This window comes from Fundulus heteroclitus, unplaced genomic scaffold (genome assembly GCF_011125445.2).
Source record: "Fundulus heteroclitus isolate FHET01 unplaced genomic scaffold, MU-UCD_Fhet_4.1 scaffold_80, whole genome shotgun sequence".
NCBI classification, from domain to species: Eukaryota; Metazoa; Chordata; class Actinopteri; order Cyprinodontiformes; family Fundulidae; genus Fundulus; species Fundulus heteroclitus.
The window spans coordinates 723,748-795,836 of NW_023397252.1; the positions used below are offsets into that span (position 1 = coordinate 723,748).

The window sequence follows — 72,089 nt, forward strand, 5'->3', positions numbered from 1 at the left end:
CATAAAAATCTAATAAAAATCAATAAAGTTCACCTTGAACCAAAAAAATAAAACTATTAAATGTGGTCTATTAAATATAAGGTCTCTCCTTCCAAAGACTTTGTTAGTTAATGAATTGATTTCTGATAAACAGATTGATTTATTTTGTCTCACAGAAACCTGGCTACAAGAGGACTACGTTAGTATAAATGAGTTAACTCCCTCCAATTATTCAAATTTCCACATTCCCAGATCAGTGGGAAGAGGAGGAGGAGTGGCAACCATCTTTCAGTCTAATTTATTAATTAGTCCCAGGCCAATTAATAACTACAGTTCTTTTGAACATTTATCCCTCAGTTTCCCTCATCCAAACTGCAAAGCAATAAAACCTCTTCTGTTTTGTCGTCCACCAGGCCCTTACACTCAGTTTTTGGATCAGTTGCCAGACTTCTTATCTGATTTGGTGTTAAACAATGACAAGGTTATTATACAGGGGGATTTCAACATTCATGTTGACATAGAATGTGATAACCTTAGTGTAGCCTTTAAAACTATCCAAGATTCAATTGGTTTTGCTCAAAATGTGCATAAACCGACGCAGGCTTGGCTCCATACTTTAGACCTTGTGCTGACATATGGCATTGATTGTGAAGAATTAACAGTATTTCCTCACAACCCTGTCCTATCTGATATTTTTTTAAATAACATTTGAGTTTAATCTAACTGTGTTCTCCACCCCCAAAAGAGGGTTCCATTATAGTAGATTTTCATCGGAAAATGCTGTATCAAACTTTAAAGAGTCCCCCTTTTAATATCTTCAAAATAACAGAAATGCCCTGGAAATAGCAGCAATGTTTTTTTCCCATTCACAAATAGACACCTTTGTTAATGATATGACCTCCTCATTGCGTTCTGCATTAGATAATGTAGATCCCTTGGCTCCCTTGGTTTAATTCAGAGCTGTGTTCTACACACCAAGAGGAATCCTACCTAATCTGGAAAGACAGTCTATTGTTGTATAAAAAGAGCCTTCGTAGAGATAGAGCAGCATATTTTTCATCATTAATTGCGGAGAATAAAAATAATCCTAGATTTCTCCTCAATACAGTTGCCAAACTTACTCAGAGTCACAGCTCCGTTGATCCATCCATTCCCTTAGCTCTTAGCAGTAATGATTTTATGGGATTCTTCATAAATAAAATTGACTCCATCAAAAATAGAATAATTGGCATCCTCCCAAACACAATTACCTCATCCTCCGTAAGTGAGGCAGCATTGGAGGAATATTTAGAACCTGCACAGTGTTTGAAGCAGTAGAGCTTTCGGAGCTATCTAAAATTTTAGCTTCATCTAAACCTTCTACCTGTATGTTAGACCCAATCCCAACTAAGTTGTTTAAGGAGATATTCCCTTTGATTAGTGGCTCTATTTTAGAGATGATTAATCTATCCTTAGTAAATGGATATGTACCACAGGCTTTTAAAGTAGCTGTTATTAAACCTTTACTTAAGAAACCTTCTCTTGATCAAGATGAGTTAGTAAATTACAGACCTACGTCTAATCTTCTTTTCTTATGTAAATTCTTGAGAAAGTAGTTGCTAATCAACTTTGTGAACATTTACAAAGTAATCACCTACTTGAGGAGTTTCAGTCAGGCTTCATAGCTCATCGTAGCACTGAAACAGCTCTGGTGAAGGTCACTAATGATGGCCTCAGATAATGGACTTGTGTCTGTACTTGTCCTGTTAGATCTCTGTGCTGCATTTGATACAGTAAAATCACAATATTCTCCTACATATACTTGAGCATACTGTAGGGAATAAGGGGAAAGCATTAGGCTGGTTTAAATCTTATCTGTCGGACAGATTCCAGTTTGTTCATGCTAATAATAAACCTTCTTCAAACTCTAGGGTCACTTGTGGAGTACCGCAGGGTTCGGACCAATTTTCTTTATATATATATATATATATATATATATATATATGCTTCAGATTGGTAAAATTATCAGACAACATGGGATTCATTTCCACTGTTATGCTGATGACACTCAGCTATATTTATCCATAAATCCTGATGAATCCAATGAATTGCTTAAACTACAGGCATGTCTTGATGACATCAAAAGCTGGATGACTTTAAATTTTCTGCATTTAAATTCTGACAAGACAGAAGTTGTAATATTTGGACCAGAGTCTTCAAAAAATAAACTTCTTAACCAATCACTTAATCTGGGTGGCATTACCTTGGCCTCTGGTAATAAAGTGAAAAAATCTTGGTGTTATTTTTTACCAAGACATGTCATTTAAATCCCATATTAAACAGGTTTCCAGAGTTTCCTTTTTTTCACCTCCGGAATATTGCCAAAATTAGAAACATTCTGTCCAGGGGTGATGCTGAAAAACTAGTCCATGCATTTGTGACTTCAAGGCTGCACTATTGTAATTCCTCACTATCAGGAAGTCCACAAAATGCAGTTCAAAGCCTTCAGCTGATCCAAAATGCTGCAGCAAGAGATCTGATGAAAATCAACAACAGGGATCATATTGCCCCAATTTTAGCTTCCCTCCATTGGCTTCCCGTTAAATCACGAATAGAATTTACAATTCTCCTTCTAACGTATAAAGCCCTTAATAATCAAACTCCATCATATATCAGAGCTCTGATTACCCTGTATGTTCCTAACAGAACACTTTGCTCTCAGACTGCAGGTCTGCTGGTGGTTCCTTACGTCTCTAAAACCAAAATGGGAGGCAGATCCTAGAGTGGCTCATGTTACCCTGAGCTACCTCTAAAGTTATGCTGCTATCGGTTTAGGCCACTGGAGGACATCAGGGCCTATTTTTCTCACTCTACTGATTTCTACTGTTCTCTAGTCTACTGTTCTCCAGTTTTGCATTGCATTACATTGAATCGATGATGAGATGACATGTTTCATGAATTGGCGCTATATAAATAAAATTGAATTGAATTGAATTGAATTGTTGGACGTTCTCAGCGTCTTCTCCAGAGATTCCTGTTGCTGCTGTTGCTGGAGGTGTTGCAGCATTTCTTCTGGCAGTTGCTGTAATTGTTGCCGTCTTCTGGTTGAGGAAACGTAACGGTGAGGAAACAATGATTTTTCTACATGACCTAATTTGAAATTAATGTTAGATATTTATTAGCTTATAGTTCACTACTTAATTTATATTTTTTATTCTTTACATTCCAGGATTCCAGCAAGTTGATGGTAACTATTACTCCTTTAAGTTGTTTCTTGGTCATAATTGAATGGTATTGTATTTACAGTAACAGGCTAGAGTTCACATTTTGCTGTTTGTCTTTTCAGGAGAAGAATAAAGGACAACATTTGACTGCGCGGAGAGTCAATAAATTCACGCTTCAAACATTGATTGGATCAGTAAAGGGCTAATGCTGCATTATCGGTTGTTGTTGTAAGATTAAGCTGTGTCCAGCAGTAAAAATGAACAGAATATGAACAGACTGGACTGAATGTAAATTCTAATTGGTACAACCTTTTCTGTTCATCGGTCTTAATGAGAGGAGCTATGAATACACATTTGCTGAAGCCAAATAAAGCCTTCTGGATTAGCTGGTTTAGTGATCTTGGAGCTGGATTTTTTATGCGGTGGCTGAAACCTTTCACACAGAGTTTAATTTCCATGAATGTGGTTTTAGTGTGATAATACTTTTATTGGTTTGAACAGATAAGAGCTATACAAGTTCAGTCTTTGGCTTTGCTTTCTTTTGCAAAACAATCTATCTTCATCAGATTTTACTTACGTACATAACATGTTATATCAAACACATTCATTATTATATGATGTAAATTGTTTTTTGTTTTTCACCTTTTCTTTCCTGTCTTTTCTTCTGTAAATTTGTTGTGTAGTAAACAGCAGAAAGACGTTTTCTGCTTATGAAACAAAGAGGAAGAAGTCAGTTAGTTGTAACAGTGGAACTGAATAACTTGACAGTGGGAAAGAAACAACTGTAATTGTTTTTTTTAAGTACATGAAAAATGGATATTATTTTATTATTATTTGATAAATATTTTTTGCCCTGATTTTTGTTTATTTTGGCATCTTTGAGGACAAAGGTGAAAACAACTGTCATGTAAGCAGCAACAATGAAGCTAATAAAACTTGTAACAAAAAGTCTAACGGTCACTGAAACGTAATTAAATATGCTGGATTTTCACCAACAGATTATTCTTTATAGAAATATAAGAGTAGTTCATCCACATTTGTCATAATGAACTCTGTGGACCTCTAAAAGCTTTAACAATGACCTCAATTTAAATTAAACTCTTATGTTGATGATCCTTTGCATTGTAACTAACAAGCATGAAATGAAGATTAAAGAAATAATGCTTGCTTGGTTTGTAATCTGAATATATCATTATATTTTGACATATTTCTATAACTGTCATTTCTAAGCACATTTAGCTGCTTCTATTTTTGCATGGTTGATACATTTATTTTAATCTAATTAACTATTAAAATGTTTAATTGAGAAGATAAGTCCTTTATTTTTCTTGCTTTTAAAGGTACAATTCAGTAACGTTCCACTAGAGGGAGACAGAAACCATGCATTAAGTTACCTGTTTGGTTCTTTCGTCATTGCTCACGTTCAAACATTACAAAAACGTTTTTTGAAAAAAAAAATTGTTTTAGATTCAATGATTATTTTTTTTTTTGTTTAAAGTCAACTTGAAGCACGGTGAAGAAAAGAAAGGATGCTACACTGTTCCAACAGCTACATGATTTAAACAATGTGTAGCTGGTATCTGATTGAAGATTAGTTTTTTTCTGTCAACGAAATCCTTACTGTTGCAGTTTTTAACATTTGCCATTTTTCATGTGTATTTTCAAATGCACACCATTTTCTCCCCAGGTAAATATGAGAGGGTTGTATGGAAATAGTTTCCTGCCAAAAGGTTGTACGCAAAAAAAATGTGTTGCACATTAATAAAACTTGTTTTGCACACAAAAAGATATGTTTCACACAAAATTTTTTTTTGCAAACTGTGCGCCAACCTTGCACTCAAAATATCATTTATATTAGCTTTATTATAAAATTCTTATTATTAACACAGATGTGTGTTAGGGTTTTGCTGTGGATTGGCTGACTTCCTGTTTGCGGTAAGGCGTATTGTGTCACTTCCTGTTGTTGCTGTGTGAATGACGGATCTTTGCTCCAGGCTCTCTCGCTTTTTATCTTTAAACCTCTTTGCTGTAACATCTGTTTCCAAACATAAGCACTTTTAAAACATTTTCTGTGGCTGCTCATCACGTTTGGGAACTCCTCATGTTTCACACGGTTTGTTATTTGGTGTGATAACAGGGCGCTAGCCTAGCGTTAGCCTAGCGTTAGCCAAGCCTTAGCCTCATAATGGCTTCTCCGTCTCTGACTAAGTCTCCTATCTGCTGCTCTCTGTGTCAGATGTTCAGTTATTCCTCTGCCTCCTTTAGTGATAATGGTACATGTAATAAATGTAGTGTTTTTGTAGCTTTGGAGGCGAGGGTGTCAGAATTGGAGACCCGGCTCCGTGCTGTTGAAAAACCAGCTGATAGCCTCTCCTTTGCTAGCGCGGAGCAGCATAGAGTAACTTCACGTAGCGAACCTAAAGCCGGGCATACACTGTACGAGTTTTTCAGTCGTGGTACTTATATACATCTCAAACTGTGCGACAGAACCGCGGGCTTTAAAAAGTTCACCGCTCACGATCTGTGCGGCGCGACGCTCGGACGCGACCGGACTGCTCACACTGTACCTTGTGCCCCCTCTGGGACCGCTCGCTGTGGTGGCAGAGGCAGGCGAGCAACGGTGGGTGACAGGGACCCAGAGCAGGGGGTCGAGCCCAGCTCACGCACCGCACCAGCGGCCGTGTGGCAAGGCAGGTCGCCCGGCCCGCCCCGCGAGCAGAGGCCTGCCGAAACAGGCGGCCAGCACGTCGCGCGGACCGGAGCGCTTGCCCTCCCCAACCCCCCCGCGAGCCGACGTCCGGGCCCCGCAGGTCCCGGGCCGGGCGGAGGTTGCTTCGGGGATGCCTGCTCCCCTCCCTCCACTGGCGGGGACGGAGAGGAGGGGAGGGCGCCCCTCATAGCTCTGCTTGAACAGCAGGATGCGCTCACGAAAACCTCACGACTGCCGACTGAATTTCAAACATGTTCACCGACCGTCCGATTCCTGATCGGGAGGTAGTCGTGAGAAGCCAGTCCCCCTTCCTCCCCCCCTGTACGATTAAGCTGAAATTTGGCCCGATTCAAAAAATGCTCGCACGTCTGAAGAATCGGCCCGAAAAGGGGAAAACCTCGTACAGTGTAAGCCCGGCTTTAAGCAGTAGCACCCGACCAGCCGGGTAACCAGGCTGGCTGGGTGACGGTTCGTAGGAAGCATAGCTCTAGATTACAGACCCCAGATCACCACCAACCCGTCTGCGTTTCTAATAAATTTTCCCCTCTCAGCGACAGTCTCGCTGAGGAGCCGACATTAATTATTGGCAGCTCCATAATAAGAAATGTGGCACTAAAGAAACCAGGGACCATAGTTAAATGCCTGGTCTGATCAGGAGAGATGGTATTCATCCCACTTTGGATGGAGCAGCTCTTCTTTCTAGGAATCTGGCCGGATTATTAGTTGTCCTAAATGCTGACAACCCAGGGTCCAGACCAGGAAGCAGAGCCGTAGTTTAACACATCTCTCTGCAACTTCTGTACCACCCACCCATTACCCTATTGAGACGGTGTCTTTCCCACGGCCAAAACTTAACAGATCAAAAACTGATCTAAAAGGAACAAATCATAAAAATCTAATACAAATCCATACGGATCACTTTGAACCAAAAAATAAAATAATTAAATGTGGTCTATTAAATATAAGGTCTCTGCCTCCAAAGACTTTGTTAGTTAATGAATTGATTTCTAATAATCAGATTGATTTGTTTTGTCTCACAGAAACCTGACTACAAGAGGACTACGTTAGTATAAATTAGTCCTACCCCCTCCAGTTATTCAAATTTCCACATTCCCAGATCTGTGGGAAGAGGAGGAGGAGTGGCAACTATCTTTCAGTCTGATTTATTAATTAGTCCCAGGCCAACTAATAATTACAGTTCTTTTGAACATGTAACCCTCGGTTTCCCTCATCCAAACTGCAAAGAAATAAAATCTCTTCTGTTTGTTGTTTTGTATCGTCCACCAGGCCCTTACACTCAGTTTTTGGATCAGTTGTCAGATTTCTTATCTGATTTGGTGTTAAATACTGATAAGGTTATTATAGTGGGTGATTTTAACATCCATGTTGACACTGAATGTGATAACCTTAGTGAAGCCTTTAAAACTATCCGAGATTCAATTGGTTTTGCTCAAAATGTGCATAAACCGACACACTCTCGGCTTCATACTTTAGACCTTGTTCTGACATATGGCATTGATTGTGAAGAATTAACAGTATTCTCTCACAGCCCTGTCCTGGCTGATAATTTTTTAATAACATTTGAGTTTAATCTAACTGAGTTCTCCACCCCCAAAAGAGGGTTCCACTATAGTAGATCTTTATCGGATAATGCTGTATCAAAACTTAAAGAGTCTGTCCCCTTTTTCATATCCTCAGTATTGCAGAAATGCCCTGTTGATGGCAACAATGCTGTTTCTTCCCATTCACAAATCGATACCTTTGCTAACAATGTGACTTCCTCATTGCGTTCTGCATTAGATAATGTAGCTCCCTTGAAAAAGAAGGGGATTATTGACAGGAAGCTGGCTCCCTGGTTTAATTCAGAGCTGCGTTCCTTGAAGCACAATGTTAGGAAATTGGAGAGAAAATGGCGCTCTACACACCAAGAGGAATCCTACTTAATCTGGAGGGACAGTCTATTGTTGTATAACAAGACCCTTCGCAGAGTTAGAGCAGTAAAATTTTTCATCATTAATTGAAGAGAATAAAAATAATCCTAGATTTCTCTTTAGTACAGTTGCCAAACTTACCCAGAGCCACAGCTCTGTTGAGCCATCCATTCCCTTAGCTCTTAGTAGTAACGATTTTATGGGATTCTTCATAAATTAAATTGATGCCATTAAAAATAAAATAATTGGCATCCTCCCAAACATGATTACCTCGTCCTCAGTAAGTGAGGCAGCATTGGGGGAATCTTTAGAACCTGTGCAGTGTTTGAACTGTTTAGAAGCAGTAGAGCTTTCGGAGCTATCTAAAATTTCCTTCTACCTGTATGTTAGACCCAATCCCAACCAAGTTGTTTAAGGACATATTCCCTTTGATTAGTGGCTCTATTTTAGACATGATTAATCTATCCTTAGTAAATGAATATGTACCACAGGTTTTTAAAGTAGCTGTTATTAAACCTTTACTTAAGAAACCTTCTCTTGATCAAGATGAGTTAGTAAACTACCGACCTATATCTAATCTTCTTTTCTTATCTAAAATTTTTGAGAAAGTAGTTGCTAATCAACTTTGTGAACATTTACAAATCAATGGCCTACTTGAGGAGTTTCAGTCAGGCTTCAGAGCTCATCATAGCACTGAAACAGCTCTGGTGAAGGTCACTAATGATATTCTTATGGCCTCAGATAATGGACTTGTGTCTGTACTTGTCCTGTTAGATCTCTGTGCTGCATTTGATACAGTTGATCACAATATTCTCCTACATATACTTGAGCATACTGTAGGGAATAAGGGGAAAGCATTAGGCTGGTTTAAATCTTATCTGTCGGACAGATTCCAGTTTGTTCATGTTAATAATAAATCTTCCTCAAACTCTAGGGACACCTGTGGAGTACCACAGGGTTCAGTCCTTGGACAAATTCTATGCTTCCTATCGGCAAAATTATCAGACAGCACGGGATTAATTTCCACTGTTATGCTGATGATACTCAGCTATATTTATCCATAAATCCTGATGAATCCAATCAATTACTTCGACTGCAGTCATGTCTTGATGAGATCAAAAGCTGGATGACTTTAAATTTCCTGCATCTAAATTCTGACAAGACCGTAGTTGTAATCTTTGTGCCAGAGTCCTCAAAAAATAAACTTCTTAACCAATCACTTAATCTGGGTGGCATTAACTTGGCCTCTGGTAATGAAGTAAAAAATCTTGGTGTTATTTTTTACCAAGACATGTCATTTAAATCCCATATTAAACAGGTTTCCAGAGTTTCCTTTTTTCACCTCCGGAATATTGCCAAAATTAGAAACATTCTGTCCAGGAGTGATGCTGAAAAACTGGTCCATGCATTTGTTACTTCAAGGCTGGACTATTGTAATTCTTTACTATCAGGAAGTCCACAAAATGCAGTTCAAAGCCTTCAGCTGATCCAAAATGCTGCAGCAAGAGTTCTGATGAAAATCAACAAGCGGGATCATATTTCTCCAATTTTAGCTTCCCTTCATTGGCTTCCTGTTAAATCAAGAATAGAATTTAAAATTCTTCTTCTAACGTATAAAGCCCTTAATAATCAAGCTCCATCATATATCAGAGCTCTGATTACCCTGTATGTTCCTAACAGAGCAATTTGCTCTCAGACTGCAGGTCTGCTGGTGGTTCCTAGAGTCTCTAAAAGTAGAATGGGAGGCAGATCCTTTAGCTATCAGGCTCCTCTCCTGTGTAACCAACTCCCAGTTTTGGTACGTGAGGCAGACACCCTGTCTACTTTTAAGACTAGTCTTAAAATTTTCCTTTTTGACAAAAATTATAACTAGAGTGGCTCATGTTACTCTGAGCTACCTTTATAGTTTTACTGTTATAGGCTTAGGCTACTGAAGGATATCAGGATCTAATTTTCTCACTCTATTGAGTTCTACTGTTCTTCAATTATGCATTATGTGTTGTCATTTCTGCTTTAACTTTCTGTTCTCTCTCTTTTATCTTCATAGTAGGTACACCTGGTCTGGTGTTCTGTTAACTGTGACATCATCCAGAGAAGACGGCTCATCCGCTACTACCATCTAATGTAGAACAGATTACTGGATCAATGTGTGCTTCTGTGCTTTTTGTCTGTCTTGTAGTGTCTCTGCTCTGTCTTCTATAACCCCCAGTCGGTCGAGGCAGATGACTGTTCATACTGAGCCCGGTTCTGCCGGAGGTTTTCCTTCGCGTTAATGGGGAGTTTTTCTTCCCACTGTCGCTTCATGCTTGCTCAGTATGAGGGATTGCAGCAAAGCCATTTACATTGCAGACGACTCTCCCTGTAGCTCTGCGCTTCTCCAGGAGTGAATGCTGCTTGTCGGGACTTTGATGCAATCAACTGGTTTCCTTATATAGGACATTTTTGATCAATCTGTGTAATCTGACTCAATCTGTATAATATGATTGAACTTGATTTTGTAAAGTGCCTTGAGATGACATGTTTCGTGATTTGGCGCTATATAAATAAAATTGAATTGAATTGAATTGAATAAGTTTTCCTCGAGTACAAAACGGTCTCTGCTCGCACAAAACAGCCTCTGCTCGAGTACGAAACAATTCCACCCCTGCTTCGGTAAATTTATGCCAAGTCACGTGATGCATTAAGAGTTGTTGTTGTTGTTCAGACTTTCCGACAGCAGAGGGCGCACCCGAAAAAAAACTGAAAAGCGCTGGTATGGCTGAGGAAGAAAGACGTGATATCACAGCTAACAGCATCAGTGGCTGGGATAACCATTCACTCAGAACTAACACTCAGTCAATAATGGGAGATGGGAAGCATCCAGCATGCTGCCGTAGTTGTTATTATACCATTTTTCACATTAATGTGTATATTTCAAACAAGAAATAAATTTATCTGATCATTTATCTGATCACTCCAGTACAACAAAACATTGGGTACATCAGAGAGGTGGCATTGAAACTGGTTTCTTTGAAATCTGTTTATTATGGTCCTTCAAAATAATTAATGGATTTTGGAGTCATTTGCTTTTCCATCCTTAGCTCCATGAATTAAATTATATTCAGTAAGTTGTAGCAACAGAATTATGGCCTCTTTTTTATTCTCTATATATCTCCGTCTTTCTTGCAGGGACTCTACCTGCCTCATATTGACTGGGACGACAGTGGACTGCTTGATGACCCACATTGTGGGGTCACTATTCTTGAAACTGGCGATGTGTTGAGCCCCGAACAACTGGTAGCACTAAGGGCAGCCATGGATGCACTGGGACATTCTGAATCACACGGCTCAGATTAGTGTATTCACTGAATAAAAGTGTAGAACTGCTGGTATTATGATGGTAAATGTGTATGGTACTGTATAAACCTTTTGAAAATGCTGAGGTTATTGAAAAAAGGAGCACATGGGGCTGTTACTAAAACTGACGATGCAAACATTATGGGAAAATTAAACAGTCCTTTATTTTCCACATTGCATAATAAGCATACCTATTGATAAAGTCTTCATTTCCAATTCTTACCAATATTAATTAAAGTGAATGCACCTTTTCCACAAGGATTGCTTTTATTGTTGAAATTAAGACTGAAAGAACTCCATTAATTCTCTCGGTTTTTCCCATTAAACAATCCATGTATTACCATTAAAATGGGCTGCATTAAAAAAACTGGCTGATGAAATGGATGAAGCCAAAAACAGGACTATGAAAAACAATTTCTGCATGTAAGACTGTCAGGAAATTTAGAACAATGTCAAACCTGGCCTTTTTTTTCTAACCTTTGTATTCAGCCTAAACGGCTCCACTAAGAGCTATGAAGGACATGCTGCAACAGTTACTGATCAAAGTAGTTAATACTGGGAACTAAAACGGTTACATATTAAGTTATTTTTAAACAAGCCCAAATCATCTGCTGTATGTTTGAAGATTCCATAAATTTTTTAATTGTACAAGTCTTGGTAGTCTTGTGATGGAAGTCGACCTGGTAGACTACCAGGTCTACTTTCCATAGTGAGAGTTCATGTAGGAGCCTTCCATCCAACCCAGAACTTTGATGGCCTTCACCTCGTCAGTGGATGCTGAAAAACAGATATGTGTTATGGTTATGTAAAGGATAATACTCCTCTTAAAGAAAAAAATAAATCACCATTAAGATGAAAACAAACTTTTTAGGAAAATATCTGCCCATGTGGCCAATTCCAGCTGTGGTTTTGCCAAGGCCAAACCAATTTTATTAAGTGCACAATACATATTTGCAATTGGGCACAGATCACCTAATTTTTACTTTGAAGAAATTAAGGAGTTAGATAGGTAGTGAGATATAATCTAGATCTGCTGCTATATGCTTTACTTGTAACATTCATATTTATGTTAGAAAACGCAATTATTAATGAATTTCCTTACCAATTGTTTCGTACTCGAGCAGAGGCTGTTTTGTGCGAGCAGAGACCGTTTTGTACTCGAGGAAAACATATAAATGATATTTTGAGTGCAAGGTTGGCGCACAGTTTGCAAAACAATTTTTTTGTGTGAAACATATATTTTTGTGTGCAAAACAAGTTTTATTGGTGTGCAACACATTTTTTTTGCGTACAACGTTTTGGCAGGAAACTATCTACATAGGTTGTTTATAATTCATCTCAGTGATGTTACATCTGCATCAACACAGAGAACCTAAAACCTGCAGCCAATGAGTTTGTTGGTGCAACAGTCACAGATCCAGATAAAACAAATATTAGGCTTCCACTATTAAGCTGCGTGATGTTATTAAATCAAACCCCACAGTCCCGCTTTCACTTTCTCTTCAGCCCCTCCCACCCTTAACCCCCTAAGCGTGTGACTAAAACTGCGCTCCTATTGGTCAAATGACCACCCGGTCATGACGCTCTCGTTTCTCCAGCAGCAAGAAACACATTTAAGTTACAAGCAAGAATTCCCCCTAAATTCAGCAAGACGTAATGGATGAGTATGCACATCTTAAAATCATGCTGAGTTTATTGTAGCCATGAAATGTGACCTTCCAAAAAGTTTCATTTTTGTCTCATCAGTCCACAGAATTTTCTATCAAAAGACTAAGTGATTATCAAAAGATTTGATGAATGTCCATTGTGCCCTTTGTGGTCAACTGGGCTTTTCTGTTGGTGCCAAAGGAGAAGAAATAAATACTTTTTTAGTTTTATAGCATCATAAATGTTTTAAAATGAAGTGCAGTGCATCAGTGCATCCTTATCCAGCATTACAAATACTGCTGAACTCTTTAAAATGCAAGTCTTTAAAATGAATTCTTGCACAGATCATTTCTGCACATACAAATGGTTTTTAAAAAATACTCACCTGTACAATTGTTGTACTGTGAAATCACTGCTGCACTTTATCCTGTAACTTTATCCTGTAATTTACTTTATCCTGAAATCTACTGCAATTCACTGTAAATTTCAAGCTGTATGCAAACGGAAATTTGTTCTGTACGCACTCTGTGCATACAAAATGACAAATAAAGTTGTCTAAATCTAAGAATTGTGATTTGCGTGAAAATTTTAAAAAACAGACATGGCTCGGATTATAAAGGCCTAATTAATTACATTACATATTATCAATATCATGGATCAAGATGTTATGTTTTTTAATGGCAACAGATGCTAATTTCATGGATAAACATAAATAGCTGCTGGACACAGGAAGCTCATCCTTTTGAAAAAAAAAGTGTACTCCCTGTTTGGCACTAAAATGCAGATTCTTATAAAAAGAGTTATGTAATTTTAACCCTGTTAAAGTAAAAGATCATGAAAACTATTATAAAGGCTATTTAATTTTTTGATTGCCGAGATGTTCTCATCCATGAGCTATAAAACAGGATAAAGAGGCTTTTCATCTTTTTTCTCATTACATCTTCAGTTTTGTTCTTTCCTTGTCTGCTCTTGAACCATAATTAATGAACATTAAAGTTGTTTCCATATTGAATATAATGACCTCAGGATACTCCTCCTTTATGTGGCTTTTTCCTTTCAGCGGCCGCCACAGAGAGTCATCAATCTCCATCTAATCCTATCTTTTGCATCTTCTTCTCTCAGTCTGGCCTCTCTGACTTTATCTCCAAAACAAGCTGGGGATCATTCGGCCAGGTAACATGGGAAAGAAGGAGGAGAAGGGGGAAGGGAGGGAAGGAAGAAAGGAGAGACAAACTGAGAATAAACAGGCGTGTCCACCTCCAGACTGTCTGTGGAGGTGGACACGCCTCTTTTCGTCAAGTTGTTTTGGTTCCGGGTGTGTATGAGGCTGACTTTACCTCATGTCTTTAAACTGTGTCTGCTTTACCAAAGCACGATCATGAATTATTATGGCCTACTGCTTCTCTTTCACATCACATCTTCGGGTAAGATAGGGTTACATGTTGTTATTTGTTTTCTATCCCAGCGCAACATTCTGATAGTTTTATTTTCAGTCAACAGTGAGAGCTTGCTAACGGCCTGGTGTTTGCCAATGAAACACTGAGACGTTGCAGCAGGCCTTCTGCTGCGCAGGAAGATGTGATCATTACAGATCGGCTCATCATGATGTACCAAGCTTTCCCTGTGTTCTTAAACAAAAAATGTAAACCTTTTTTAGCGGATATAAAGTGTTTTACTACTTCATGCATTTTATGGAAGACAGGAGCCTACAATTAGATTTTGTGCTTCCAAATGTGTCTTTACTCCTCTCAGACAATGATATAAATGGAAATCTGTTCCAACAGCAGCTAAACATAATGGAAATTGTGTTTGATGTATGTAGTAACAGACCAATACTTGCTATAACAACACAAAAAAACAGCCAGAATATTGCACCATGTGAAGAATAATGTGATGCTTGTTTGTGGACCAGTAGAGTGTAAAATTGCATTCCACATTGATCATGAGATTACAGTGTCACATTTTCTGTGATATTCTTTGCCTTCAGTGCAACATTCCCTGAGATATTTCCTTTCTGCAACCTCTGGAGTCCCAGGCTTTCCAGAGTTCATCGGTGTTGCAACAGTAAATGAAGTTCAGGCGGTCTACTGCGACAGCAACATCAAGACAGCCAAGCCCAGACAAGACTGGATGAGGGGCCTAATGGAGGAGGATCCTGAACACCTGGAGTGGTATTCTTGGAGGTGTCTTAAAGAGCAACATATCTTCAGAGCAAACATTGTTAACTTTAAGCAATGCTTAAACCTGACTCAAGGTAATGTGTAATTTTCACCTCTTTTAATTCCTCTCTTGTGGTAAACGACCAAAAGTTTTCCTGAGTTATCATTATTCTATATTCATATTTTTCATTGTATTTAATCTGGAGTCATTATCTTGGAGTTATTATCTACTTTTGATAATCTAAACCATATATAGTTTAAGGTTTAATTTGTAATTTCCAACACATGATACCTGGATGGTGTTTGGAGGTTAAACTTCATACTGAAAATAAAACAGTTTCGTTTGACTTTGGGTTATTGCTTTGACATCTTCATGTCTCATCATTTCTCTTCTTAATATGTCTTGTACTTTGATTTTATTCCACTGGATGTTTTAACCAGTATGATCGTAACCTAATATCAATGTTAAATTCTTGCAAAATTCAGTCTGATTTTCTTAATTTTGTTTCCTTTAAGATTTCCCTTTTTCCTGTGACACACTGAAGCTATTTTGAGTCTCACAAGTTTGGGTCTCAAATGTACATTTGTCTATTTCAGCCATAAGATGTAATTGTACTCCAGAACTACAGGCTCATCTCAAACCTCCACTTTATCAGTAAGATTACTGAAAAAGCTGTGTTTTAACAATTAAACACCTTCTTAACAACGACCAGCCGCTTTGACGTTTTCCAGTCTGGCTTCCGTGCTCACCACAGTACAGAGTCCGCCCTTATCAAGGTGTTTAATGACATCCATTTAAATACAGACTGTGGAAGAACCACCGTGCTGGTTTTATTGGACCTAAGTGCAGCATTCAACACTGTCGATCACTCCATTCTGTTAGAACACCTGGAGAACTGGGTTAGACTTAGACCTGAACCTCCAAAAGCATTTAAAGACAATTACAAAGTCGGCTTTCTATCACCTGAAGAACATTTCCAGGATTAAAGGACTAATGACTCTGCATGATCTGGAAAAACTAATCCATGCATTTATTTTTAGTCGAATTGGTTACTGCAACGGTGTTTTCACAGGTCTGCCTAAAAAGTGGATCAGACAGCTGCAGCTGATCCAGAATGCTGCTGCCCGCGTCCTCACTAAGACTAAGAACATAGAGAACATGGACCCGGTTCTGAAGTCCTCACTAAGACTAAGAACGCAGGGAACATGGTGTTATTTTTGACCAAGACATGTCATTTAAATCCCATATTAAACAGGTTTCCAGAGTTTCCTTTTTTCACCTCCGGAATATCGCCAAAATTAGAAACATTCTGTCCAGGAGTGATGCTGAAAAACTGGTCCATGCATTTGTTACTTCAAGGCTGGACTATTTTAATTCTTTACTATGAGGAAGTCAACAAAATGCAGTTCAAAGCCTTCAGCTGATCCAAAATGCTGCAGCAAGAGTTCTGATGAAAATCAACAAGAGGGATCATATTTCTCCAATTTTAGCTTCCCTTCATTGGCTTCCTGTTAAATCAAGAATAGAATTTAAAATTCTTCTTCTATTGTATAAAGCCCTTAATAATCAAGCTCCATCATATATCAGAGCTCTGATTACCCCGTATGTTCCTAACAGAGCACTTCGCTCTCAGACTGCAGGTCTGCTGGTGGTTCCTAGAGTCTCTAAAAGTAGAATGGGAGGCAGATCCTTTAGCTATCAGGCTCCTCTCCTGTGGAACCAACTCTCAGTTTTGGTCCGTGAGGCAGACACCCTGTCTACTTTTAAGACTAGGCTTAAAACTTTTCTTTTTGACAAAAATTATAACTAGAGTGGCTCATGTTCAATTCAATTCAATTCAATTTTATTTATATAGCGCCAAATCATGAAACATGTCATCTCAAGGCACTTTACAAAGTCAAGTTCAATCATATTATACAGATTGGGTCAGATTATACAGATTGGTCAAAAATGTCCTATATAAGGAAACCAGTTGATTGCATCAAAGTCCCGACAAGCAGCATTCACTCCTGGGGAACCGTAGAGCCACAGGAAGAGTCATCTGCATTGTACATGGCTTTGCTGTTACTCTGAGCTACCTTTATAGTTTTACTGCTATAGGCTTAGGCTACTGGAGTATATCAGGATCTAATTTTCTCACTCTATTGAGTTCTACTGTTCTTCAATTATGCATTATGTGTTGTCATTTCTGCTTTAACTTTCTGTTCTCTCTCTTTTTCTTCATAGTAGGTACACCTGGTCTGGCATTCTGTTAACTGTGACATCATCCAGAGAAGACGGCTCACCCGCTATTACCATCTAATGTAGAACAGATTACTGGATCAATGTGTGCTTCTGTGCTTTTTTGTCTCTCTTGTTATGTCTCTGCTCTGTCTTCTGTAACCCCCAGTCGGTCGAGGCAGATGACCGTTCATACTGAGCCCGGTTCTGCCGAAGGTTTTTCCTTCCCGCTAATGGGTGGTTTTTCTTCCCACTGTCGCTTCATGCTTGCTCAGTATGAGGGATTGCAGCAAAGCCATGTACAATGCAGATGACTCTTCCCGTGGCTCTACGCTTCCCCAGGAGTGAATGCTGCTTGTCGGGACTTTGATGCAATCAACTAGTTTCCTTATATAGGAAATTTTTTGACCAATCTGTATAATCTGACCCAATCTGTATAATATGATTGATCTTGACTTTGTAAAGTGCCTTGAGATGACATGTTTCATGATTTGGCGCCATATAAATTGAATTGAATTGAATTGAATTGAATTGAATTGAACATGGACCCGGTTCTAAAGTCCTCACTAAGACTAAGAACGTAGGGAACATGGACCCAGTTCTGAAGTCCTTACACTGGCTCCCTGTATCTCAGAGAAACGACTTTCAAATCCTTTTTTTAGTCTATAAATCTCCGAATTAGCACCTAAATACATCACAGACTTGTTATCAGTGTATCAACCCTCCACACCACTCAGGTCTTCTGGCTCCAGCCTGCTCTGCAAAATCAGAACCAGAACCAAACATGGAGAAGCAGCATTTAGTTTCTATGCTCCACTTATCTGAAACAAACTTCCAGAAAACTGTAAATGTGCGGAAAGCCTGAGTTCCTTTAAATCAAGACTAAAAACACCTTTGTTTAGGATTGCCTTCGACTGTTATAATTGAACTGTATTACTGAAATATAATTAGTTTACTTTGTATTACAACTGTTGTTACTTGTTTGCATTTAATTTTTATTTTCCCATGTTCTATTTTGTTTCTGCATTTTATTCCTGTTTGCTTTTATTGTTTTATTTTCCTATATTCTAATCGTGAAAAGCACTTTGCATTGTCTCTGTACTGAATTGTGCTATACAAATAAATTTGCCATGCCTTACCTTGCATTACATGTAAAAGCTGTGTTTCTATTTTTTTCTACAATTGTTCTTGTCTTTCAGGTCCCTACATTTTACAGAGAATGAATGGCTGTGAGTGGGATGATGAGACTGGCGAAATTAAAGGGTATAATCAGTATGGGTTTAATGGTGAGGACTTCTTAGCCCTGGATCTGAACACACTGACATGGACTGCACCTAAATCGCAAGCAGTGGTCATAAAACTAACATGGGAGGGGAATAAAGCTAAATTAGAAAGTAATAAAAACTACTACAACAACGAATGTCCCGACTGGTTAAAGAATTATGTCCAGCATGGGAGGAGCTTTCTGCAGAGGACAGGTATTTGACCCTCTATTTAATAGCTGCAACACCTGAATCAGCAGGAATGGTCCAGATCATATTTAAGAGTATTTTCTCTCTGCAGAAAGCCCGTCTGTATCTCTGCTCCAGAAGACTCCCTCCTCTGTGGTCAGCTGCCACGCTACAGGTTTCTACCCTGACAGAGCTGAAATATTCTGGAGGAAAGACGGAGAGGAGATTCATGAAGGTGTGGAAAAAGGAGAGATCCTGATGAACAATGATGGGACCTTCCAGATGAGTGCTGAACTCAACATTTCATCCATCCAGCCTGGAGGCTGGAGGAGATATGACTGTGTGTTTCAGCTCTCTGGTGCTGGAGATGACATAATAGTCACACTGGATAAATCCGTGATCCGTACAAACTGGGGTAAGATGCACCTCTGTGATGGCTCCACTAATTTAGGAGAGCAAACTGAAATTATTAGGCAAGATATGTACCCTAAAAGAGCACATTATCTATTGGTATATTCATGCATATTTGAACAAGACATTTTAAAATCACTTTGACCACATACACTGGGCAAGAAAGGGGACCCCAATTCACACATAAGTTACTTGTCCCCATCAACACGGTCTTTTAGAGGATTGCAGCCAAAGACACAGTAGAAAACTCAACGTCAGTAAATAAGAATCATATTTAAGAATATTGTCTCTTTTCTGCCAATATAGTGACTTTACAGGTAGATGTTAATGTAAGGGTTTGCCTTTTTTTTATTTTTTTAAAAAGTCCTTCATCACATGACATTTTTGGGAAGTAAGATCTTTTTTACTCTATATTTTCAAACAAGATTACACCTTCTTGAATTTCTTGAACCACACAGCTTAATTTAACTGTTTGGCCCATGTTGTTGGACCTTCTCAGCATCTTCTCCAGAGATTCCTGTCGCTGCTGTTGCTGGAGGTGTTGCAGCATTTCTTCTGGTAGTTGCTGTATTTGTTGCCGTCTTCCGGTTGGGAAAATGTAATAGTGAGGAAATAACTGATTTTCTGCATGACAGAATTTGAAATTAATGTTATAGATTTATTAGCTGATAGTTCTCTACTTCATTTGTGTTGTTAATTCTTTATATTGCAGGATTCCAGCAAGTTGATGGTAACAACTCCTCCTTTAAGTTGTTTTCTGGTAATAAGAGAGTGGTATTATATTTACAGTATCAGGCAAGATTTCACATTTTGCTGTTTGTTTTGACAGGAGAAGAGTAAAGGACAACATTTGACTGGGTGGAGAGTCAATAAATTCACACTTGAAACGTCCAATGGGCATAGATCCATACATCCCTCTATAGTAGTAGTAGTATCTTTATTGTCATTGAAACATACATTACAACGAAATTTGTTCTCTGCTTTTAACCCATCCCCTTGGGGAGCAGTGGGCTGTCACTGTGCGGGGAGAAATCTGGGGTTAAGGGTCTTGCTCAGGGAGCCAGAGTGCCGGCACTGGGAATCAAACCGGGTACTTGCATCCTTCTCTGAGTGCAAGCACGCTGCTCTAACCACTAGGCCAACACTCCCCCTACAGAGGGTTAATGCTGCATAAAAGATTGTTGTTATACCATTAAGCTGTGCCCAGCAGTAAAAATTAACAGAATATGGCAAACAAACTGGACTGGATGTACGCTTTAATTGGTGCAACCTTTTCTATTCATCTCTAGTGAGAGGAGCTCTGAATACATGTTTGCTGAAGCCTTTAGGATCAGCTATGTTATTGATCTTGAAGCTGGACTTATTATAAATGTGCAGTGACATCGTTGTAGGCTGAAATTGATCTTCATAAGATTTACATTCGTACACAGTGTGTTATACCAAATACATTCATTATGATTATAAGATGTAATTAGTTTTTTGGTTTTCACCTTTTCTTTCATGTCTTTGTTCTGTAAAACTGTCGTGTAGTAAACAGCAGAAAAAAGTTTTCTGTTTATGAAACAAAGAGGAAGAAGTCGGTAAGTTGTAACAGTGGAACTGAATAACTTGACAGTGGAAAGAAACGACTGTAATTGTTTTTTTCAAGTACATGAAAAAATTATGTTATTTTATTATTGTTTAATAAACAAAAGCTGTTGATAATGAGAAGGATTTGTTTGACGTCTTTAATCTTTGAGGATTAAGGTGAAAACAACTGTCATGTCAATGGCAACAACGAAGCTAATAAAACTTGTAAATATTTACAATCAGCGTAAAGGTACCTGAAAAATAATTAAAGATGGTGGATTTTCACCAACAGATCATTCTGATTGGCAAAAATAGAAATATTAGAGTTGTTTTTCAAATTTGTCATAATGACTTCAGTGTACCTTAAAGGAGAAGTCCGGTCAAAATCAGAAATCAAACTGCTGAAAGTACTTTAAATATAAAACTACTACACACTGTGCAATAAATTATATGTTTTTTTTAATTAACAATCATTTTCATTTAATCATGTTTATGTGGAGGAACCCATATTGGTCAAGAATAGTACTGTCACCTCCCATTTTTTGACTTCACTCAGTGGACCCGCTGTGGAGCCAGTCCCAACGCTCTGTTGTTTGTCACGAATGCTGTCGCCGCTTTCGCTTTTCCACGTTGCAGGATGTGATGTCAAACAGCCCTTACTGCCCAAATACGGGCAGTAAGGGCCGCCTCCATACACAGCGATCCAGACGACAATTTATGTTTTTATTTTCTTATTGATTAAAGATAAGTTAATTAAATAACCACGAACGTATTAGTTTTAGTTATAGCTAATGGTCCCCTGATTTTTCCTTGTTGACCGGACTTCTCCTTTAAAACATTTAAAGAATTACCTTAGTTTAAATTAAACTCATGTTGATCATCCTTTACATTGTAAGCAGCAAGCATGAAAAGTAGGATTAAAGAAAGAATGCTTACTTATGTTGCAATACCAAGTTCTATTAATCTGAAGGTATCATTACATTTTCTCATCTATGAGCACCTTTAGCTGCTTCTGTTTTTGCACAGTAGACACATTATCTAATTAACTATTAAAATGTTTAACGAGGGGATAAATCAAAAAAGCTACTAAGGAGCTAATACACAATGAATGTTTAAAAATGATTACTAGTATGTTGCATTTGCAGCCTCTAAAAGCAAGTATTTGGGAGAAATTTCCATTTTTTTACCTTGCTTTTAAAGGTAAGATTCAGCAACTGTCCACTAGAGGGAGACAGAAACCATGCTACATGTTACCTATTTGTTGTATTGTCGTTGCTCACGTTTAAAAATGATTAAAACACTTTTGAACTTTGGTTCTTTTTAGATCAAATGACTTTTTCTTTTTTTTATTAAAGTCAACTTGAAGCTATGTGAAGCACAGTAAGGGTTTTATACTGTTCCAACAGCCACACGATTTAAACAATGTGTAGCTGTTATCTGATTGAAAATTAGTTTTTTTTTCTGCTGACGAAATCCACAAAAAAAAGCAGTTTTTAAAATTTTGCGTTTTTCACGTGTGTTTGCAAATGCACACCATTTTCTTCCAGGGTAAGTATGAGAGGGATGTTTATAGTTCATTCCAGTGATGTTACTTTTGCATCAACACAGAGAGCATAATACCTGCAGCCAACGAGTTTGTTGGTGCAACAGTCACAGACCCAGATGAAAAAAATATAAGGGTTACACTATTTAGTTGCATCATGTTATTAAATCAAACCCCACAGTCCCGCTTTCACTTTCTCTTCTTCTCTTCACTTTCTCCACTTTTTTTTCCTACTAATGTTAAAAACAGAACTACCTCAGCCTTTTATTTTATTGGCCTGATTTTGCACTACTATTTTATTTTATTGACTGTCTATGTACAATTTAAAAACCAAATTTTGCTGCTTTTATTTCTTCACTGCATGTGCCCTCTTATTTACTTATTTTTTTGTATAGCTGAATGTTATGTTTGTCTGTGTACTTAGATTGGTAGAATATGTCTTGTCTTCACCGTGGGATAGTGAGAAACGTAATTTTGATCTCTTTGTATGTCTGGAGCATGTGAAGAAATTCACAATAAAGCTGACTTGACTTGACTTGACTTGATCCAGAAATGGTCCGTGTCTTTCACTCGTACAGAAATAACTGTGGTGTATAGAAAAAAATATGCAATAGGCACCAAGTGTTAGAAGATGCAGTTCTAAAATCATGTTTAACCCTAACCCATTCCACACTCTTCTGGCTCTGTGTGAAAAAGTAATTGCCCTTAATTTAACAACTGTCACCCTTGGCATCAATACCTCATGACAACTGTAAATACTAATAAACAATTAACCTTTCACATTTCTGTGGGAATCTTTTTGACCAATTATTCTTTGCAGAATTGTTTTCTTTCAGCCACATTGAAGCACATTCAGGCAATAACGGCAAGTTCAAGGTCACGTGTTGACTTTAATCTTACGAGGTGACTCAAAAACCTTCAATTGTTTCACACTTTATGTGTGTTTTAGGTTTCAAATCATTGTCTTGCTGCAGAACTAGTGGTACAAACTGATGACATTCTTTAGAAGCATCTAGTAGAAAGCAGAATTCATGGTTCCATTAAATGCAGCTTGTTATCCAGTGCCTGAAACAGCAGAGTTGACCCAAAGCATTCCATACTGGCTGTTAGAATGGTGTTATCTTTCTGAGATGTTGTGGTAGTTTTATGCCAGATTTTACACACCTTCCAAAAAGTTTCATATTTGTCTCATCGGTCCACAGAATTTCTATCAAAAGACTCAGTGATTATCAACAGATTGAAGGATGAATGTCCTTTGTGGTCAACTGGGCTTTTCTGTTGGTGCCAAAGGAGAAGAAATAAATACTTATTTAGTTATATAGCATCATAAATGTTTTAAAATGAAGTGCAGTGCATCAGTGCATCCTTATCCAGCATTACAAATACTGCTGAGCTCTTTAAAATGCAAGTCTTTAAAATGAATTCTTGCACAGATCATTTCTGCACATACAAATGGTTTTTAAGAAATACTCACCTGTACACTGTGATCACACACTGTCTCTTTGTCCTGCATTGTTTACATTTCAATTGTTGTAATGTGAAATCACTGCTGCACTTTATCCTGTAACTTTATTCTGTAATTTACTTTATCCTGAAATCTACTGCAATTCACTGTAAATGTCAAGCTGTATGCAAACGGAAATTTGTTCTGTACGCACTCTGTGCATACAAAATGACAAATAAAGTTGTCTAAATCTAAGAATTGTGATTTGCCTGAAAATTTAAAAAAACAGACATGGCTTGGATTATAAAGGCCTAATTAATTACATTACATATTATCAATATCATGGATCAAGATGTTATGTTTCTTAATGGCAACAGATGCTAATTTCATGGATAAACATAAATAGCTGCTGGACACAGGAAGCTCATCCTTTTAAAAAAAAAAGTGTACTCCCTGTTTGGCACTAAAATGCAGATTCTTATAAAAAGAGTTATGTAATTTTAACCCTGTTAAAGTAAAAGATCATGAAAACTATTATAAAGGCTATTTAATTTTTTGATTGCCGAGATGTTCTCATCCATGAGCTATAAAACAGGATGAAGAGGCTTTTCATCTTTTTTCTCATTACATCTTCAGTTTTGTTCTTTCCTTGTCTGCTCTTGAACCATAATTAATGAACATTAAAGTTGTTTCCATATTGAGTATAATGACCTCAGGATACTCCTCCTTTATGTGGCTTTTTCCTTTCAGCGGCCGCCACAGAGAGTCATCAATCTCCATCTAATCCTATCTTTTGCATCTTCTTCTCTCAGTCTGGCCTCTCTGACTTTATCTCCAAAACAAGCTGGGGATCATTCGGCCAGGTAACATGGGAAAGAAGGAGGAGAAGGGGGAAGGGAGGGAAGGAAGAAAGGAGAGACAAACTGAGAATAAACAGGCGTGTCCACCTCCAGACTGTCTGTGGAGGTGGACACGCCTCTTTTCGTCAAGTTGTTTTGGTTCCGGGTGTGTATGAGGCTGACTTTACCTCATGTCTTTAAACTGTGTCTGCTTTACCAAAGCACGATCATGAATTATTATGGCCTACTGCTTCTCTTTCACGTCACATCTTCGGGTAAGATAGGGTTACATGTTGTTATTTGTTTTCTATCCCAGCGCAACATTCTGATAGTTTTATTTTCAGTCAACAGTGAGAGCTTGCTAACAGCCTGGTGTTTGCCAATGAAACACTGAGACGTTGCAGCAGGCCTTCTGCTGCGCAGGAAGATGTGATCATTACAGATCGGCTCATCATGATGTACCAAGCTTTCCCTGTGTTCTTAAACAAAAAATGTAAACCTTTTTAGCGGATATAAAGTGTTTTACTACTTCATGCATTTTATGGAAGACAGGAGCCTACAATTAGATTTTGTGCTTCCAAATGTGTCTTTACTCCTCTCAGACAATGATATAAATGGAAATCTGTTCCAACAGCAGCTAAACATAATGGAAATTGTGTTTGATGTATGTAGTAACAGACCAATACTTGCTATAACAACACAAAAAAACAGCCAGAATATTGCACCATGTGAAGAATAATGTGATGCTTGTTTGTGGACCAGTAGAGTGTAAAATTGCATTCCACATTGATCATGAGATTACAGTGTCACATTTTCTGTGATATTCTTTGCCTTCAGTGCAACATTCCCTGAGATATTTCCTTTCTGCAACCTCTGGAGTCCCAGGCTTTCCAGAGTTCATCGGTGTTGCAACAGTAAATGAAGTTCAGGCGGTCTACTGCGACAGCAACATCAAGACAGCCAAGCCCAGACAAGACTGGATGAGGGGCCTAATGGAGGAGGATCCTGAACACCTGGAGTGGTATTCTTGGAGGTGTCTTAAAGAGCAGCATATCTTCAGAGCAAACATTGTTAACTTTAAGCAATGCTTAAACCTGACTCAAGGTAATGTGTAATTTTCACCTCTTTTAATTCCTTTCTTGTGGTAAACGACCAAGAGCTTTCCTGAGTTATCATTATTCTATATTCATATTTTTCATTGTATTTAATCTGGAGTCATTATCTTGGAGTTATTATCTACTTTTGATAATCTAAACCATATATAGTTTTAGGTTTAATTTGTAATTTCCAACACATGATACCTGGATGGTGTTTGGAGGTTAAACTTCATACTGAAAATAAAACAGTTTCGTTTGACTTTGGGTTATTGCTTTGACATCTTCATGTCTCATCATTTCTCTTCTTAATATTTCTTGTACTTTGATTTTATTCCACTGGATGTTTTAACCAGTATATTCTTATCCTAATTTTACTGTTAATTTCTTGCAAAATGTAGTCTGATTTTCTTAATTTTGTTTCCTTTAAGATTTCCCTTTTTCCTGTGACACACAGAAGCTATTTTGAGTCTCACAAGTTTAGGTCTCAAATGTACATTTGTCTATTTCAGCCATAAGAGATAACTGTTGTTGTGTAATTATACACTGTTTATAGTTATTTAATGTTTATTAAATTACTCTCTGCCTATTAAGTATTGGCGGGTGATAATCAGCTGTTAAGATGATATCAAGACAATGGTTGAAATCAGAATCAGAAATACTTTAATAGTCCCAAGGGAAATTGCTGTTTCAGTACGATCGGCATCACAAACAAACAAACATCACAAACATTTCAGGGGGAGACGATTTACTGAGGCCGTGCTGCCAAGGGCACCACCTTACACGGTGCCCACAGCGCACTGCCATTGACTCTGGAAAATAGAGGCCACAAAAAGGAAGGTGAGAGGGAAAAAACATAACTCATACTTTATCCTATAACAGGATACAGTTTGAGATATCAAAAACCTCTTGCAGAAAAACCACAAATAAGACGAGACACATATAGCCGGAGGTAAACATTTGAGACTAGTCGCGTGTAAGTTCATCAGTTTATATGAGCATCAGTTATGTGTGTCTGTTTGTGTGAAAGTGTTTATATTTCCGTGAACACTCTCCAGAGGCCATTGTCCTTGATGTTATTAGCCGGCTGACAGTTCAGAAAGCATCCGCAGATGTCACGAAAGGGATGAATTCAAGCACTAGCAATCTTTTAACAGCAAACAGTGACAACTTCTTTTCAAGTTCAAGAATTTAACATCCAGAGAACATCACTATGTAATGCTGTTTATCTGAATTAACACTATATTTTGATCAATAAACCCTCTCTGCTAGGCCAGTGAAACTTAACTAAACTACAAAGTAAAATGAAGATAAAAAGAAACTAAGCTAAGAAACTATTTACATCCAAAGGTAAACAAAAGGCAAAACAAAAGTCGTTGATCATTATCGCATCACATTTATGTCATAAGTTACGCGAGCAAAATAAACATATTTGCATGTATGTAAACTACTTCTGCGCATGGTTTATCTGCTGTCTCGCAAGAAACTGCCACTTCGGGAGGAGAAAATCGCTCCTCCCGAAGCGGCAGATCTCAAGTGCGCCCCTGCTCCTCACACGCGCACTTGGGATCTCACCGTGCGCATGATTTTCTATCCAGTGGCCACGCTGGTGGACTGCTGGGCATTCTAAAGCGCCTCTGCGCTCGGACTGATTTTCCCCTCGCACGAAGGAAAATGTATTTTGACAGGTTGGGCGGAGACAAACCTCTTCTGTAAGCCTCCTCCTGATTGGGCCTTGCAGACACGATCACACAGGAAGTAGTGTCAAGAAGCTTTTGACTGACAGCTCGCCATCCATAACGGAAGACGATGGCTGGAGGCGGGACAATGGCGGAGGCTTCTCCAACGTTTACGGTACGTGGGGTAAGTGAAATTCACAACTGTTCTTGCCCCAAAAAAGCACAATTATTCCTCATAGAGTAGTGCTATCATCGAATAAACAGCCGCAGAATTACATAATTCTATTTGATCGAATAGTTCAGGGATATATAGTTGGCAGTTACAATATTTCGGCACGAGAGAAAAATGTTGACTGCTGTCTGGTAGCCTTAGCTACTGCTGCGCTTCTGTGATGATGCTAACTGATGCTAATGTAACAGGTTAATAATATGACTTAGATTAAGCTTCAAATTCAACCAATTAAGTTATTAATGTTCCATGAGCAGTTTTTATTGTGTTAGTAGCTGTTAGATAAGAGCAATGAGTATGTCCTACGGCACTTGAACGCAGATCAAGCAGGCAGGCATGTAGCCCCATGCTCACAAGGGGCGGGTTAATGCTGCTCTCGGCTATTAGCGTTAAGACGGGCTCAACTTTGGGTCCTGATATAAAAACATTTTTCTTCTTTGATATACAGTTCGACCTGTCCAGGGTGTACCCCGCCTCTCGCCCAGTGAACGCTGGAGATAGGCACCAGCACCCCCCGCGACCCCATGAGGGATAAAGCGGTTCGGAAAATGGATGGATGGATATACAGTTCATAAGTGATATATTCTTGCCTCTAATTGAACGAGAATACATTTTCATTATCTACTGAGTGTTAAATGGTAGATGTGAGTCAAAGTCAGTGTGTTGTTTGAATGTACAATAAGCTAACCTGCATTGTTGTTTTATAGTGGAGATACGGTTAGCTTAGCGGACTTTTTGTATTAATTATTCTTCATTTTGCACGTTATTTTCTTGTACAGGAAGGTGTTTTGGACCAAATTGTACAATGACTCTTCGCAGTCAGTCTTCTTCAAACAGGCACAGGTTAATTCATGTAATCTATGTTGGTTATATCTATATTTCTGTTTTTCCTATTGTTATTTTCTAACAAGGGTGACTGGATGTTATCTTTTCTATTAATTTAAAAGAAAACAATGTAATTAAATTATCTGTCCAAGACCTAAATGCAGTCTAATTCTGCCTCCGAAGGAAGGTGTTTTGGACCAAATTGTACAATTACTCATCACAGTCTGTCTTCTTCAAACAGAGAGAGATTAAATGTCAAGTCAACCCATATTCAGCTTCTGTCCTTCTTCGAGTCACACACGAACAGAACACAACGCAGGGTAAACCAGTTACACTAACTCTGATGATAATTTGTATTTCAATGTTTGTAGTGCTTTTCACGGCTTAAATTATTCTCTCTTTCTCTGATTGTTTGTGCATGTGCGTGGTTCATTCACCCCTCGACAATAAGTATAGAGATACTTCAGCCACATTCGAGGATTTGCATGTAAGTGACAGCAAACATCTTGGTTTTATTAAACTAATGATATTCACATTCAGAGATGACACTCAAACTAAGGTAATATGCTAATTCAATGTACTGTAATGGTCAGAAGTTGTATTTAACCAGTTCCCATTCAAAATGAATGCTAAACACACTGTGAAGTCGTAGATAAACTTGGAAACTCGGGTTAGACGCACAACCATTCACTTATCACAGTACAGATGGTAGCCTAGCTGACATATCTCCATAAACTTATAAAACATTAATTTTATCTCTTTAAAAAATCTGAATGTTTTATTAAGTGGGCATACGTCAGTGTGACATTTTATCTTTTACAGCTTCTACCTGTAGAGTAATGTACTAAATTGTTTATTTAATCAATCATGGGATATTCTCAGGTTTTGATGCTAAAAATAGGAAAAGAATCTAACCTGGTTAAATGTGTTCTCAATCAATCAATCAACTTTATTGTCAATTTCTTCATATGCTCCAGACATACAAAGAGATCGAAATTACGTTTCTCACTATTCCACGGTGAAGACAAGACATTTACCAGACTAAGTGCACAGACAACAAAACATTCAGATAAAAGTAAATAAGAGGGCATATGCAGTGAAGAAATAAATAAAAGCAGCAAAATTTGGTTTTAAAATTGTACATGGACCGTCAATAAAATATTAATGCAAAAATAAAATATTAGTGCAAAAGTTCTGTTTTTTAGTATTAATAGGAGTCATTATGTAAGTGCTGTATTTTCTGGATAAAAACAACAAGTTTCAAAGTGCACAAGTGTGCAGGTGGAGTAACGCAAGGCAAGGCGGCCATCTGTGGGTCCAATGTTCAGGATGTTATGTAGCTGCGGATGGAGGGGGGAGAGAGTTCAGCATCCTAACAGCTTGGTGTATGTTCTGGTCAAAATCTATCATATTTAGAATCTTCACCTTAAGTTACACAGACATACACGATGCAAAAAAAATTCCCTGAGTTTTATGCTGTATAATTTCCTAGTCATGCTATTGGATCTTTAGAGCTGACCAAGGGGTAGAGAATGTTGAAATAGCCCAATACATGTTCACAGTGTGTGAAAAACAGATCGAGGAAGTTTTATTCCTGCAAAAAGTGTCCACAATCAAAGGTTTCAAGTTTCTGCATGTCTTTGAGATATAATTACAGAAAAATGTTGACTGTAACCGTACTGATATTTTATTATCGCACAAGTCTTTGAAGTTAAACATATTTATGTTATTTTCTGAGTGTTTAGAATTAAATGGCTGTGGCGTGATGTCAGAACTTGTGTGACCTCAAAATAATACAGCCCACTACACAACATCACCTTCTTGATATTTCCTCCAGGGGTTAGTTTCATGATTGGGAATAAGGGATGGATTTGCCCATTATCTTTTCTGGTTTGTTTTGCTTACGTTGTAATGCAGTGCAAACATCTTACATAGAATATTACTCAACAGTACTGACTGGAGTATCACACTAGTAAAAGCATCAAAGAACAATGAGGGAAAGGTTATAACTCCCCACCCCACCCCTCCTCCCCCAAGACTAATGAACATTTCCTCTCCTTTACAGAGGACCTTTTTGCTGTTCACGTGACACATGAAGGCTGGAACAACCATCCAATTAGGACGGAGGGTAATCAAACTCCGGAGCAGTTCTGGCATACCGGCATGATGCTTTACCCAATTGATCAGCCAGACAATCTTGGCGTTTTTGTCTCATTTCGTAAAATACTGTTTTTGAGCTTTTATGATCATCAAATAAGTGTATTTTAAGTACAGAAAATGTTATTTACATTGCAGACCAAAAAGTAAAAAAATTGGCCTATACAGCTATAATATAAATTCATAAATGGCAAGTGTAATATTAAGATATATCATCATAGTAATGATAGTGACTGTATCACAGTACACAAATGGCTACTGTGATTCCTGTGGGAAACACTGAGGCCTCATTTATTTCTACTTGTTAGTTTATTATCTCAACCTACTGTCATGATCTTGGAAGGAGATGAATCCGGTATTCAACCAACACACTAGTAATGCTTTTAACGGTGATTTATGATTTATTTGAGGGATGGTGAGGAGAGGGAATCAAATGGGCAAACAGACAGGATCCAAAAAAAGGGGAAGGCAGACATCCAGGCGACACTTGACAGGTAAACAGAACTGGGCAGAAAAACACAGAACAGGTTACAAAACGGGATCAGGATGCTGGGAGCTCTTACCAGGAGGGAACCACAAAACAGGGGATGCACACATGGAATAATAGGTGACGAGCCGACAACTAACTGAGAACTTTTTCTACTTTTTGCTTTGTCAGGTACTAAGTAACCTATAAATGAACAATGACATATTTGGACCAAACATAAATAAACATTGCCCATTTGGCCACGACTGCTTTTTTCTATTCAATACAAAAAAAAGTTTATGTCAGAGGGCAATAAAAGCTGAATGGTTTGTTTTTTAAATGTATTTCCAGGCCCAAATTTATACTGAAATAGTTATGCTCAAAGGTAACTACTTTAAACTGTGATGAACTGGTAATCTATGCAGAATGTGAGCCTCTTGCCTGTAGCGTGTTGATAGACTCAGAACAACCTAAACAAATTAGTACAGAAACTTGGCTTATTCATACTCAATCAGTCAAAGTTTGGATGCACTTATCAGTTGAATCCAAGATAAAGTGCACCAAAAGCTTTACTGATTCTTTGTTTAAATAATTTTGATTCAGAGGGGAAAAAAGAACTAGGTGACTCCTATTTGAATTGTGCTAATTGCCGAAGGAGTGGAGACTTGTAGTGAATCCGTATAGTCTTATCGACTATTTAATTAACATACCGAATCTGGGTACTCATTTCAGAGAAAGACTTATGTTATGCCAGAAGCTGTTTGAATATGCTTAGTATTATTATTATTATTATTATTATTATTATTATTAATATTAATTATAATTTGGTATTATTATTTAAGTAAAAAGTCATTCAACTCAAAATTCCGCTATAACAAAATTAGGGCTGGGAAAGTTAACGCGTTAACTTCGCGTTAATTCATTACACTATTAACGGCGATATTTATTTTATCGCACATTAACGCATGTTGCTCACATGCTTTCAGTCAGTGTCAGTCAGCAGGCGCGCTGACTGCAGCGCGCTGTCACGGCAGCACTCTCCCGCTCCCCCTCCCCTCTCGTACATGGTTCAGCGGCGCCAGCCAATCAGCACGCAGGCTCAGCCTGGCCCGCCCACTCAGCTCTCACACAAACTTAACACACAAACAGCTGAGAGAGACCGCAGTAGCAGAAAAACATGAACAGGGGAAGTAGCACCGTTTGGCTTTATTTTAATACCGTAAATGAAATCAAGCTGTATGTTTTGTAAAAAGCCGGTTCATTTCAGTGGAAACACAACAAATTTATCTAAGCACGTGAAAAAACATGAAAATGTCGAGCCACAGAAACGGAGAGAGGAGACGAAACTTCTGTCATTGCCCCGACAGACCCACAGACGTCTCTCACTGAGGCGTTTCAGTCCTCCATGGAACATCCAGGTAGATCAGAGCAGCAGTTTATGTTAACTTTCAAAGTAGATATTATCTATCATATGTTCCACATAACATGTAATTAAGACCTTGAAAGAACCCAGTACATATATTAAAAAGTGTTATTTAAGATAAGATAACATTAGCTAATCCTTTTTTTATCCCATGACGGGGAAATTTATAGGATTAAAGCAACAGGCAGGTGCACACAACACAGACAAAATTACATAAGGATTGAAATATATAAGAGGTGGATTAGCGAAAAAACACTGAACATAACATTATTATTATTATTATTATTATTATTATTATTATTATTTAATTGTAATAATAAAATAAAAACCACAAAACCCAAAAGGTCAACAGTTTCATGGTACATCAAGTTTAGGGACTGGCTAATATACAGCAGGTCAAAAAAGGGTATATTTTGGCTGCAGTGCTTGCTGTTCTCTTATGAAGAAAAGATGGGTTGAAAATATCCAGTATAAAATAAGATTAGGGCTGGGCAAGTTAACGCGTTAATTTTGCGTTAACTCATTAGACTATTAACGGCGATATTTTCTTTAACTCGCATTAACGCATGTTGCTCACATGCTTTTATTTTGTGAAGGTCTGTTGCTGCGGTGTAGGGGTTTGAATCAGAACAGTAGGTGGCGATAATGCGCCAATAACCTCGCTATCAGCCAAACCTCGGATTCAGAGGAAGAAAGGTGCTGGCCGGAAAAAACTAAGCCGACATGCGGAAGGCGGTGTTTGCCGCAGGAATTTGCTTAGGCGAGGCGGTGAGTTGGCGAACGGAACAAGTTTTGTGCGGAGCGGAGCGGGGGTCTGCATCGACGCCGTCGGTGAAGTCGCTTCTCGCTTCAAAGTATCCATGTATTTTTGCCTGTTTTTCCCTGCCGTTCACTATATGCACTCGAGAAAGCAACAACAAAAAACCGCGTGTCAACGTCAAATAAACGCAAGCATATCGAGTTAGCAAGCATTTCAGTTTAAATTTCTTCCAGCATCGAATATGACAGAAACAAGTTAGTTGTAACCACTGCCAAGTTAAACTTTGGTATTGAACATAAAATGGTAATGCTGCTCCCTGCTGTTACCTCAGAAATTGCCGTTTTTGGTAGATTTTTTCCCCATAAAGAGAATTCCCTGTCAGTGGCAATAAGCTTTAATTTATTATTATTGCTATTTTACATGTTTACATGTAAAAATACATGTTACTAGTACATGTTTAAGTTGAGCTTTACACTAAATATGTGTTACTGATAAGTGCTACAAATGTTACAACACTTTTGTTCATATGGCAGCAGAACATTAAAATAAAAGTGCTCTTTATACTACTTTTGAATTCATTCTTGGAGTTTGTAAATACAATGCGATTAATCGCGATTAATCAGGGCGATTAATCGCGATTAAATATTTTAATCGTTGCCCAGCCCTAAACAAAATATAGTTCAAATGGTGGTGATGTTAGCTAGAAACTTGTAATGATTTATACTACTAATGCATTAATTAATTAGCTGTTATGAACTCATTTATGCTGGAATAAATGATCTGGTTGAATTTTAACCGACAAAGTTTATCCGGCAGACTGTGAGAACCCCAATATAACTGCAATTAGAGTTTAAATCCTTATTCCTTATCACCAATCCAATGATGTCTCTGCATTAATATCAGATGTTAACTTCCAAAAGAGGTAGCTCTGAGTTCTGAATAACCATGCAACTGTGAATTGGATTGAACACAAAACAATTTATTTTCCGCAGTTGTTGTTTTTATTGAACCAAAAGCAATTCCCTGTTACAGTAATTCTCTGATTCAACAACCTCGGAAATCTTACTCACTACTAAAACTAAACATGCAAAATATGTAGGGAAATAAAAGAACAAAACTGTCATGATGCAGCCTGTCTGCTGCACCAGGCACAGACTCTAGGCACTTTTTACCTTCCATATACCTCACTCTCCTCTCCACCTCGGTAATCATCTACACCTGTCAGTCACTAATCAGCCAGCACTCAGCACACCTGTCAGCCTCCCTATTTTAGCTCCCTGCATTCAGTCCTCCCCTGTCGGTTCGTTCTGTTTGTTTCTACTCACAACTGCTCACCTCACCTGTTCTTGTCCAGCCCGAGTTCCTTTCATCTCCGCCCGCCTGCTGTGGTTCTGGTCCTGCTCTCTCTCCGGTCCTGCAAGTATTCACCAGTCGTGCTGTTAATCCTGTTGTGGTCCTGGTTCCAAGTCTCCATTCTGCTGTGCTTCTGGTTCTGCTGCCTCCATGCTCTGGTTCCAACCTGCTTGCCAGTTCCTGCCTTCACCATCCGCCTGCTTCAGCTCAGTACAGACTCTTGGTTCTTCCTCCACTATCCACCAATTTCAATAAACTGTTCAAACTTAACTCTGTTGTGGTTGTGTTCGGGTTCAATAACAAAACATGACAAAAACAAAAAAAACCAAATTGATTAAAATGAGCGGTTAGCGAATCTTAGTTCAACTCACAGTTGTTTAAACATTACATTCAAAACATCGGCACTGACGCAGCAGCATTAAAAGGCAAACAGCTTTAAGAGTTCAGCTAGACGCTTCAATGTTTTCCAATAAACTAGTTCAGCTTAGCCAAACTACACCACACCTTCCCAAGATGGCAGCTATGACGTCACGTCACCTACGACCTTACGTGATGTGTGAGGGGAGATCCTGATGATGCAGCCAGCGCTTACACTAACGAGGGTCGGTGCTTCGGCTCAGAGAGGGAGCGTCTGGGCTAAGGAGTTTGAACAAACCGCAAACTGAGTTTCAACACAAAGGGATTGAACCCGCTGATAAGAAAAGCAAAGATGGAACAAAGAGAGAGGAAAAGGATGAAAAAGTTGAAAAAGCAACTCACGGCGGGGTCACTTATGAACCACAAAATCAACACAGCCCAAAATACCTTCACAAATCCATGAACATACAAAGAAAAATATTCAACAGTTAAAAACAAACTCCGCCTTGGAGTAAAAAGCATTAACCTAAGTTCTTACACCTGCCCAGGCACTTCTGAAACACCCTGTGGGTGAAAAAGAAATAAAAGGGGAGAACCCCGTTACTTGTGGATCAGGGTTGTCCTGGCTGGGTCCGTGAGCCCTCCGAATAACGCGGCGTCCTGAATGTGTCTCGTCTGCGCGGTTGTAGGCAGAAGCGGGCAGCAGCTGGGACGGGATGAGGAGGCTCCTTCGTCTCTTCCTCCGGGCTTACAGTCGCTTTGTTCGGCCAAAAACAAAAACGGGGTCCTCATTCGATCACCTGGAGATGACGGCTCTCAGTTTTGATCCGAGGGAATTCAAAAGTACTTTTAGAGTTGACCTCTTTCTATAATAAATGCAGGGATAAGTTTGATTCAACAACCTTCGGTCCAGCGAAGTTATCGAGCACTTGGCGTGGGATTACCCCAACGAAGTGAAACAGCTGTGTGTCTTCTCAGGTTGGCGGTGTGCCAGGGAAGAAGACCAATGGCGAGGCGCAAACGAGTTTTATCAACTTTGCCTAGCAACGTTATCGGTTGCTAGGGTGGCGGCCATTTTGGGCCGCGTTGCATGATGGGAGTTGGTGGCCATTTTGACCACATTGCATCATGGGAAACGCAGTCCGTCATGTCCCAAATGACTGAAAGTCGTCACGTCTGAACTGACATTACACTTACCACTCGGTAAACCTAGGTGGTTGCCTAAGGCCCCAAGTTCCTGGGGACCGCATAAAACTCCGTTTATAAAAATGTGTTTAATATAGGTATTATTTTTAGCATGGTATGTTTTTGAGTAAATTACTTTAGCTAAAATCTCTTAAAAATTGGTTATTGTAATATGTGTCTTGGGATCCACCCTTGAGTGTCCACTACATTGGTTTAGTCAATCTTACTGCGCAAATCAGCAGGACCCAGAAGATAGCACAACATGTGAAAAACAGAAAAGCAGAGCGGACTAGCGTTGTGTCCGAACCCTCTATGGGAGCTTCCACCTGGATTGCATCATGATGAGAAAATAATTTTGTCACATTATAGAATAAGATAGAGTTATGTGTGTCTTCTCAGGTTGGCGGTGTGCCAAGATCATTTACCGGATCTGAACTCAAACAGATAATGCACGCACAGCCACAACGCAAAAGAAGTCCCATCTGCATGGGAACCCCATTTTTGCTAGGTTAGCAGAGATGTTAATTTTACCCAGGACTCTAAAGAACAGGGATCAGTTGGTTTCTTCACCGATGTTGAGACGAGTGGTCCTAAAAAACCAAATCCCTTTGTAAATCGGACTTCCCCACTGTTCCAACCTTTAGGTACTTAACACTCTCTGTAACTTGGCTGAGGTGAATCCAGGAAGGTCTTTCAGCGATCTTCACAGCTGTTGGCGTGGTCAGGAGCACTTGGTATGGTCCTTCCCACCTCGGGCTTGCCCAGTTTTTCCTCCTGACATCACTTGTTTTTTAGGCTCACTTACTATAGCAATTCTTCACTTCCTGTATCACTTCCTGTATCTTTTTACCGTCTTTTGAGATAACATGGCCTATAACGGACTCATTTCTGCACCCACTGTATTTTATCTTTGCTAACTTTGTTTCCAATTTTAGCCAAAATGATGTAGCAGCTGTTTTAAATGCAATTAGAAGGCCATTTATGTACATTAATACTTTACTTCCATGCTTTAGATTAAAGCTCTTTAAGCATGTTAAAATGGCCTGGATGAAAATTGTAGAACTGTCTACAAATCCCTGTGGCAGGCGTGTCTACGTATATTTTTTCTCTTCCTTGAAAGTAAAATCAAACCAAAACTGGGAATCTAGACATGGTCTAATTATTCCTGTATCCAATGAAATGTTTCTAACTGCCATTGTACCCTCCTGTTCTTCATATTGTAGCCTGTACTGTTTTATCCGCGGCCTGAACTTTAATTTAGGAATTATTTTAACTGCTTCTACTATTGTCAATAATCCTACATCAGTTGGCCCTGTAGACCACAAAGCATTTGGAACACCTTTTAAATCATTTTCCTTGGATTCTGACAGCAAAGAATGCTGGATTATTTTATCTCATGCTAAATCTTGGACACGGGTTCTGCATCGAACAGAACTTTGTAAGGCTGTTTCCATAGTTCTGTACTAGGGCTATAAAGCCAGCCTGTTTTGTGTCGACACTGCTGAAAATCAGATGGTCTTTCTGCAGCTTTTAAACACGGGCCTGTGTCTCTCCACTGCTCTTCACTGGTCTTAAACAATGACAAAAAATGTTCCCATGGTAAGCCATACAATTTTTTCATCTGTGTAGAAAGCATAACAGTAACTGCTGCAAATTAACTCCCATCTGTATACATATTTTGTATAGCCACAATTGTAGTTTCCTGTTTCAGAAACTGTTTTGCAAACTTTTCATCTGAGGTTAAGCACACATTCATAGTGGTTTGTAGATCAGCTAACCGAGTTTCATCCTCTGGATTTGACAATGTGCTTCTAGCATTATGCATAAGTTTGCTTTTCTCTTTTATTTGGAGCAGAGACGGTAAGTATAGTGCATAAAACACAGGAGGATTTTGTTGCAAAGACATTACATGTTCCACACAGAGAGCTTTCATCCCATCCTGCGTTGGGAAAACTGCAATGCCTAATTTTTCCATTAAATCCCATCCTAACAGATTAACGGGGCAAGTTGGTGACATTACTACAGGAGCATACAACCTTTTTCCTGTTTGAGGGTCTTTTATTTCTATTAGTTTTAACATCCATTCTTGGGATGTTTGATCATTTGCTGATTTTACAAAAATGGACTTTTTAGACGCTTTTAGTCCAAAGTAATCTTTTATACATGTTTTATAGGCTCATGAATCGCATAAAAGAGTAACTGGCTGTCCATTAATTGTACGCATGTATGGTTTTTCTTTTAATGCATTTAATAGCTCTCATGCTCCATACACATCTACTGTTTTTATTGGCTCTGGATCCCCATTTACTCTCGCCCCTAGTCACATTTTATATGAAGAACCGTCCCTGCGGCCTCCTCCTTGTCCCCGCAGATGAGGTGCTTGTATCTGATTGGGACATTCCCTGGACCAATGGTCGGGGGACCCGCAATTCCAGCACCCCCCATCTGGTTTTACTGATTTGGGCTGAAAGCCCCCTCTGTCGCTAGGACTGCCCCTGCCTCCTCGGAAACCTCCTCGACACTGTCGATTGGTCCAGTGGCTTGGAAAGAAAATATTTCGTCTGGCTCACATGAAGGATCTGCCCAGAAAATGTCCCCCCCCCCCCCCCCCCCCCCCCCAAACGCACCACCTCCCTTTTTAGCGTGTTTCTCGGCGTGACGCACTTAGACCTATTCCATAACTGTGGTTACGTTTAGACGTTATCAGTGTAACTAAGTGTTTTTTAACTCACGCAGATATATGCGGCTGGAAACCTTCCATTAACAAATATATGTATTTTTATTGTTTTATGGATCCCAAATTTCCAATTATCCGCCCTCCTGCGAAAACTGCTCCCGTAGCGTCTGCTGCTATTGCCCATTTACACTTGATGTTCAAATATTCCGCCTTGTGGGGTTCTGCCTTTATAATTCGCCCTTATTTTTTCCCCAATGTTTTTTTCCCACTGACGACTGTAAGGCTTGTCCAAACTCATTTCCATTTAAATCATATGAGTTATAAATTCCCTCCATGAATTCATAATTCTGGATCTTCCTGCGGAGAAATGACACCTTCTACAGCCTTTCTGGCTTCTTCTAACGACCACGGACAGAAAACTGGGATTATTTGAGGCTGCTGTGTTCCTACATTAGGATTTGCGACCTGCACCATAGGACACAATCATTTGGACGGTCTGTAGATAACGAATTATCTGATGTACTCAGTCCATCCAGGTCTGCATACAGATCTGAAATATCCTTGTGGGGGGGGGGGGGGGGGTTTAAGAGATTATACGGTGGTGGTCTGTCTTCTTCAGTTGCTACCATAGTTTGCGTTACTGAAGTGTTGTTCTGGCGAGTTCTTTTTATTTAGAGCCTAATTTTGTGGGAGATCAACAGGTGTTGGGGGAAGGTTGTCAGCCGGACGCGGCGGCGCTGCAGTCGCCGCCGTTCCATCAGCCAACCCAACCCCTCCTGCTGCACGAGGCTGTCTCTCATCCTGCCTATTTTGTGCTTGAATTAACTTACAGCGCACAACATCAAGCCCTTATATAGCTATAAATATATTTATATACATACATACACACATACACATAGACATACACACACACATTTTTTATTTCCCCTTTTTTTTCTTGGCGCTTATTTTTAGCTGGCACACAACGTTTTTCCATTGATTCACCTTCAACACACAATCTATTTTATACTTCTCCTTCCACTTCTCCAAGTATTTTTTAATATCAGGAAATATATATGATAATATTTATTGCAATAACATTTTAAATTTACTTGGATACACAAACTTTTCATCCCCTCTGGGATTTCCCTTTCTACTTTGTCCTGAACCCATCCTAATTACTTTTGCATTGTGTTTATCTACCTTCCAGGACCTTAATCCTGTTTTTTTTCTTTTAAGGTTCTGTTCAGGACTTTAACCTGAGTTTTTTAGCTACCTTTAATTCTACGACGGACTGAAAACCAGGCGTATTGCTTCGAGGGACTCAAACCTCTCGATTTAACTTCTCTGGGATTTTTTTTTTAATCACCCGTTACAAGGGACTAAAACCGCTTGCACAACTGTTTGGGGAACTTTTAATCACCCGAAACCCTGAACGACGGACTTTAACTGATTGCTTTAAAACTTACTTGCTGTGGTGTGCTTTTCTCCCGGTCGGATCCCGTCAATCCCTCGTTGGCGAAAGGAGTTAACCTATAACGCTGGCCCAGCGAGGAAGTTACCTCCCGGGACTTTAGACAGGTCCTTGACTCAGACCACTGGTGGGTTTCAGCGTGTCCGCTCCTCTCGTCAGCGAGCTGATATGTTGGGATCCGTGTCGCGGCACCAGGCTGATAGGGTTATTAAAGATAACCCCTTTTATCCTAGAATGAAAACCACACAACACAAGTTTTAGACATTTCTATAGAAAAGGACAGAGGATACCCAAACGGAGAACTACACTCCCTGAAAGTTTAGGAATGTCTGCGTCAGGTCATTTCTGTCCTCTTGTCTATATTGTCACACATCAAAGAGGGGGTATGGAGGGTTGGGTCAGAAGGATTCAGGAATTTACAACATGGGAGTAGAAAAAGGGTCAGGAGGTTAAAAGCTAAGAAGGAAACAATTGGAATTGCAGATGGTAATTGCTCACCAGCTTCATGCACAGCTGGATAACGAAGACATTCCTTATCTGAGAGAACCATTTGTAATTCCGGCCTAAGGGTAAATACAACAAAACCTTTCTGAAAGCAAACTCTTAAACAAACCAAATGGCTGTAACTTAATAAAAATAAAATGATTACATTCACATTTTCCAACAGTTATCTCTAAAGAAACACGTGCAGTCATCATTGCACTGCACAAAAATGGCCTAACAGGAAAGAGAATTACAGCTAGAAAGATTGCACATCAGTCAACAATCTATCGCATCATCAAGAACTTCAAGGAGAGAGGTTCCATTGTTGCCAAAAAGGCTCCAGGGCGGCCAAGAAAGACCAGCAAGCGCCAGGACTGTCTCTTAAAAGTGTTTCAGCTGCGGGATCGGGCTACCAGCAGTGCAGAGCTTGCTTAGGAATGGCAGCAGGCAGGTGTGAGTGCATCTGCACGCACTGTGAGGTGGAGACTCTTGGAGCAAGGCCTGGTCTCAAGGAGGGCAGCAAAGAAGCCACTTCTCTCCAGGAAAAACATAATCTGCTCTGGGGGCCCCCCTGGGGTATGAGGTTATGGGTCCCCCGAGGCCGTCCTCTGTGCTCGAGGAAGGCAGTTCTTTGGTTCTTCACATCCACTTTTGAGCACCTTTTCCTTGTATAAATTTTACATACACAAATGCACTCTCAAACACCTACGGGGGCCAGGCTCCAGGTACTCGGTGTTCACTTCTATACAGAATGCCCGTCATCCTTTTTAATAATTAGTTTAAATAATACATGTAACTCAGCGGCAACATCATGGTGTTACTTCACTGTTTCTGTTGTACTAAATCTGTTTGCTGTTCTCTTTGCAGGTTACGAGGCAGACTGAAGCCGTATTGTCAATCTCTCCCTTTTTAAACTCTCCTTCACCTCTTTTCTTTTCTTTCTCTTCTTGTTAAAAAAAGATGCTAAATTTTGAATGTTGTTTCTGTTGTGCCGTATGACTTATTTAGTTTTTATCCTCAATAATCTTTATGAGACGTTCTAAAAAAATTATTATGACCGGGATGACTGAGAATCTTCACCAGCTTTATGAGAGGTCAAATTTAGCCCATCTGGCCACATATAGGCAGGTTTTATAGCGTTTTGCAAACAGAGGTTGATGCATTGCAGCCAAAGCAGCAGCTTAAATAGAACCAAGCAGGTGACACAGGGCGGTGCTTTTCAGGACTAAAGACTAATTAGAACAGGAATTATGACAAATGCTTTTAATGGACAACCCCCCCCCCCAAAAAAAAAAAAAACACGTTGGGACCAGCGATTAAAAAACATAATAGGCAGAAAATATTATTATTATTATTATTATTATTATTATTATTATTATTATTATTATTATTATTATTATACAAAAAAACACCACCACAACTTTTTACTCAGCAACTTTGCAATGCGACCTTAAAATCTGTGTAAGTAAAGATCAGACTTCGGTTTCCAGAAAAAAAAAAAAAAAAACATCAGGGACAGACTGATATTCTGCAAAAGGTACAGGGAGTGGACTGCTGAGGACTGGGGTAAAGTCATTTTCTCTGATGAATCCCCTTTCCCATTGTTTGGGACATCTGGAAAAGAGCTTGTTCGGAGAAGACGAGGTGAGCACTACCACCAGTCTTGTCTCATGCCAACTGTAAAGCATCCTGAAACCATTCATGTGTGGGGTTGCTTCTCAGCCAAGGGAGTCGGCTCTCTCACAGTCTTACCTAAAAACAGGGCCATGAATAAAGAATGGTACCAGAATGTCCTCCTCCCAACCGTCCAAGAGCAGTTTGGTGATGAACAACGCCTTTTCCACCATGATGGAGCACCTTACCATAAAGCAAAGGTGATATTTAACTGGCTCAGGGAACAAAACAAAAACCTAGGAATTATGACAAAATGCAAGCATTGGACTGCTATCAGTCAGGATTTGGTCCAGAAGGTGATTGAGAGCATGCCAGGGAGAATTGCAGAGGTCCTGAAGAAAAGGGGTCAACAATGCAAATATGGACTTGCTGCATTTACTCATTCAAACAAAGCTTTTGTTACTCATATTACAATTGCAATTGTATTTCTGTATGTGATGACAACATCTGACATACACACATGAAAACCAGAGGGCAGCAGATCATGTGAAAATATAATATTTGTGTTTTCTCAATACTTTCGGCCATGACTGTAGTCTCTGATTTCTCAGCTTGTCTGGTGAGAGTAGGCGACCGGTTTGCGTAGTTTTGGCTCGGTTTTCCTGCAACAGCTGACAGAAATAAACAAAGCTGTAGCGGCATTCTGTACTTCACGGCTGGTTGCGCAGAAGTCAGAGTGCAACTTAGCTTCGTTCCAGCAGTTCCTCCAGTGCCAGGGAGGTCTTCTACTCAGAGGAGGAGGAGGGTTTTCCCCTTTTTTTGCTTCATTGAAGTGAGGCAAGGGTTAGGGTTAGGGCCAGTCTCACAGAAGGCCAGTTCTGGGCAGTATGTGGGCTTTTCGGGCCTTGAGCCACATGGCTGCTGAGGAAGGAGACCAGGTGACTCGCTGGCCCCCCTCTCCTCGGGAGCCCAAGGAGAAAAGTGGTTGTTGTCTCTGGCCAGGGGTAGACTGAAGACTGAGCTTTGTCCTGTGAAAGTTTTATAGCAACAGGGGACACCTGCTGAGAGGGGAGGTCCTTTGTGCATGTGAGGGTCCCAACTCATGTTGCTTCCAATCCAATCTGATTTTATTTTTCATCATGGCTCAATGGCACTACACTGTACATGTAAAAGCTGTGTTTCTAATTTTTCTACAATTGTTCTTGTCTTTCAGGTCCCTACATTTTACAGAAAATGAATGGCTGTGAGTGGGATGATGAGACTGGGGAAATCAAAGGGTTTAATCAGTATGGGTTTAATGGTGAGGACTTCTTAGCCCTGGACCTGAACACACTGACATGGACTGCTCCTAAATCGCAAGCTGTGGTCATAAAACACCTATGGGAAGGGAATAAAGCTAAATTAGAAAGTAATAAAAACTACTACAACAACGAATGTCCCGACTGGTTAAAGAATTATGTCCAGCATGGGAGGAGCTTTCTGCAGAGGACAGGTATTTGACCCTATATTTAATAGCTGCAACACCTGAATCAGCAGGAATGATACAGATCATATTTAAGAGTATTTTCTCTCTGCAGAAAGCCCGTCAGTCTCTCTGCTCCAGAAGACTCCCTCCTCTGTGGTCAGCTGCCACGCTACAGGTTTCTACCCTGACAGAGCTGAACTATTCTGGAGGAAAAATGGAGAGGAGATTCACGAGGGTGTGGAAAAAGGAGAGATCCTCATGAACAATGATGGGACCTTCCAGATGAGTGCTGATCTCAACATTTCATCCATCCAGCCTGCAGACTGGAGGAGATATGACTGTGTGTTTCAGCTCTCTGGTGCTGAAGATGACGTAATAGTCACACTGGATAAATCCGTGATCCGTACAAACTGGGGTAAGATGCACCTCTGTGATGGCTCCACTAATTTAGGAGAGCACATTATTTCTTGGTTTATCTATCCATATTTGAACAAGAGATTTTAAAAACGCTTTGAACATATAGACTGCTGAGGAAGAAATGGAACCCCAAAAGGCATAAGTTACTTGTCCCCATCAGCGGGCTCTATTAGAGGATTACAGCCAAAGGCACATTAGAAAACTCAACGTCAATAAAAAAGAATTATATCAAGAATGTTGTCTTTTCTGCCAATATAGTCAATTTACAGGTTGATGTTACCATGAGGCTTGTCTTTTTTTTATTATTTCGTCACATGACATTTTAAGGCAGTAAGATATTTTTTTCTCTTTGTTTTCAAACAAGATTACACCTTCTTAAATTTATTTAGGGGATTTTTTTTCTGTTGGATGCTTATTTTGTCTAACGACATAAAGTATTTTACAAACGAACAGTTTAATTTCCTGTTTGGACCATGTTGTTGGACCTTCTCAGAATCTTTTCCAGAGATTCCTGTTGCTGTTGTTGTTGGAGGTGTTGCAGCATTTCTTCTGGTAGTTGCTGTAATTGTTGCCATCTTCTGGTTGAGGAAGTGTAACGGTGAGGAAACAATGGATTTTCTACATGACAGAATATGAAATGAATGTTATAGATTTCTTAGCTGATAGTTCTCTACTTCATTTTTGGTGTTAATTTTTTATGTTGCAGGATTCCAGCAAGTTGATGGTAACTATTCCTCCTTTAAGTCGTTTTCTGGTAATAAGTGAGTGGTATTATATTTACCGTATCAGGCAAGATTTCACATTTTGCTGTTTGTCTTGACAGGAGAAGAATAAAGAGCAACATTTGACTTGGTGGAGAGTCAATAAATTCACACTTTGCATGGACACAGATCCATAGAGGGCTAATGCTGCATTATCGATTGTTGCTGTACAATTAAGCTGTGCCCAGCAGTAAAAATTAACAGAATATGGCAAACAGACTGGACTGGATGTACGCTATAATTGGTGCAACCTTTTCTGTTCATCAGTCTTAGTGAGAGGAGCTCTGAATACACATTTGCTGAAGCCATGTACCTCAGAAAGCCTCCTGGATCAGTTGGTGTATTGATCTTGGAGCTGGACTTATTATAAATGTGCGGTGGCTTCAATGTCTTTTTTCTGTAAAACTGTTGTGTAGTAAACAGCAGAACGAGGTTTTCTGCTTATGAAACAAAGAGGAAGAAGTCAGTAAGTTGTAACAGTGGAACTGAATAACTTGACAGTGGAAAGAAACCACTGTAATTGTTTTTTCAAGTACATGAAAAATGGATACTATTTTATTGTTTTTTAATAAAAAAAAGTTGTTGATAATAACAAAGATTTGTTTGAATTTTGGCATATGTGAGGATAAAGGTGAAAACAACTGTCATGTCAGCAGCAACAACAAAGCTAAGAAAACTTGTGAATATTTACAATAGAACGATTCCAATTTCTATTGATCATGAACTTGCTGTTGAAAAACCAGCTGATAGCCACCCCTTTGATAGCGCTGAGCCACATAGACCTAGAGTTGCTTCACGTAGTGGTACTCCAGAAGCAGCACCTGAGCAGCCGGGTAACTAGGCAGGCTGGGTGATGGTTCAAGATAAGTCTAGATCTCAGCCACCAGGTCACCACCTACCCGTCTGTGTTTCTAACCCGGTGAGAAGTCGACTATGTTGATTGGCAGCTCCATAGTCAGAAACGAGGCACTAGAGACATTAGGGACCATAGTCAAATGCCTGCCAGGGGGCAGAACGGGTGACATCGAATCCTACCTGAAACTGCTGGCTAAGGATAAGCGTAAATACAGTAAAATTGTTATTCACGCTGATGGTAATGACACCTGGTCACGCTGATCGGAGGTCACTAAAGTTGGTGTTGCTTCGGTGTGTAAGTTTGCTAAAATAATGTCGGACTCCGTAATTTTCTCTGGTCCCCTGCCTGATCTGACCAGTGATGACATGTTTAGCCGCATGTCGTCATTCAACTGCTGGTTGTCTAGGTGGTGTCCTGAAAACGACGTGGGCTACATTGATAACTAGTAAACTTTCTGGGGAAAACCTGGTCCGATTTGGAGAGACGGCATCCATCCCACTATGGATGGTGCAGCTCTTCTTTCTATGAATTTGGCCGGATTTATTAGTTCTCCTAAATACTGACAACCCAGGGTCCAGACCAGGAAGCAGAGCCATAGTTTAACACACCTCTCTGCAGCTTCTGTACGGTTACCCACCCATTACCCTATTGAGACGTGTCTTTCTCACGGCCAAAACTGAATAGATCAAAAACTGATCTAAAAGGAACAAATTATAAAAATCTAATAAAAATCAATATGGCTCACCTTGAACCAAAAATAAAACAATTAGATGTGGTCTATTAAATATAAGGTCTCTCCCCCCAAAGACTTTGTTAGTTTCTGAATTGATTTCTGATAATCAAATTTATTTATTTTGTCTCACAGAAACCTGGCTACAAGAGGACTACGTTAGTATAAATGAGGGAACTCCATCCAATTATTCAAATTTCCACATTCCCAGATCTACAGGAAGAGGGTGAGGAGTAACAACCATCTTTCAGTCTGATTTATTACTTAGTCCCAGGCCAATTAATAACTACATTTAGCCCTCAGTTTCCCTCATCCAAATTGCAAAGCAATAAAACCTCTTCTGTTTGTTGTTTTGTATCGTCCACCAGGCCCTTCTACTGAGTTTAAGTTAAGATGCACCTTAAGGTGTTAAATACTGACAAGGTTATTATAGTGGGTAATTTTAACATTCATGTTGAGACTGAATATGATAGCCTTAGTGTAGCCTTTAGAACTATCCTAGATTCAATTGGTTTTGCTCAAAATGTGCATAAACCGATGCACTCTTGGCTTCATTCTTTAGACCTTGTGCTGACATATGGGATTGATTGTGAAGACTTAGCAGTAGTTCTTTACAACCCTGTCCTATCTGACCATTTTTAATAACCTTTGAGTTTAATCTAACTGAGTTCTCCACCCCCAAAAAAGGGTTCCATTATAGTAGATATTTATCGGATAATGCTATATCAAACTTTAAAGAGTCTATCCCCTTTTAATATCCTAAGCATTGCAGAAATGCCCTGCAGATGGCAGCAATGTTGTTTCTTCTCATTCACAAATAGACACCTTTGTTAACAGTGTGACTTTCTCATTGCGTTCTGCATTAGACAATGTAGCTCCCTTCAAAAAGAAGGTGATTATTTACAGGGAGCTGGCTCCCTGGTATAATTCAGAGCTGCGTTCCTTGAAGCATAATGTTAGGAAATTGGAGAGAAAATGGCGCTCTACACACCAAGAGGAATTCTACTTAATCTGGAGGGACAGTCTATTGTTGTATAAAAAGACCCTTCACAGAGTTAGAGCAGTATATTTTTTATCATTAATTGAGGAGAATAAAACTAATCCTAGATTTCTCTTCTGTACAGTTGCCAATCTTACTCAGAGTCACAGCTCCGTTGATCCATCCATTCCCTTAGCTCTTAGCAGTAGTGATTTTATGGTTTTCTTCATAAATAAAATTGATTCCATTAAAAATAAAATAATTGGCATCCTCCGAAACATGACTACCTTGTCCTCAGTAAGTGAGGCAGTGCTGAAGGAATCTTTAGAACCTGCACAGTGTGTGAACTGTTTAGAAGAAGTAGAGCTAAAATTGTAGCTTCATATAAACCTTCTACCTGTATGCTAGACCCAATCCCAACCAAGTTGTTTAAGGAGATATTTCCTTTGATCAGTGGAGCTATTTTAGACATGATTAATATATCCTTAGTAAATGGATAAGTACCATAGGCTTTTAAAGTAGCTGTTATTAATCATTTACTTAAGAAACTATCTCTTGAGAAATTTCTTGAAAAAGTAGTTGCTAATCAACTTTATGAACTTTTAATAACTATCTGACATTAATACTAATGCTGAATTAATGCTCATAGCACAGAGCATTAATACAGCATTAATGGGTGTTTTGTTTGGCTTTAATATTAACCCATCAAGCTAATCACCACATGTCCGATTGTCTGCTACAGCCTCTTGCCACTTCAGAAGTCCCAGGAAAAAAAATCTTATAGTTCTTCACATTCTAAATCAACATAAAGTAATTTGAACACTATAAATTACAGATCTACAGGACTCTTACAACACATTTATAACAAAATACCTTGTACAGCTAGCAAATCGTCCAGACAGCTGCATATGTCTTAGGGCTTTTAGATTATCCCTCAGTATCTCTTCTCCAGCAGACTTCCTCTTGTCCAGTCAGGCACCATGCCACAGGATTCTACCCAAAAAGAACATGTTGTAGAGAAAACATGGAGAGGGGACTCATGATGGTGTGGACCATGGCAATATCCTCCCTAATCAAGATGGAACCTTCCAGTTGTGTGTTGACCTGAATATTTCATCATTCTTCTCTAAAGACTGGGTAAGGTATGACTTGTGTTTCAGTTTTCTGAGGCCAAGGACAAAATCTCTATCAAAGTGGATAAAGCAGTGATCAAGACCAACAGAAGTAAGGATATTAAATTAAATGTATAAATATCAGGATGACTGTGCTCAGACCCGGCGGCATGGGCGGGCATTGGGGGGCCGTGCCCGCCCTGTGAGCCAGCTGTGCCCGCCCTGGACTGGAAGCTGTCTTTTGTTTTTATATATATACCTCGGAGTGGCCATCGTTCTATTAGTACTATCTTTGATGTGTCAATCATACAATTTAACCAATCAAATCAACGACTGAAGGCAACATGCTAGCCAATCACAGATGGAGTGGGGCGGGACACTGAGTTATAGCTTTCAGTCGCCGACGCGGTGTTCGGCTGTGGTCACCGTCGGTGTCGGTAGAGCGGGATGGAAATTTGGTCTGATTACCAAACAATTACAAAAAGTGACAACGAAGCAGAGAGCGAGCTGGAAGCAGCGCGATTAATTACTGTTTGAAATGTCAGCACTGATGTCTAAAGTGGAGTAAACATTGACGCTAGGAGGGTTAGCTAGGACAGTTAGCAGCACCAGGAGCAGATCTACTGCCAAACTGGAGAAACTTGGGTTACTTGCAGACAGAAGGGAACTCTGCTTTGTTCTGCTCCTTGCGCTCCATACCTGCTGTAATTACAGAACCTCTTTTAGTGTGAATTTTTACTTCAGTCAGTGTTCAGCCTGACCTCATGCTAATAAGCGTGTAGCTTATGCTGGACTTTGAGTCAAGACACAGCACTACAGGTTACCCTATCTCACTGATAGTTTCCAGTAACCCAACATAAAACCTGCCCAACTTAAAAGAAGAAAAAAAAAGCCCAAATCTCAAACTCTCACGTTAAAAGCACAGAACTATTAAACACATAAGAACTATTAAACATAAGAATATGCCATTAGCACACAACTGCACTGAAGTAAAGAAAAAAACTGTGCATACGGCCTCCGAACAAAATATGCAATCAGACAACCAAATAACACACACAATCTCTTTAACAATCATGATATATCAACCGGAAAAAAATATTTATAAATAGCTTCCCAACATGAGTTGTAAATCTACCTTAATATAAACTTAATTTCTCTCAGTATAGGTCAATTAAACATATCTCTTACACGCAGTCATGAAATATTTTTAAGTTGATAAGTAGAACTCAACCCCTCCTGGGCGTTTACACTGACCAAACACTTGATTAACCATTATTCTTTTCTTGTTTTATCATACCAATCAATATTATTCATTATAACTACTATTCAATGATGATGTCAGATCGACAGATTCGACTTAATTAAAAAATAAATTGACCAGTATGAGTTGTAGGAGATGGCATTTTATTAAAATGTTTTGGTTTCCTGTCTGACGTTGACAACTATTTTGATATATTTTGTTAGTAATTCTTTCTAAAAGCCCAACAAATGTTGTGAAAAGCTTCCCAATTTTTTTACAACCTGCCCATTAACTATTTTTGTTCCAGCTAATTGGAACAAAAATTAGGCTTTTGTGTTCAAAAGCCTAATTAGTTGGAAGCCTGCCTAATTTGACAAAACTGACTACACTATTGCTATATATATATATATATATATATATATATATATATATATATATATATAAGTAATAAAAAACTTTTTAAAGTGTGCCCCCCTAAAAAAAATGGAATGCCCCCCCTGTGATTTGTTTCTGCAGCCGGGTCTGACTGTGCTGTCTAATCATATGTATAGAGGCTTGATACTATTTAAATTAGGGAAGAGCAGAATGTTGGAGAAGCAGAAGCATAGCCTTTGGGAAGGAGCTGTACCAGAAAATCTAATCTTACAGTCTTTGTTTTGTGCATTGCTCACACAGTCCAACTTATTTCATGCTACCAGACTGACCACTTGAGTAAAACTTTTTAAAACACATTGAAATATGATTGTTTAAATGTCTTGTGCGTGTTGAAGCCGTCTTGCTTCCCCGGGTCCGTTGAGTCGTGTGCAGGTCTTAGTTCAAGAGTGCAAAAAAAACAAGGAACAGAGTTGAAGTTTCGCCTTTGCAAAAGGAGAGAAGTTGCACCAGCCAACACCTGCGAACCAACAACTCTGCTTTCTTCCTTGCCCAGGCTCTTTTTATTCACTTCAAAGGGGAGGGTCTCACAGAGTTACATTAGCGAATGACACACACCGTTACATGAGCGGATAACACACACCGTTGCACAATCAGTGCTACACCTTAACACTACCACTACCCTATATGGTGTTGCTTCTATGATGTCTCTTCTTCTACTGCCCGCTGCACTGGTTCTTCTGGTCATTGCTTGCAAGCCGCTCCGCTGCACTGGTTCTTCCGGTCATTGCCTGCAAGCCCCGCACCGCAACTCGAACCTTTTTTTACCAACAACAAGTCTGAATAATCCAGTTTTCATACCAACAGGCGCGGTTTTGAAACCTTCTGCCAGTTATCTTAAAAGCATATTAAAGCATATAAAAACATATTAAACCTTCATAAAAGTGTAAGAAATGGATCAAAGCTAATATATTCCACATGCTCCATCGTCACAAACATGACAGTTCTTACATCTTTTTTGACTTGAGGCAACTGCTCGGTTAACTTTGTTTGTTTCCTGAACAGAGGACACATCGTTGCTGTGATTTCTGTTTATTTTATTTATTTATTCGTTTATTTGATAGGTGTCATGGTTTTCAGGTGACGAGCCCACATGCAGATACGATCGGGAAGCAAAGCACAGTTTTAAGATGTTTATTTTGGAAACAGGCAGATCTACGGACGGAACTACTGGCGATTCGGCAGGGTCAGAACGTCACGGCTGGAGAGTCTGCAAGAGAGAGGGAGTAAGTGACTCTGAAAGGAGAACCAGGAGAACTGCTAGAAGCTACGCTGCTTACCATTGGGCTGGGCGGACCTAACCGGGAAGAAGTAGCGTCGAGGGAACTCTGTGATTCTACTCTGCTGATGATAGGCGGCTAGTGGCTGAGGACGGCAGATGTTACTGGCGAGGGATCCTGAGCGAGCCTCGTCGGCAATGGTGACATATGGATTGACCAGAGTGAGAGCAGAACCAGCAGAATCCGGGAGAGGGGATCTCAGGCCTCGCTGGGTAACATCCAGGAAGTATGAGGGGAGTGCCAGAGCAAAATCTGAGCAGACGGATTCTGCAGGTCTGTTTCTTCGGACTAGACGTCAAGACAGGTGAGTGCATCCAAGCACCAAAAACTGAGACAGCGAAAAAACTCACAAGCTGGTTTCCAAGAGTTGGGACAGAGGCCACGTCGTACCACGACTGGTTAAGGCTCTGGCGTCTTCCATCTGTCCGCGCTCTGCTTAAGAAGCCAGAGGAAGCCGCCTGCAACGAGCCGCAGGTGTGGGCCACGCCTCCTCAGCCAACTAGACACACCTGAGGAGTAGAGTTAGAGCAGAGAAGCACAGAGAACCCTGACACTACCCCCCCCCCTCAACGGCCGCCTCCTGGTGGCCCAGACGAAGAGGTGCTGGGTTGAGTAGCCCAAAAATCTAAAATCAAATCCTTATTCGGGATGGTTGCTGCAGAGACCCACGAACAATCCTCAGAGCTGCAACCCTCCCAATCGACGAGGTATTGGTGGCCCCTACCTCGTCGACGGGCATCCACAACCCTGAGGATGCGAGGGTCCTGACTGTCCTGGGAGGGTGGAGGGGGTCCGGAAGGAGGGCACAAGTTGCTGTCCAAAACGGGCTTGATCTGGGAAACATGGAAGGTAGGGTGTACTTGGGAGTGAGGGGGCAAACGTAGACGGACGGTGGTCGGGTTGATAATTGTCTCTATCTCATAGGGACCAGTGAACCGGGGAGCAAGCTTCTTAGCGGACGGGTTGGACAAAACGTCTCTGGAAGATAACCAAACCTTCTGACTGGGGCGATAATGGGGAGCTGGTCTGCGGTGCTGGTCAGCGAACCTCTTGCTCCGCTCTGCGGTGCGAGTGAGTGCTGTAACAGTAGTTCTCCAGATGTCCTTGCAGCGAGCAATGTAGTCGTTGACGGGGGTGAAGGGAATCCTGAGTTCATCTGTGGGTAGGAGTAGAGGTTGATATCCTAAAGCTACTTCAAATGGTGAACGTCCAGTGGCTGAGGTGATGTGTGAGTTTAGGGCATACTCTACCCAGGGCAAAAACTTATTCCAGTCAGTAGGCGAAGATGACGTGAGGCAGCGGAGGGTGGTCTCTAGTTGTTGATTCATGCGTTCAGTTTGGCCATTGGTCTGAGGATGGTATCCGGAGGTGAGTGTGTAACAGGCACCCAGAGCAGAGCAAAAGTGCCGCCAGACCTGGGAGATAAACTGAGGGCCCCGGTCAGAGAGGATGTCAACTGGGATGCCGTGGAGTCTGAAAACATGTTTTATGAGGAGTTGGGCGGTCTGGAGGACGTTGGGTAATTTACGGATGGGAATAAGCTGATATGATTTTGAAAACCGATCAACTACTGTCAAAATAGTTGACATACCTTGGGACAAAGGGAGGCCTGTAACGAAGTCAATAGCTATGTGGGACCATGGACGTTTGGGGATGGGGAGAGGATTTAACAAACCGTAAGGTGGCTGGGTAGAGGACTTATTCTGGGCGCAGACGGGACAGGCTAGAACATACTCTCTAACATCCTTGGTCCATGATGGCCACCAGAAGCGCCGGGACACCTGAGACTGGGTTTTATAAATACCCGGATGGGCGGAAAACTTAGCATCATGACACCAGCATAGAACCTCAGGACGAACAGACTGGGGAACGTACTTAAGTCCAGGTGGACCTGTACCTGGGTCCGGGTCTAATAGTTGTCTGGAGTTGAGTCGACGGGCTGACTGCAGGTAGGAGAGGTTCTTATGGTTTCTAAGGGTCTGACTTTAGCCCCTGAAGCCTGTAGCCCAGGGCCTCCTGAAGCCTGTAGCCCGGGGCCTCCTGAAGCCTGTAGCCTGGGGCCTCCTGAAGCCTGTAGCCCGGGGCCTCCTGAAGCCTGTAGCCCGGGGCCTCCTGAAGCCTGTAGCCCGGGGCCTCCTGAAGCCTGTAGCCAGGCTCCCTCCTTAGCGGCCTGTAGCCAGGCTCCCTCCTTAGCAGCCTGTAGCCAGGCTCCCTCATTAGCAGCCTGTAGCCAGGCTCTCTCCTTAGCAGCCTGTAGCCAGGCTCCCTCTTCAGTCGCCTGTAGCCAGGCTCCCTCTTTAGTCGCCTGTAGCCAGGCTCCCTCTTTAGTCGCCTGTAGCCAGGCTCCCTCTTTAGTCGCCTGTAGCCAGGCTCCCTCTTTAGTCGCCTGTAGCCAGGCTCCCTCTTTAGTCGCCTGTAGCCAGGCTCCCTCTTCAGTCGCCTGTAGCCAGGCTCCCCCTTCAGTCGCCTGTAGCCAGGCTCCCTCTTCAGTCGCCTGTAGCCAGGCTCCTTCTTTAGTCGCCTGTAGCCAGGCTCCTTCTTTAGTCGCCTGTAGCCAGGCTCCTTCTTTAGTCGCCTGTAGCCAGGCTCCTTTTGTCGCCTGTAGCCAGGCTCCTTTTGTCGCCTGTAGCCAGGCTCCTTCGTTAGTCGCCTGTAGCCAGGCTCCTTCTTTAGTCGCCTGTAGCCAGGCTCCTTCTTTAGTCGCCTGTAGCCAGGCTCCTTTTGTCGCCTGTAGCCAGGCTCCTTTTGTCGCCTGTAGCCAGGCTCCTTCGTTAGTCGCCTGTAGCCAGGCTCCTTTTGTCGCCTGTAGCCAGGCTCCTTTTGTCGCCTGTAGCCAGGCTCCTTCTTTAGTCGCCTGTAGCCAGGCTCCTTCTTTAGTCGCCTGTAGCCAGGCTCCTTTTGTCGCCTGTAGCCAGGCTCCTTTTGTCGCCTGTAGCCAGGCTCCTTCGTTAGTCGCCTGTAGCCAGGCTCCTTTTGTCGCCTGTAGCCAGGCTCCTTTTGTCGCCTGTAGCCAGGCTCCTTCGTTAGTCGCCTGTAGCCAGGCTCCTTTTGTCGCCTGTAGCCAGGCTCCCTCTTCAGTCGCCTGTAACCAGGCGCCGCCGCCTGTAGCCACTAACCAGGCGCCGCCGCCTGTAGCCACTAACCAGGCGCCGCCTGTAGCCATTAACCATGCTCCCCCGCCTGTAGCCACTAACCAGGCGCCGCCACCTGTAGCCATTAACCAGGCGCCGCCTCCTGTAGCCTGTAGTCCGGCGCCTCCTTTAGCCTGTAGTCCGGCGCCTCCTTTAGCCTGTAGTCCGGCGCCTCCTCAGCCTGTAGTCCAGCGCCCTCCTCAGCCTGTAGTCCGGCGCCCTCCTCAGCCTGTAGTCCGGCGCCCTCCTTAGCCTGTAGTCCGGCGCCCTCCTTAGTCTGTAGTCGGGCGCCTTCCGTACCCTGTAGTCTGGCGCCTTCCGTACCCTGTAGTCTGGCGCCTTCCGTACCCTGTAGTCCAGCGCCAGGTTCTATTTTCTCCCTCTTCAGGCCCCGCCAATGGTCTCTGAGGGTCCTGCCGCGCCGCCGGCCTCCGAGATTCCTGCTCTGCCGCCGGCCTCCTGTCGCCCTGCTCCGCCGCCGGCCTCCTGTTGCCCTGTTCCGCCGACGGCCTCCTGAAATCCTGTCTCGCCTGGGCCGTCGCCCGGCCCGTCCGCCGGAGATCCTGTCTCGCCTGGGCCGTCCGCCGGAGATCCTGTCTCGCCTGGGACGTCGCCCGGACCGTCCGCCGGAGATCCTGTCTCGCCTGGGCCGTCCGCCGGAGATCCCGTCCCGCCTGGGCCGTCACTCGGGCCGTCCGCCGGAGATCCTGTCTCGCCCGGGCCGTCGCCCGGGCCGACCGCCGAAGATTCTGTCTTGCCTGGGTCATCCTGACTCGCCTGGGTCGTCCTCCGGGACGCCCGCCGGACATCCTGACTCGCCTGGGTCGTCCGCCGGGACGACCGCCGGACACCCTGACTCGCCTGGGTCGTCCTCCGGGACGACCGCCGGACATCCTGACTCGCCGGGGTCGTCCTCCGGGACGCCCGCCGGACATCCTGATTCGCCGGGGGTCGTCCTCCGAGATGCCCACCAGACTGTTCAGGAAACTGTTTTTGAAGTCTTTTAGTTAGTTTGGTGTTCGCCCTTCTGAGGGTTGTTTTCTGTTCTGGACTCTTGTTTTGGGTTTTTTTTATAGTTTCTTGCCCTCCGGCCTGTAGCCCCCTCCACCCGCCCGGTCGGACTTTTTTGTTTTTTCTTTACATTTTTCTAAAACATTTAGGGGCGTCTGGAATCCGCCCTTGAGGGAGGGGCTCTGTAACATTCTGTTGTGGTTTAGGTTATTTTCAGTTAGTCAACTTTTCTGTTTTAGGATTTATTTCTGTGTTGTGTTGTTTTTGTTTTGTGCTTAGTCTGTTTGTTGTCATCTGGTCTTGGTTATTTATGTCAGCTCGTGTCAATTAGTCTTAGTTTTACTTGCTTAGGGTTTTTCTTTATTAGTCTGTATGTTCCTTCTATTGCTTTCACCTGTTTTGGTTAATTGGTCCCGCCCTGCTCACCTGTTCCATCCTCTTATTTAAGCCTGTCTTAGTTGTTTGTGTGTTGCCGGAACGTCTTGTGTTTATCCTTCTCGTCAGCCTGCGGTAAGCTCCTCCCAGCCTTTGATTATTTTTGTGTTCTACCTGCCCGTCTGCCAGTCCGTGCCTGTTCTGTTCATTGCCTTTCAGTTTTTTGAGTCAGCCTTTTTGCCACCTGGACTTTGTTAATAAAACCCCTTTTTAAAATACAGCTCCGTGTCTGGCTCACATTTGTGTTCAACATTAGCAAATTCATTACAGTTACGGGTGCCGCCGTTTTGTTTTGCTTGGTTCCGCCTTCAATCCCAGAGAGCAGCAGTACCGCAGATCGTCACTAGGAGGCGAGTAAGCCAAGGAACCGAGATAAGCTTGGTGTGTAAACGGTCGGCTCGGCTTGGTTAACTGATCCAAGCTCGCACTGGTCTCGGAATGGATCGATTTAACAAGTGTAGTGTAAATGGGGCCATAGTCCCTCCAGCGTGTCCTGGGTCTTCCCCTGGGCCTCCTCCAGGTGGGACTTGCCCGGAACACCTCAACAGGGAGGCGTCCAGGAGGCATCCTGACCAGATGCCCGAGCCACCTCAACTGGCTCCTCTTGATGTGGAGGAGCAGCGGCTCTACTCTGAGTCCTCCCTGGATGACTGAACTCCTCACCCTAAATGGTAAATGGACTGAACTTATATAGCGCTTTTCCAGTCATGTTGACCACCCAAAGCTCTGTACACTATAGCCACATTCACCCAGTCGCTCTCACTAACGCACACACATTTATACACCGAGACGCAGCTCGGTAGGCAACTTGGGGTTAAGTGCCTTGCCCAGGGGCACATCGACATGTGGCAGGGGGAAGCTGGAATCGAACCCACAACCCTCAGATTGCCAGACTACTCAACCCACCAAGCCACAGTCGCCCAAAGCTCATGACCATAGATGAGGGTAGGAACATAGATCAACCGGTAAATCGAGAGCTTTGCCTTTTGGCTCAGCTCTCTCTTCACCCCAACGGATCGGTACAGCGCCTGCTTCACAGCAGATGCCGCAAGATTATACAGTTCAATTATATTTACCAGCAGTTTGGTTTATTGTATAGAAAGTCATTATGTTAAGTTACAGCTTCTAAAAAAGTAGTTCTCTCAATTTATTAGTCTGTCTTCAACATTTTAACTATTTCAATGTTACAGCCCTAGAGATAAATGTATTTTGTTGTGATTTTATGTGATGTACAATTGTCAGCTTTTCTGAGTAAACACTTTGTAGAACCACATTCTGCTGTCTTTGGAATGTGTGTTATTCAGCTTTGCACTTTTAAGTACTGAATTTTTTGCTGATTATTTGCAAAATTTCTAAAGCTTTGTCAAATGGAATGGAAAGCATCTGTGAAGTCAAAATTAAAGGCTTTGCCATAGATACTGAACTGGATTTAAGTCTTGACTTTGACTGAGGCATTCTAGCATTTTTCATTTAGTTTTCTTTAATGCAAGAATTTTGCATTTGCTTTGACCGGAGCAAATTCCACATTTGCAGAGTCCCAAACATGGCATTTAGCAAACTGCATAATGATCTTTCTTCTGGTTGTCTTCCGACAAAAGCCCTCTTTGCAACCCCTTGATAACAATCACATTAGTGGAGTTCAAAGCAAATTGTTGTAAAGTGACATCGTGGAGACGGACCTGGGCACAGACCAGAGTGTTGGACAAACATAGTCATTTATTAAATGAACAGAAAATTTAATGGAACACCAGGAAAGCGACACAGTCACAAGACAAACACATGGAAGCGAAAGAAGAGAAAGTTGGGATATCAATGAGAAATCCAGTGGAGAACAACGAGGAGAAGAACACGTAAATACTGGGTGAAATGTGGAGAGGACATGGGATATATATTGTGTCAATCAGGAGCAGCTGCGACTGAAGTAGGGAGCTGAGGAAGTGCGTTTAACTGACCCGACCGAAACTGAATATCGATACCCTAAATCAACAAAAAGCAAAAAAAACAAAATAAACAAAACTGGCAAAAATATCAACAATAGGGAAATCAGGAAAAGACATAAAAGAAATTCAAACACTCCCTGACTTTCTCCCTGACCTGCATGTTTGCTTCGTTGGTCTTCGTTAAGCTGGTTGTTCTTTAATGTTTTCTAACAAACATTAGCTGCATCTATACTGTAAATGAATCACACACAAGTGGATGATTGACTTAGAGACTTCTGGAGGCCCTAAGACTGTGTTCATCTATCCAAAAACCTGAGTAAATGTTCAATGATGCGTGTTCTCTCACAAAAGGGTAGAGGTTAAAGGGGTATGACTCTGTTTTATTGCTCTGTGCTAGACTAAAATACCAGCACTTCTCATTTAAATCATTCTGTTAGGCAACAATGGAATAAAGCCCTTTTGATTTTACTAAAGGCACTTTAAGCCTTTAGTTGAACTGTCTGAATACTTGGGAATAATATATATTTTTTAAATTACTCCAGCTTGTAACAAATATTGCTGGTAAACCCGATAATCACCTGGACACAGAGTTATGTTTCTTTAAAAGGTTTGTTATGAGGGATGAATAGTAGCGGGTGAAGCAGGCAAGCGGAATCTGACTCGAACAGAGGAGTTATTGCAGATCATGCAGGCTGGCAGCGATTAGCAGGAGACCAAGATGCAGGTAGTGAAAGACCCGAACAGGCGATGTAGACCTGCTTTTATATATATATATATATATATATATATATATATATATATATATATATATATATATATATATATATATATATATATATTAAGAATTGTTGTCCTAATGCCAAAAAGAGCCCAACAGATTTTACTTTCCCAAGCAAAGCCTTACTGCTTTTGCCATAGTCCCCCGTTTGATTTATACATGCAAGAAGCTTTGAGTTTTTATTTGAGTTTTGAGTTTGTAGGGAATATATAAAAGGGAGAGAACAATACGTCCTAAGTCTGCTTTTTCACCTGCAAAGAGAGATGTAAAAAGAACTGCACAAAAAGCCGATAAAGTATTACAGATACAACCAAGTTACGCTTTGATACCATCACTGAAAAATATACAGTATTAATTAATATGACTCGTATTAAGTGATAGCTGAAGATAATAATAGGGTTTTTCTGTATAGAAGTGAGCATGTAAGTACATGGGTCCAAGCACCCGTAGGTGTTTGTGTGTGTAAGGTTTATCCATGAGAAAAATGCGCAACAGAGGTTGTGAGGAGCCAAAGACCTACCCCCCAGAACACTAAGGCAGGCGCCAGGGGAACCAAAACCCCAGATGCCCAAAGGGACCTTCAGAGTAAAGGTGCCCAAGAGGGGCCAACTTGGGAGATCTGCCTCCCCCACCCAAGGGAAGAGGAGAGACGGCCCAAAGGAAAAGCCAGAGTGGATCCAGCCATGGGCCCCAGGGACACGAGGCCCAAGGGGTGCCCCGTCCTCTAACCAAATCACAGGGAACAAGGCCCTGCAAAGCAGCCACCAGGAGCGAGCCGGCACCCGCCCAAACACCCAGCCCTGGACACCGAGGACCACCAATGCCCCACCGGGCCAAGGCGCAAGCCAGCGGAGGGGAGCAGGACAGGGGGATGGGCTCCACACTTAGTGGAGACCTGAGAAGTTCTGGGAGGGACGGCAGTACAAACCCAAGCCGGTCCCAAACCACACGATCCACCCACCCAGAGTTGGGGCCAACATGAACAGAATGGGGCAACTAACCAGAGTTTGTAATCTCCGATCCTCCCTTGAACAAAGATTACTGTATTTTATTGGACTTCAAGGCGCACTGAAAATCCTTAAGTTTTCTCAAAGTTTGATGGTGCATCTTATAATCTGGTGCGCCTTAAATATGAATAATGTTGTGCTTACCGACCGATTTTATGTGGTAGAATGTGCTCAAAAATCTGTTAAAACGTGTTAGTATGACTTTGGTAAGCAACAAAGCCACTCCCCTCAATGGATATTTGGTGTCACTACCTGATCAGCCCCCTGAGGTGTCTAAAAGACTACCTGACTGTACTGTCTAAACAAGAACTGCATTTATGTAAGGCAGCCCGGGCCTGGAGTGTGCACTAGCAACAATAAACTTATTAAGTTAATTCAATAATAAAGTTACTTTTATTTTGGCCTTATGTTAGAAACAGGGAAGTGTAGTCCAGCTACTTTGTCCTCCTAGCAGAGACGCATAGCTCTCCCTCTTAGGAGAGAGCGGTGGTAAGAAGGAAATACACCGGACGTGTTGCAGTGCGTAGGTGCAGCAAAGCAGCATAAGCGCGTTCTATGCTTAAGTTAGCTTTTCATTTTAATCAGTCAATAACTGTACACTAGAAGTACAATATGCACATACAACGCACTCTGTAATCCGGTGCGTCTTAAATGTGGACAAAGACACACATAGACATGTTAATTCACGGATCGCCTTATAATCCGGTGCACCTTCTGGTCCGAAAAATGCGGTATAAATATATTATGCATAGGTTTTGCTACAGATGTCAGCAAACTGCAAAGAACTGTAATGTTTTTATACATAAAAAATAATGTTTTTTATGTATGCAGGAGTCCATGCACATCAGTGACTTAACCATTAAATGTCTCGCTAGAAATTTAATAAAAATGCTTATAAACAAAGCTGTTTTCCTTAAATGTTTACTTTTCAAGAGGCAGCAGCAGCCGCCATGTTCTTTTTTTCGCTGTGGAAAACTTCATGGTTATGTGACCTGGTTGCAAGCCAATGTAAACGAATAAGGCAAATAAAACGTAAGCCTGACACATGTTGAATACTACGACATTTCCACCTGTAGACCAACATTAATTGTACACGTTTTTCGGTGAGACTGGGTTGCTTATAAAAGCACACCTGAAAAGCTGATTATGATGGAGAAAAAATAATAGCAGCCCTGAGGCAAACTACTGAAAGGTCAAAGGGAGCTATGTTACTCTGAATAAGTTCAACATTAACAAGATATGAAGCAAACAACTCATAGGAAGAATAAAAATATTTATTTCCACAAATGATAATATTGTTTAAATGAAACAACACCATCAACATTTGATAGACGAAAAGATCAGCTCAACTTGAGCTATTAAAAAAACGCACAGTGCCAGGTAGGGACTAAGAAACACCACTACACTTTTGAGAAGCTGACATCGTATCTGACACCAAATTCAACCCTGAATGTAGAAACTTGCTTTAAAAATACATTTTCCAAAGACAAAGGTTGTTGTTTTTTTCTCCCTTTAGCAACAAATATATGGAGTATTAGTTTATAAGAAGTGATTTAGTTCAATTGGATCAAACAAGTTTGACTTGAACTGGTTCTATTGTTTGATAAATAAATAGGCTTGGGCAAACGTACAAATTTGGGTTCACTTACTCATTCGTATGTGAAAAACAATTCAACACTTCATAGAAAGAAATTATAATGAATTCAAACATCAGTTAATGGATTGTTTATCAGGTCACTGAAATCACTTCAAAGCCAGTGCCATGAGCTGAAAGATAAGAAAGAGTGGTGGTAAATACAATGCAATGACCCTATAGTGCCAAATAGAAAAGGTGGGTAAAGTCTTAAGGGCGTTAAAATTAAGCTCTTATCTGTAATATAGTTCCCTTATCTTCAGTAGATGGGTTGCATATATGCACACAAACATTTTCAGGTTGACTTGTTTTAAATTATTAAAATCAGCTAGCACAGTGGTTTATCTGATCTATCAGCCATGAGATATCAGCCGTGAGCCTCTCTGAAGTTTTACATTAAGACAACAATATTAAATCTGACCTGATGCAGGTCAGGAAAGCTTTACTGATAGTGTTTTACAATGTCACTGCAACAAAATTCTCTCTATTCTAATACAAGATTCAAACATTGATAAGGGAACAAAAAATATATTATACCAACAATCCAAGTCATTTACCTGTGTTCCTTTTATAGAGCACATATCCGGCAGCAGCAGCAATGGAAAGCAGAACAAAAGTAATCACAGTAGCCATGATGGGGATGGTTATGTTACTGGTCCTCTCTGGTAAACAAAGAAAGAACAACATAAAAGCTGGTTATTACACCTTTACAGAGCTTTTGCATTTATCTAACTCTATCTAATTCAATTCTGATGTTAAATTCTGAGCTTTCGATCAACTTAAACAAGCTTTTAATTCATTTTAATCTGTGAGCTAAAACTATGAATCAGCTTCCATTAGAAATGATGGAAATCTTAAAATGTTATATATTTTTTTAGGCAATGATGTGACTTTTTTAGTCGTATTTAAGTAAAGTGTAAGTCTGTTTGTAGTATTTGTGTATATGTAGTATGTACTGTATATATAAGTATCAGCGGGCACATGTGAATTTATAAAATGCATGTTTCACATGGCAAGATTTCCAAATTGTTGGTTTATGTTCATAACCTGAGAAAGCCCACAACAATTGTAGATGTTACAGGTTTGCTCCTACAGTGTGTAGTGTACAGCCAAAAGGCAATAATACGCCACACACAAACAGATTTCACTTCCGAACATTCAGATGTCAGATGGGAAAACTTACAAAACCTCATGACAGATAATGTGAATTCAAGGTAAATAAACGTGGCCGACGAGGAAGAACAATGGCAGTGAAGTAAAGTCATTTTAACTGAAAAAACATTTGTAAAACATAAAAGTGTTGGTTAAAGGGTGCTCTACTTGCAACACTAGGATAAAGAGTTTAGTTGTTGTGTTTTTTTCTTTTTTTCCCCCCCTGTGTTTCGGTCACCTTGCTTTCTGATTGGCTATACGCTGTCAAACTCAAAAGGTTTAGTGCTAATTTGCTTTGGGGAAACACCCAACACAGAAGGATATCAGGCCAAAACGATTAAAAAATATCCTTTATTTGAGGTCAGAGTGGTCCCAACATTCTCCCGAGCAGACTAGAACACTTTTGACATGGTAGGAATATCTCATAAGATTACCTTTAGAGCCATCTTGATAATCAGGGCAATATCTCCCCACATTAACAAAATATCTCCACAGACTAAAATAAATAAATGTGCCAGGAAATAATCTACTAATATAAATAAATACTTAGAGCATAGTGTGAGCAGAAAGACTGTCCAGAAGTAATACTGCTAAATATTTAGCATTAGAGTAATAAAGGCTGTCAACCGGATTTACATCTGTGAGCTAAAACTATGGAACAGCTTCTGTCGGAAATTACGCAAATTTAAAAATGTTTTTTTTTTTAAGCGCTTATGTGACATTTTGTCAGTATTTAGGTAAAGTGTAAGCCTATCTGTTGTGTTTGTGTATTTACAGTATGTACTGTATATATAAGTAGGAGCGAAAATACAGCCTGTCTGAGATTGAGACAGTCTAGCAGAAAATCGCTGTGTGTAAAATAAAGGAAGATAAAACGTAAAAAGGACACCACAGCCAACCAGCTGGAACATGATTCAGGAACATCTGGGTAGTCGCGCAGTCAGTGGTAAACATCATTAAAGATTGTGGAGAATGACAGACGAAAGATCATTAAAGCATTTTTTAGACTCATAAGCAGCTGATCACTGACTAATCGGAAATATGGTGGGAAAATTAGAGAAGAGACCCGTAGATGAAAATACAGCAATACCTAGGAACTGAGACTTAATAAGAAGTAAGACCAGAGGTTCTGTAAAAACTAAGTGCTCAAAAAACAGAGAGGTCCTGGAAAGTCAAAGCCTGAGTGATTTTTCAGAGACCTTTGAGCTGTGACTCTCAAACTACAACAGTGACTCCAACAGATTCAAAGAACATTATCAAAGAGCTTTGAGCAGAAAAGAAGAAACAACTGAGCTGTAAAGAACCTCGAACATCCAGACCCAAACTAGAAAAGTCAAGCTTTAAGATTTCTATTTATACTCGCCAATGTCTCTGAAATACATAAATTAAAAATCACAAAAAAATCTCTTGGTTAAATAAATGGTACATGTGGTTCTGTAGAACAGATTACTGGATCAATGTGTGCTTCTGTGCTTTTTTGTCTTGTTGTGTCTCTGCTCTGTCTTCTGTAACCCCCAGTCGGTCGAGGCAGATGACCGTTCATTCTTAATTGTTTGGCTGGGAGATGCTAATGCCCGTTAGACCCTTCCTTATTTTACCCCTGCTGTGCAGTGACCTACTTCCATTAGAACTGTAAATCAAAACGAAAGGCTTTATTTATTAACAAAATGAGCAAAAACAAAGCATAAAACACCATAATAACAACTAATACGTCAACAGGATGTGATGATCTTTCATAAAAAGTTTGAATGCAGAGTGAGCTACTGGTGTATAAATTTAAAAGAAAGTCAAATAATGTGGCGATACACCTTTAAAAAAAACACAAAACATTAACAATGGATAGCAGACATTGTAGAACATATAACAATAAAAAAATAAGCAATTAATTGTTTGCACAGTTCATAAAGCAGCACAGGCCTTTCTAAATTACCTTCGTATTAATATTTGTTAAAAGCGATATAACAAAAAAATTTAAAGAAATGTGAACAATCTGAATGTTGGTGCTTTTTACACCACATCATCAATGCAAATAACCTTCCTGAGAACATCTGTTTGATTTGTATATTAAACTGTTAGTTTCATCTACTTAAAAAATGTCCATGTTTTACTATCCAACCTATTATGCTCTAACAGCCTGAGGGAAACTCTCAAAGATGTAAACAGAGAGGAACATGCGCACACGCATACACACACACAGAGAAAGAGCACTCGTAGCCAATTTCCACCACTCTTGTCACATCTTTCTTGCAGCGGCAACGTATGAGTGTGACGTGACATCAAGGCATGGCAGCTGAATGCGCTAATGGATCGGCCAATATGATACAAGACAAAAACATAAATATCAGCTGAAAATATCGTCCGGACAATATATCGGTCGACCTTTACTCTGATTGGAGAATATGAATTACGTAGAAATACAACCTACGCATGAAGACAACCCGTTTTCTGAGCTGACCGCTGACCGAACTTTTGGCAGTGGCGGCGGGTGGTGATAATTGTAGGGTGGGCTAACAGATAATTATTTATATGTAATAAAATGCTACAGACTGGATTCCAACAACAGAAGCATGCAACTAGAAATAAAGAACATCTGCAAAAAATGGACATGTCCTTTTTCAGCTTAAAGACAACTGCTAAAAAGCCACCAAAACATACCAAAAACCAAGCTTACACAGAGCCTCTGTCAGTTGGCCAGCCTAATTCGACTGCATTAGGAGTTTCAACAATAAATGTTTTAGATCAACAATTCCTTGTTGAGTCCAAGCTGTGTTTCCTCCAAACAAACACGGAAAGCAGAAAAGAGACGTCTCTGCTATATTTGCCATTAGCCAAGTCACAGAAAAACTGCAGTTTTGACGCTTTTCCTATTGCTGGATTTCAATATCCTTTGGTCTATACGCCCCTAACCTCTTCACTTCCATTTTTTTTCTCAGAAATCAAATAATCCACCAGGGGTCCGTTCTTCGTACGTCGCGAACTCAGTTAGCTGGATTTGATTGTTGACGATTTGGCCTGATCTTGGATCGTTTGGTTCTTCGAAAGACATCCTGCACTTGTTGTCATAGCAACATGTGCGCCAGCTTAGACCTGCTCCAGAGCAGATTTATTTAATGTAAACAGGATTAGATCGCAGCTTTATAAGCGGAGGAGATAGGGAAGTCTGACGTAGCCATGTCCATTTTTACGACAGCAACCTGTTGCGGAAAGTGCAAGAATAATTTGCAGAGTTTTTCGAATTAATCATGTATTGCGCAATAGAGGGGATCCTTTAGCGCAGCGCAACAGTGTAATTGTAGAGAGATTTTTCTTGGTGGCTGTTATAAACAGACAAACACATCATTTAACAGTAGCTTTTAAAGAGGAAAAAGTAGTGTTGGAGCCATAAATAGAAAATATTTAAGTTATTTGTATGATCGTTTGCTTTTTATTTTTATCATCATATTCAATAAGAAGATTTGTTCAGGCCATTTTATTGTGAAGTTTAGTTTTACTTTGAAAGGCTTGCTTCCAGCCGAGCCGTATATTGTATTAGAAAACAACTATGGATGTATTATCTAGACACGGAGCAATACAGTTTTACCGTGTAAACTGTGGATGACTTGGAAAAGGAAAAACTTCATTTTTTATAGATAAAGAAATTTTAGTTAAAATTCCCAGTTTGCACGCGTCCTTTACTTCCAGTGTCAAAGGAATGACATCCATATTGAATCTGTCGCCATAAAAAGTGCCTTTTTAAAATAAAGTATAATAATTAAAGGCTACCATTTTGTAGAATATTCTTATATTTCACTTTTACTTGTCCCCATGTTCTAGTGGGTCCCGTGGAGGCTCTGATATAAAAGAACAAAGTAAATATCAAATTATTAAAATGCAAAAATTCATACTGTAGAAAGTGATAGAAACATCTACCATGGACAGCACTTATGCATTTAATTTTTCTGCTACTTTTTGCCAGTCCTCTCTCCTGGCTTTAGCAGACTTTGAGGTGTTACCTGTTGTTTTAATTAATGACTCAAATTCAGCATAACCTTCCATTAAAAGCTTGTGTTCTGATTGGGAGAAAAACTGTGGGCGTTCTTTGTCCATGCTGAACAGCCAATAGCAGCGTTGCTGATCATTGTTTCTACTATCGATACATTTCCCATTTTAAACAAACGCATGAACGCGCAGTTGTCTCAGATAACTCAATCCAGCCATACTAATCATAAACAACAGGTGTGTTCGAAGAACCCAATTAGCCGGATCAGGATTAGCCGAATGAAATCATCTTGGATGTGTCATTTGATCTCGGATGTTTTAAGCAACGTACGAAGAATGGACCCCTGGTTTATGTTAATCTTGCTCACCATCGTAGCTACTTGGTCTACATCAAACCACACCCACATAGACTCTCCCGCTCGATGCATGTTATTATACGTCCGCCAACATTGCCTAAATTATGGTCTTGGGCTCACTCTGGGCTGAACAAAATTAGCTCCAATGAGCTGCAAACTGAGGAGTCGTGGAGAGACGTCTGTCAATCATTCTGAACCAAGAAAGACATTACACAAGCGGGGTTGTGAAAAAATAGCCCTATGGAAAGAGCCTGGGATTTCCTGAAGACTATTTGGCACTGTTCTTTTTTTTTTTTTTTTTTTTTTTGGAAATTTGACAAAATATGTGACCTATAGTTTTTAAAATGTGTTTATTAAGTATTATAAATTTTTTATTGTAAACATCAGGCAGGGCTTAGCCCTACTAGCCCACCTATACCAGCCGTCCCTGACTTTGGTATTCAATTTAGACATTAACAAAGCCTCATCAGTGCTCAACAGCCCATATTATATCCCCAAAACCTCAGAAAATTAAAACAAAATTTCACAGGGTCTTTAAATTGGCAAAATTCATTGATCAGATTGAAATGTGTTTAGAATAAAAACGAAAAAATACTCTGAATATATATGGGCACTAATAAATCCAATCATGGTATATGTTTATTTGGAGACGGCTTTATACAGAATAAAAAACACTGAGCATGGGTGTCAAATTTCCCTGTAAAAACCCACAGAAGAAGTTGTACTTCTGTCTGTGCTGAAAAACAAAGAAAACAAACAAACACAATTCTTCTTCTAAGCACCCAGAATGGTAGGGCAAAATATTTGTGCCACCAACTTCAGTTTGTAATCACCATTCTGAGCATGCAGTGAGGTTGGCAGGAACGTCTAAATCTCACACACTGCTCCCTCAATGTCCCTTGACTACACATTCACTTTGGTGAAACACATATATATATATATATATATATATATATATATATATATATATATATATATATATATATATATATATATATATATATATTCCTGCATTATAGGAGGAGAGACATAAGTCACATATGCACAGCTAAGACAGTTTGACCTAATTCTACTGAGAGGTTCGGAACAAGTGTTTAGATGGATGTTGTTCAGATTAAAGATTGCCATATTCTGCACGGGGTTAACATATTCTCCCTGTGCATGCATGGGTTATCTACGGCTTCGTCCCACAGTCCAAAAACATGGCTGTTAGGTCAGTTGGTTGGTCACTCTAAATTGCCCTTAGGTGTCTGTGCATGCTTATTTGTTCTGTGTGTCTCCATGTTACCCTGTGACAGACTGCCAAAATGAAGCCAAAATTGGCTTAATGAGTCATGTGTCAGCTAAATTGTGGAAATGGGACACCTTTTTAAAAATGTATAACAAATCGACAACAAATTACACAAAAGCAACAGGCACATCCTTTGGCTTACCTCTGTTGGTTCTAATACTTGCTTCATCCAATTTAATGATTTTTTCCTCTTTGGCAATAAGCTGAAACACACAGTCGTACCTCCTCCAGTCTTCAGGACTGATTGAGGAAATGTTCAGGTAAACCCTCATCTGGAAGGTCCCATCATTGTTTGGAAGGATCTCTCCATGATCCACATTCTCATGAATCTCTTCCCCATCTTTCCTCCAAAACAAAAGGGCTCTGTTTGGATAGAAACCTGTAGCGTGGCAGCTGACTGGAGAAAAAGGCAATCTTTGCAGCAGAGACAAGGAGGGATGATCTGGGAATGGAGAAAATAGAAAGGGGAGAAACAATCGGTCAATAGAGTAAAAAAGGGTTGCTATACAAACAACAGATTAAGACAAACGATGGGGAAATGACTGGGACGATGAAGATAAATAAGAAACAAGACTAAAATATAACTTGTAGCAATTGCAAAGAGTTCAGACCAAGCAGTGACACCGAAAGATGCACCTTACATCTAGTCTTAAATCAACCTTTTATGTTTTAGGTCATTTTGTGATTAGAAAACATATTATTTTTTGCTCCAAGGCAGAATAAGAGTGAGTACTTCCCCAATTGTTTTTTACTTTTGATTTACTTCAAATGCAAATATTAATGTAGACTATGATAATTTTACCTTTTAAATTATAATGTTATGGGTTTTGGGATCTAAAATGTGGAGCAAAATCTTAGTCATGCTATAGCTAGGAAAAACATATCACGTATAGGTATATGATGCTGAAATGATTTTATAAATTATTCCTATACACTACTGTAACATCATACCTCAGAATGGATGCTCCAAATGATCCTGACTTTAGTTTAAAGCAGCAACAACACATTCAACACAGAGAATGAATACTTGGACTTTTACCATCCCACTAACCAGATTCAAAGTTGTGTTGGCCCCCAAAAAAAAGATTTAGATAAGGTTTTGATGTTTTGTTTCATATATTTGAAATACAGAAAGAAACAGGGTGATGCCTTTCCACTTATTCTGTTATTGTTCAACTTGGAAGTGAAATAAACACAATATTAAATACTTTTTTTAAACAGTAATATAACTTTTCATATAATTACCCGTTCTTGGTGGAATGCTCTTCATTATGTCCAATGATCCTTTAAGCCACTGGGGGCACATCTGGGTGAGAAGCTTCCTATGGAACATTAGTCCAGCAATATCAGCGTTCCACGCAACTTTAATTGAGATAGCTTGTGGTTGTAGCGCAACCCATGTCAGATTGTCTAAATTCAGAATCATGAAGTCTTCTGCGTTATAACCAAACTGTAAAACAGCCTTGACGTTCTGGGTCTCCTCATCCAAGGCACAGGATAATATCATCTGTAAAATATGGTTTCCTGAGAACAAAACAATTGGACAATTTGAAACAGATAAACAAGATTGCAGTTAATAATAACATTCAGAACCCTAACAAAAAGGATACGATTTCCTAAACCTGTCATTCTTTTACTTTTAACTACTGAATTTAGCAATTTCTTTAAATAGAAAGGCTAACAACATCTTTGAAAGGAATAAAATTATGGAAAAGGTAAGTACGCTCAACAGAAATATAAACACTTTTGGTTTTGCTCCCATTTTTTAGGAGATTAACTGAAAGATCTAAACTTTTTGCACATAAACAATTTCACCATTTCCCTCAAACCAGTCTAAATCTGTGATAGTGAGCACTTCGCCTTTGCCGAGATAATCCATCTCACAGGTGTGCCATATCAAGATGCTGATTAGACACCATGATTAGTGCACGGGTGTGCCTTAGACTGCCCACAATAAAAGGCCACTCTGAAAGGTGCGGTTTTGTTTTATTAGGGGGTAGGGTCTGTATCTGGTCACCAGTCAGTATCTGGTGTGACCACCATTTGCCTCACGCAGTGCAACACATCTCCTTCGCATAGAGTTGATAAGATCGCCAATTGTGGCCTGTGAAACGATGGTCCACTCCTCTTCAATGGCTGTGTGAAGTTGCTGGATATTGGCAGGAACTGGTACACGCTGCCGTATAGGCCGATCCAGAGCATCCCAAACATGCTCAATGGGTGACATGTCCGATGAGTATGCCGGCCATGTAAGAGCAGGGATGTTTTCAGCTTCCGAGAATTGTGTACAGACCCTTGCAACATGAGGCTGTGCTTTATCCTGCTGCAACATGAGATGATGTTCTTGGATGTATGGCACAACAATTGGCCTCAGGATCTCGTCACGATATCTCTGTGCATTCATAATTCCATCAATAAAATGCACCTGTGTTCTTCATCCATAACAGATGCCTGTCCATGCCATAACTCCACTGCCACCATGGGCCACTCGATCCACAACACTGACATCAGAAAACCACTAACCCACACAACATCACACACACTGCCTGCCATCTGACCTGAACAGTGTAAACCAGCATTCATCAGTAAAGAGAACGCCTCTCCAACGTGCCAGACGCCAGTGAATGTGAGCATTTGCCCACTCAAGTCGGTTATGATGACAAACTGGAGTCAGGTGGAGACCCCTATACTCGCCAGTTTAATACTGCACTAGTTAAGCGTTGATCCGTTGCTGCTTTAGTTATGACGTGCTGAGCGGCTAACGTCGTACCTGTTGATCGTGTGTAAAATTAATCCCAAAGATCTTCTTGTTGTCCCAATTAGTTCCAGCCAGATGAACCATTTGTGAACAAAACCATTTATTCCATGATACATGGCCACAGTGTTAACAATGACTCCGCCTCAGAGGTCAAAAAGTTGTATGCCCGGGTTCAACACCTGCCCGGGTTCAACACCTGTCAACTACCTGCCACTTCATGGTTTATATACAGGAGCCGACAGCCCCACCTAGTGACGAAAAACAAAAATACACATATTTGGCTCCAAAACCCGTTTAGGACGACGAGGCTGCAGATGAGCTTCGCTGAGACGATTTCTGACAGTTTGTGCAGAAATTCTTTGGTTATGTAAACTGACTGTTTCAGCAGCAGGTCTCAGATGATCTTGGAGGTGAACATGTTGGATGTGGAGGTCCTGGGCTAGTGTGGTTACACGTGGTCTGCGTTTGTCAGGCTGGTTGGATGTACTGCCAAATTCTCTGAAACGCCTTTGGAGACGGCTTATGGTGGAGAAATGAACATTCAATACACAACCAACCGCTCTGGTTGACATTCCTGCTGTCAGCATGCCAATTGCACGCTCCCTCAAATGTTGCGATATCTGTGGCATTGTGCTGTGTGATAAAAGTGCACATTTCAAAGTGGCATTTTTTGTGGGCAAGTCTAAGGCACACCTGTGCACTATTCATGGTGTCTAACACACATGTGAGGTGGAATGGATTATCTCAGCAAAGGAGAAGTGCTCACTATCACAGATTTAGACTGGTCTGTGAACAATATTTGAGGGAAATGGTGAAACTGCATGTGCAAAAATTTTTAGATCTTTCAGTTCATCTCATAAAAATTGGGAGCTAAACCAAAAGCGTTGTGTTTATATTTTTGTTGAGTATAACCTCAATGAATGAGACCTCAGGTAAGGTTGCAAACAGCTTGATTGGGGATAACAATGGTTCACTGAGGTTAACTGTTAGGGATGGGAATCAAAACCGGTTCCTGTTCAGAATCGGTTCCGTGTGTTTCAATTCCGTGGCACCGTTTGGCAGCTCGCTTAATGATTCTCTTTTCAATTCCGTCGTGCTGCGGCTCTGACACTATATATATATATACCAGACACTATATATATATAGTGT

General features: G+C 40.4%; 4 protein-coding genes and 1 long non-coding RNA gene across 5 annotated transcripts in view; 4 read left to right on the forward strand and 1 right to left on the reverse strand.

Annotated features, from left to right (window-relative positions):
• The window catches only part of LOC105923679 (major histocompatibility complex class I-related gene protein), an 11,913-nt gene extending 8,598 nt beyond the window's left edge, over positions 1-3,315 (forward strand). Inside the window, exons 5-7 of the mRNA XM_036134345.1 lie at positions 2,975-3,079; positions 3,188-3,205; positions 3,305-3,315. Of these exons, the coding sequence (XP_035990238.1) occupies positions 2,975-3,079; positions 3,188-3,205; positions 3,305-3,315 (134 nt within the window). The remainder of the gene's footprint in view (positions 1-2,974; positions 3,080-3,187; positions 3,206-3,304) is intronic.
• A 10,834-nt stretch (positions 3,316-14,149) lies between these two features.
• On the forward strand, positions 14,150-21,297 carry LOC118562053 (major histocompatibility complex class I-related gene protein-like). Its single transcript, XM_036134346.1, has 7 exons — positions 14,150-14,230; positions 14,794-15,060; positions 18,386-18,664; positions 18,750-19,052; positions 19,548-19,652; positions 19,761-19,778; positions 21,254-21,297. Exons 1-7 carry the CDS (start codon positions 14,185-14,187, stop codon positions 21,295-21,297), a joined length of 1,062 nt encoding a protein of 353 aa, XP_035990239.1. The 5' UTR covers positions 14,150-14,184.
• Positions 21,298-24,882: 3,585 nt separating this feature from the next.
• Positions 24,883-44,167, forward strand: LOC118562054 (major histocompatibility complex class I-related gene protein-like). Its single transcript, XM_036134347.1, has 4 exons — positions 24,883-24,936; positions 25,281-25,547; positions 43,412-43,690; positions 43,776-44,167. Exons 1-4 carry the CDS (start codon positions 24,897-24,899, stop codon positions 44,165-44,167), a joined length of 978 nt encoding a protein of 325 aa, XP_035990240.1. The 5' UTR covers positions 24,883-24,896.
• A 449-nt stretch (positions 44,168-44,616) lies between these two features.
• On the forward strand, positions 44,617-45,292 carry LOC118562057. The gene is made up of 3 exons (XR_004930448.1): positions 44,617-44,678; positions 44,787-44,804; positions 44,904-45,292. It is a non-coding gene; the product is annotated as an uncharacterized LOC118562057 (long non-coding RNA).
• A 15,745-nt stretch (positions 45,293-61,037) lies between these two features.
• The window catches only part of LOC118562027 (major histocompatibility complex class I-related gene protein-like), an 11,848-nt gene continuing 796 nt past the window's right edge, over positions 61,038-72,089 (reverse strand). Inside the window, exons 2-5 of the mRNA XM_036134322.1 lie at positions 69,428-69,706; positions 68,325-68,624; positions 61,963-62,067; positions 61,038-61,539 (exon numbers count right to left, since the gene is read on the reverse strand). Of these exons, the coding sequence (XP_035990215.1) occupies positions 61,502-61,539; positions 61,963-62,067; positions 68,325-68,624; positions 69,428-69,706 (722 nt within the window). The 3' untranslated portion in view covers positions 61,038-61,501. The remainder of the gene's footprint in view (positions 61,540-61,962; positions 62,068-68,324; positions 68,625-69,427; positions 69,707-72,089) is intronic.

What these genes read in the sequence shown, in the direction of transcription:
- LOC118562053 (XM_036134346.1), top strand. Translation starts at nt 14,185, where the DNA reads ATGAATTATTATGGCCTACTGCTTCTCTTTCACATCACATCTTCGG. An exon ending in ATGCTTAAACCTGACTCAAG is followed by an intron (nt 15,061 to 18,385) that starts GTAATGTGTAAT and finishes CTTGTCTTTCAG; the next exon opens with GTCCCTACATTTTACAGAGA. An exon ending in CGTGATCCGTACAAACTGGG is followed by an intron (nt 19,053 to 19,547) that starts GTAAGATGCACC and finishes GGACCTTCTCAG; the next exon opens with CATCTTCTCCAGAGATTCCT.
- LOC118562054 (XM_036134347.1), top strand. Translation starts at nt 24,897, where the DNA reads ATGATGTACCAAGCTTTCCCTGTGTTCTTAAACAAAAAAT. An exon ending in TGTGTTCTTAAACAAAAAAT is followed by an intron (nt 24,937 to 25,280) that starts GTAAACCTTTTT and finishes CTTTGCCTTCAG; the next exon opens with TGCAACATTCCCTGAGATAT. An exon ending in GAGCTTTCTGCAGAGGACAG is followed by an intron (nt 43,691 to 43,775) that starts GTATTTGACCCT and finishes TTCTCTCTGCAG; the next exon opens with AAAGCCCGTCAGTCTCTCTG.